At 54.3% G+C, this 58,073-nt stretch overlaps 3 protein-coding genes across 3 annotated transcripts; all 3 read right to left on the bottom strand.

Annotated features, from left to right (window-relative positions):
- Positions 1-483: 483 nt before the first annotated feature.
- ICAM3 (intercellular adhesion molecule 3) lies at positions 484-8,306 on the bottom strand. Its single transcript, XM_049788346.1, has 8 exons — positions 8,239-8,306; positions 6,142-6,151; positions 5,949-6,045; positions 4,829-5,086; positions 2,549-2,854; positions 2,032-2,316; positions 1,009-1,263; positions 484-878 (listed from the first exon to the last, which is right to left on the bottom strand). The coding sequence occupies exons 1-8, from the start codon at positions 8,304-8,306 to the stop codon at positions 484-486; spliced, it is 1,674 nt and encodes a 557-aa protein (XP_049644303.1).
- Positions 8,307-11,447: 3,141 nt separating this feature from the next.
- Positions 11,448-33,951, bottom strand: TYK2 (tyrosine kinase 2). The gene is made up of 26 exons (XM_049788440.1): positions 33,874-33,951; positions 31,803-31,881; positions 31,185-31,506; positions 30,708-30,923; positions 29,634-29,757; positions 29,399-29,546; positions 27,496-27,659; positions 25,322-25,652; positions 24,198-24,419; positions 23,940-24,097; positions 20,533-20,641; positions 20,248-20,443; positions 20,050-20,153; positions 19,771-19,947; positions 19,340-19,427; positions 18,696-18,823; positions 18,197-18,332; positions 17,938-18,098; positions 16,896-17,046; positions 16,494-16,588; positions 15,783-15,975; positions 15,174-15,292; positions 14,396-14,568; positions 13,889-14,006; positions 13,344-13,454; positions 11,448-11,774 (listed from the first exon to the last, which is right to left on the bottom strand). Exons 4-26 carry the CDS (start codon positions 30,901-30,903, stop codon positions 11,640-11,642), a joined length of 3,537 nt encoding a protein of 1,178 aa, XP_049644397.1. The 5' UTR covers positions 30,904-30,923; positions 31,185-31,506; positions 31,803-31,881; positions 33,874-33,951; the 3' UTR covers positions 11,448-11,639.
- A 6,433-nt stretch (positions 33,952-40,384) lies between these two features.
- Positions 40,385-45,577, bottom strand: CDC37 (cell division cycle 37, HSP90 cochaperone). The gene is made up of 8 exons (XM_049788454.1): positions 45,365-45,577; positions 42,584-42,871; positions 42,228-42,336; positions 42,004-42,119; positions 41,704-41,826; positions 41,422-41,604; positions 41,223-41,294; positions 40,385-40,598 (listed from the first exon to the last, which is right to left on the bottom strand). Exons 1-8 carry the CDS (start codon positions 45,464-45,466, stop codon positions 40,446-40,448), a joined length of 1,146 nt encoding a protein of 381 aa, XP_049644411.1. The 5' UTR covers positions 45,467-45,577; the 3' UTR covers positions 40,385-40,445.
- Positions 45,578-58,073: the final 12,496 nt, after the last annotated feature.

Genomic DNA, 58,073 nt, shown 5'->3' on the forward strand with positions numbered 1-58,073 from the left:
AGAAATAGCTCCCGGGGGACCATATGGGACACCGGGATTCGAACCAACCACCTTTGGTCCTGGATCGGCTGCTTGCAAGGCAAACGCCCCTGTACTATCTCTCCGCGCCCCGCAATTAAATTCTTAAAGCCGGCCAGATCGGCCAGGAGTAATCACTGGGTGCTACTGTGTGTAGCCAAAAACAAACAAGCAAACAAACAAACACAAAAACAACCCACATTAAAACAGAAAAGCTTTATTATTAGTTGTACAAGCAGGAGAAGCAGCCAAAGTCCGGTCCTCCTTAGTTAGTTCAGTAACAGGCACCAACTCCTCCTGAGGCTCAGGAAGCGTCTTCCCCCACCACTCTAGGCCTTAGAGACATCCAACTGCCTGGCTGGTTCATGCGGGGTGCCACGTGGTAGCTGGTACTCCGTTTCTGAGACCAGTAGATGTAGGCAAAACTCCCAGCGATAGCCACCAAGCCCAGGATTGTTAACACTATCAGGGCAATAGTGACAGCTTGGGAGTTCTGATCTGTGCAGAGATGCAACATGAAGGAAGGAGTAAATATTTTTGCCTCCTGGTTTCCCCCCCCCCCAGACTTACTTCCCGTCTTAGACTCATGGGGTTCCCCCACTTTTGCTCACCCTGAACCTTTATCTCCACTGTCAAAGTGTAAGTGCCCAGTGAGTTGGTCGCCTGGCAGAGGTAAGTGCCGCTGTAGTTGGAAGTGACAAAGAAGGAGATGCCCACAGGCACCGGCTTCCTGGAATTGTTCTGCAAACACTTCAGAAGGGGATCGGGGTTACCCCTGGCCTGGCAGTTCAGGACACGGAAAGTGTCCTCTTTCCATATCAAATGCTGTGGACATTTGGCTCTGTCAATCTTGGGACCATCTGCATGCGAAACCGACCAGAGAAACCCAACATGAACCAACAGCACAGAGTAGGCAGAGGAGCAGCCGCCAGTTTTTGCCCCAAATCGGGGAGCAAGACAGAAAAAAAAGGTCCAGAGTGACCCACTCACAGCGGACGCGCAGCTGGGCACTCTGGACCCTGTGCAGGAGCATCCCCTTCACGTTGAGGGTGGCATTGCAGATAAAAACATGCTTGTCTTTCAATTCTGTGGCGTTTAGCTTTAAGTGAACCGGCTGCCCTGGGCCAGGGGCGAGGATTTCATCCAAGGAGACCCGGACCCGGGCCCCTGCTGTACAGGTCACATTCACTAATGACCCTTCCAGGGCGTCGGACTCACTCAGTGTCAGGTTGGGCCCGGAGAAGCCTAAAATGGGTAAGAGGGCCGGAGAGATAGCACAGCCGTAGGGCGTTTGCCTTGCATGCAGCCAATCCAGGATGGACGGTGGTTTGAATCCCTGCATCCCATATGGTCCCCTGAGCCTGTCAGAGATTTCTGAACACGGAGCCAGGAGTAGCCCCCGAGTGTCACAGGGCCAGGTATGACCCAAAAACCAAACCAAAACAAACAAACAAAAAACATTAAATGGGTAAGAGCGAGAGTGAGTGAGTGGTAAGGCATTCATTTTGCAAGCTGTCAAATCCTGATTCGATTTCCAGCACCGCATATGGCCCCCTGAGCCCTGCCAGGTATGATGATCCTTGAGCACAGAGCCAGGAGTGAGTCATGAGCATCACCAGAGGAGCAATAGCACAAGAGGGGAGGGCGTTTGCCTTGCACCTAGGTACCCTATACCCTGGTTTGATTTCCAGCATCCCATAAGGTCCCCTGAAGCTGCCAGGAGTGATCCTCTGAGCTCAGAGCCAGAAGTAACCCCTGAGCGCCACCTGGTGTGACCTCAAAAACCAAAAGAAAAAGCCTAAAAAAAAGGGGAAGGAATGCATTGCTTACAGGAGGGAGCCAATGGCGCCCTGACCTTACCATATCACCCAGGCCTCACCACTCAGCCCAGCTCCCCAGCAACTCCCGCCACGCCCTAACCACGCCCACAATCAAGCCACTCCCACCAAACGAGCAAACCACGCCCCTTTGTATAGTCTCCGCCCCGTTTTCGGTCCGGGCCCCGCCCCTTACTATAAAAGGTCAGGTTCTCGCGAGACTCGCGGCTCTCGGGCCCCAGGTTCACGCTGCAGAGAAGCTCGTGGGGTCCTTCCTGCATCTGGCTCGGGACCTGGGCAAAGGCCTCGACAGTGTCCTGGCGGGTGTGGACCGTGGGGTGCAGCATGTGGTTCCCCAGCAGCATCTGGACGCGCGCCTCAAAGACCGGGAAGAGCCCCTCCAAGCTGCAAGTCGCGTTCCACGGCTTCCCCACCTCCAGTAACCTGGGCCCGGTGTAGCGTGGGCCGGTGTCTGGCAGGGCTGGGGGAGAGGCGTAGAGGGGCATGTGAAGGGCACCCCTGGAATTGAAAGCTGGAGCGGGGACCCCCTTTTTTCCCTGCCCTGCCTTCTCCCACAAGCATGGCCCTGGTCCAGTGCAAGGAAGGAGTTTGCACATCTGGGAACATCTGGGCCTGCCTTGCTCCATCCAACTCAGCAGCACCCGGGACCCCCAATTCCAGGCCCCCCCCTTCCTTCCCACTCACTCACGCACCATAGGTTCGAAGCTGCTGGGGGGCCGAGCTGTTCTGGAACAGCCCCAGCCCACGGGAACGCAGATCCAGCTCGGTGAGGCAGGAGAAGCTGGCACCATGATGCTCCCTGAGCGCGAGCACTGTGGTAGTGACCTGGGCGGGTTCCTCCACCGCGGGCTGCCGACTCAGCTCCTCATCCCCCCGGAGCAGCACGACCGTGAGCTGAGTCCGGGGTGTCCCACCCTCCACGAGGCATCGCACGGTGAGGTTCTCGCCCACCAGCAGCCACGGGGGGAATGGGGCCAGGTCTACACTGGCGGGGAAGCCTGTACCAGGGAGGGAAGAGAACCCCCCCCACCTATTGTCATTTGCATCCTGATAATTATTTCCTGTTTTCATTTGCATCCTGATTATTATTTCCTGTTTTCGCAGCTCCTTGGCCAGATTGGGAAATTAAAGGCTATCTGCTACCCCAGGACAGGAACTTACAGTTAAGAAAGACGGAAGGAAGAGGAGGAATGCTTATGACACTTGGGATGTTAACACTGATCAGCAGAGTTCCCTTTTGGGTAGCGCTTTCCACACTTCCTGAACTTTATTCACACACAGCAACCCAGCCCTTGAAATCACTCCCCACTAGCGTAATCTACTGACCTGTTTCACCATATAGTCAGCACATGTATTGCTATATATATATATATATATATATATATATATATATATATATATATATACACACACACATATATATAATACACACACACACACATATATTGGTGTTTGAGCCACACCCGGTGGTACTCAGGGTTTACTCCTGGCTCTTTGCCCAGGCATCACTCCTGGAGGTGCTCAGGGAACCCATGTAGGATGCCAGGGATTGAATCCAGATCAGCCACTTGCAAGGCAAATCCGCTATCACTGTGACCCACTATGCCAGGTTTTGTTATAGTTTTAGTTTTTGGGTCACACTCAGCAGCGTTCAGGGATTCCTCCTGGCTCTACGCTCAGAAATCGCTCCTGACAGGCTTGGGAGACCATATGGGATGCCCGGATTTGAACCACCGTCCTCCTGCATGGAAGGCAAACGCCCTACCTCCATGCTATCTCTCCAGCCACTATGCTAGTTTTTTCCTTTTTTTTTTTTTTTTTTTCGGGCCACACCCATTTGATGCTCAGGGGTTACTCCTGGCTAAGCACTCAGAAATTGCCCCTGGCTTGGGGGGACCATATGGGACGCCTTTAGCTATCTTACCTTGGCTAGTGCTTGCAAGGCAGACAGACACCTTACCTCTAGCGCCACCTCGCCAGCCCGAGGTGTCAGTTATTAAAATGTATTTATTTGGGCCCGGAGAGATAGCACAGCGGCGTTTGCTTTGCAAGCAGCCAATCCAGGACCAAAGGTGGTTGGTTCGAATCCCAGTGTCCCATATGGTCCCCCGTGCCTGCCAGGAGCTATTTCTGAGCAGACAGCCAGGAGTTACCCCTGAGCACCGCCGGGTGTGGCCCAAAAACCAAAAAAAAAAAAAAAAAGGCCTGGTCCAAGAGAGAGCACAGCGGTATGGCATTTGCCTCATATGTGGCCAACTCAGGACAGAAGGTGGTTTGATTCCCAGAATCCCATATGGTCCCCTGAGCCTTTCAGGAGCAATTTTTTTTTTCCATCTCCCCTAAGGAGCAATTTTTGAGCACAGAGCCAGGAGTAACCCCTGAATACTGCTGGGTGTGACCCAAAAAACAAAGGCCTGAGCTATAGTACAGCAGGGAGAGTGCTTCCCTTGCACATGGCCTACCTAGGTTCCATTCCCAGCATCCCCAGTCCCCAGAATCACTACCAAGAGTGCTTACTGAAGGGCAGGAGTGATAGCACAGCAGTAAATTTGCCTTACACACAGTCTACTCAGGACAAACCCAGGTTTGATTTCCGCTATCCTATATCCTATATTCCCTGAGCCTGCCAGGAGTGATTTCTGAATGCAGAGCCAGGAGGAACCCTTGAGTACCACGAGGTGTGGCCCAAAAACAAAAACAAAACAAAAGAGAAGTCAGCCCTGAGTATCACCGGATGTGGCCCCAAAACCAAAATAATAAAAATGAAAAGAGCAATCAAATAAGATATCAATTGATGTCACAACTTGAACCCTGTCAAGAGCAGTTCAGAGGCATCTTTTTTTTTTCTCTCTCTTTCCCTCTCATACAGCCAAGCCTGGGACCCTTGATCTCTGCCAGTTATCAAACCACCTGTCCAAGTCCCCCCCCCCCATGTTATCAAACCACCCCTCCGAGCCACCCCATGTGCTCACTGTAGGTAGAGATGCTGGAAAAATTGGTGAGCTGCTGGCCCTGGCAGTTGACGGCACATATGACCGCCGAGTCCTCTGTCATGGTCAGCCGGAAGGTTTCCCAACCTGGGCCACTGTCCACAGTCTCTTTGAACAGGAAAGTCTCCAGGATGAGAGACGCAGGCAGAGGGCAGTCTGTAGAACAGTTCATCACGAGGGGCTCCCCGATGAGCACCAGAGGGTCTTGGGGCTCCACATACACTTGGAACCCCCAAGCACCTGCGGAAAAAGAGGGTTCCTCCCTGGCTCAGCTGGACTGTTCTGAGTCCTGCCTTCCATAGGCCTCACTCTCCATTGGCAGAGTGATAGCACAGCAGGGAGGGCTTTTGCCTTGCACACAGCAGAACCGGGTTTGATCGCTGGTTTCCCATATGGTCCCCTGTGCAGACCAGGAATGGTTCCTGAGCACAGAGCCAGGAGTAACCCCTGAACACTGCCAGCTGTGTCCCAAAAACCTACCAAACAAATATAAACCAGAGACTGGAGCTATAGCACAGTGGGTAGGGCATTTATTTACCTGACATATATATAGCTGACCTGGGTCTGATTCCCAGCATCCCATTTGGTTCCCCAAGCATCTCCAGGGGAATGACCCCTGAGCACAGAGTCAGGAGTAATCCTTGAGCACTGTTGGGTGTGGCCCACCCCAGAAAAAAAAGGAAAAAAAGAGGGACCGGAGCAATAGCACTGGGGCAGAGCGTTTGCCTTGCAAGCAGATGACCCAAGATGGACCCAAGTTCAGTTCCAGGCATCCTGTATGTTCCCCCGAGCCTGCCAGGAGCGGTTTCTGAGCGCAGAGCCAGGAGTAACCCCTGAACCCCACTGGGTGTGGCCCAAAAACAAAACAAAAAATCAGGGCGAATTCAGAGGCTGCACTCAGGGATCACTCCGGGCAGTGCTCAGGGGACCCAATGGGCTACAGAGAATTAAACCTGGTTGGCCAGGTGTAAGACTGGCACGCTCTGCTGTGCCATGGATGTGGGGGCCCCTGGTTGGATCTGAGTTTCCAGAGGTATGTTTCTGCTACCTAGAGCAACTAGCTGTCCCCCCAGCTCTAAGCCCCCAGCTTGGAGCATCTCACCGGAGAGGATCAGCAGGCAGGTCAGCAGCAGCGGGCAAAGGCCCTGGGGAGGGCAGGCCGGGTCCATGAGGTGGTTCTTGGTACAGGAAGCTGGTGTCTGAAGAGAGGCAGGGCATAGGCGGGTGTGCCCAGGGGGCACCCAGGAAGCACAGCCCCAGAGGTCAAATGGCAAAAGGCAGTGGCAGCCTTTCACCTGTTCCGGCCTGCAGAGGGACAAGGAGACACCCGGCAGCCACCCCCAGAAGTCCCGGATGTGCCTTGATGTGTGTGTGTGTGTGTGTGTGTGTGTGTGTGTGTGTGTGCGTGTGTGTGTGTGTGTGTGTGTGTGTGACAAGGAAGATAAAATGTAGGAGAAAAATCACACCCCAAAACTGGGCAGCGTCTCCCTCCCTGCCCCTATTCACAGCAACCCACAGGAAATAAAGTAACTCATTCTCAGCAGGGGCAGGAGGCTAGCATTGCGGTGCAAGAGAATGACACAAGGCTTTCCTGTTTGGTGTGGGTGGGAAATGGTACACCTGGAGCGGAAGTTGAGGGGGGACCACTAAGTGGTATGCAGAAAGGGAAAATGTGGGCCGGATAGATAGCATGGAGGTAATGCGTTTGCCTTGCATCCAGAGAAGGCCGATGGTTCGAATCCTGGCATCCCATATGGTCCCCCAAGCCTGCCAGGAGCGCTTTCTTTTTTTTTTTTCTTTTTTCTTTTTTTTTTGGTTTTTGGGTCACACCCGGTGGTGCTCAGGTGTTACTCCTGGCTCAGCACTCAGAAGTCTCTCCTGGCAGGCACCACTTTCTATCTTTTTCTTCTTATTTTGGTGTTTGGGCCACACCTGGAGGTGCTCAGGGCTTCCCCATGACTCTGCACTCAGAGATCACTCCTGGCAGGGCTTTGGGGAATTGAACCTGGAGACTCACACAGTGAGCCAACCCTCTGAACTATCTCCCCGACCTCTTTTTAAAACATTTATTTATTTACGTAGGTTTTGGGGTCACAGCTGGTGGCCCTCAGGGGTTACTCATGGCTTTATGCTCAGAAATTGATAGTGGTAGGCTCCAGGGACCATGTGGGATGCCAGGGATCAGACCCAGCTCTGTCCTGGGTCGGCTTACTTTCGATTCTCCATTCATGAATCAGTTCCTGTAAGGCTTAAGGGACTGACTCTATGGAATGTCAAGGATGGAATCTGGGTTGCAGCCCTGCTCACTGCACTTTCTCTCTGGCCCCTGAGCATGGCTGGTTGTGTTCCTCTACTAAAAAAAAATAAATAAAGTAAAATAAAACAAAATGATAGAATTTGACCCTGGCTGAGTCAAATTCAAGGGCTGAGGAACTTAGCTTCTCCAATCTACAGAGGAAACAACGTCATATCCATCATGTGTGGCAAAAGGGTGTAAGAGAAAAAGGGGAACCAAAAGACAATTAGCAACCTGCTCTCCAATCAGAGCTGGTGGGGGGAATGGCATAAGTATAGAGAACATGCTCTGCAGGGCTGATTCCTTTCCCCCACCCCGAAGGGTGGGGCCTCCTCAAAAAAGAGGGGAGAGGGAGTGGAGAGAGAGGGGAGGGGACTTGGCTAAGGCCCATGCCCTGCACTCAGCCAACTTGGGAATGATTCCCTGAAATCTCATACAGTTCCCAAAACCTTTCCAGGAGTATGCCCTGAGAATCACTGGGTGTGACCCCAAACAACAAAAAATAAAATTAAGGTAAGGGGGCCGGAGTGGTAGAGCAGCGCACAACTGATCCAGGACGGACTTGGTTCGATCCCCAGCATCCCATATGGTCCCCCAAGTCTAGAGCAATTTCTGAGCACATAGCCACGAGTGACCCCTGGGAGGGGTCTATGGAAGGTAACAAAGGGGTAGCCTAAGGGGTTTAAGAGGATTCACAGGAAGATTCAGAAGACTCAGGAGGAGGTAGGGAGAGAGAGATAGAGCAGACACAGGTTTATGGGCAGGGTGGTTTATGAAACCTGCTTAAAAGGTTTAGCTTAGATGCCACACATAGTGGCTAGGGCCTTGAATAAAGCTGATGTCTCCTAGGGCTGGAGAGCTAGCATGGAGGTAAGGCATGTGTCTTGCATACAGAAGAACAGTGGTTCAAATCCCGGCATCCCATATGGTCCCCCGAGCCTGCCAGGAGCGATTTCTGAGCATAGAGCCAGGAGATCCCCTGAGCACTGCTGGGTGTAACCCAAAAATCAATCAATCAATCAATAAATAAATAAAGCTGATGTTTCTTGAACTTGACTGCCTGCGGATCATTTCCTTGCCACTATCCTGAACCCACAGACCCGCCAGCTGGAAGGGGTTGCAGGTGCCTGGCTGGGCCCGGCTGAGAAAGGCCTCTCCCTCCATCTCACCATCATCCACCACCATCTACGATTCTTTTTGTTTTTGTTTTATGGTTTTTGGTTTTTCAGGCCACACCCGTTTGATGCTCAGGGATTATTCCTGGCTAAGCGCTCAGAAATCGCCCCTGGATTGGGGGGACCATATAGGACGCCGGGGGATCGAACCGTGATCCTTCCTTGGCTAGCGCTTGCAAGGCAGACACCTTACCTCTAGCGCCACCTCGCCGGCCCCCACCATCTACGATTCTTATTAATTTAATTAATACTACAGTGGGGTAGGGGAAAGCATTTGCCTTGCATAGGGCTGACTGACCCAGTTTGATCCCAGAGTGTCTCTGAGGGCTGCCAGGCGTAATTCCTGAGCACAGAGCCAGGAGGAAACCTTGCCAGGTTGGGGTGGGGAGAGAGAAGGAGAGAGAGAGAGAGAGGAGAGAGAGAGAGAGAGAGAGAGAGAGAGAGAGAGAGAGAGAGAGAGAGAGAGAGGAGAGAGGAGAGAGAGAGGAGAGAGAAGGGTTGGGATGGGATGGGGAGAGAGAGAGAGAGAAAAGGATTGGGGTGGGGGGAGAGAGAGAAGGGTTGGGGTGGGGAGAGAGAGAGAAGGGTTCGTGGGAGAGAGAGAGAGAGAGAGAGAGAGAGAGAGAGAAGGAGAGAAAGACCAGGAAAGAGGTGAGAGAGAGGGAGAAAAAGGAGAAAGGTGGAGAGAGAGGGAGAGAAAGAGAAAGAGGGAAAGAGAGAGGGATAGGGGAGAGAGGAAGTGAAAGAAGGAGAGAGAGAGAAGGGGGAGAGGGGGGGCCGGAGAGATAGTACAGCTGTAGGGTGTTTGCCTTGCAAGTGGCCGACACAGAACCAAGGGTGATTCAAACCCCGGCATCCCATATGGTTCCTTGAGCTTGCTAGAAGCAACTTCTGAGCAGTCAGGAGTATCCCTTGAGCGACACCAGGTGTGGTTCAAAACCAAAAACAAAAAGAGGGACAGAGGAGGAGAGGGAGAGGGAGGGAGGGAGGAGGAAGAGTGGAGAGAGAAAAAGAGAAAGTGACCACAAGCCAGAAATCTGGTACCGGGGTTAAGGCATTTGCTTTGTCTGCAGCTGGCCCTGGTTTGATCTCTGGTATCACATCTGGTCCCCAGAGCACAGAGCCAGGAGCAGTCCCTGAGCACTGCTAGAAGTGGTTAAAGAGGGGCGGAGAGATAGCACAGTGGAGTTTGCCTTGCAAGCAGCCGATCCAGAACCAAAGGTGGTTGGTTCGAATCCCGGTGTCCCATATGGTCCCCCGTGCCTGCCAGGAGCTATTTCTGAGCAGACAGCCAGGAGTAACCCCTGAGCAACGCCAGGTGTGGCCCAAAAAACAAAAAAAACAAACAAACAAAAAAAAGAAGTGGTTAAAGAAAACAAACCAAAACCCAAATCCAGGGGCTAGGAAGTGGTTCAACAAGCGGAGAGCAGGCATTCATGCAAGACCCCACTTTGGACCCCAGCCTGACTTGGCTTCTTGAGTGCTGCAGGAAATGACCCCTGAGCACAGAACTGGACATTAGTAACTCCAGACACCTCTGGGTGTGGGCCCTGAAGCCTGAAAAATAACTGAAATGAAACAAAACCAGCCAAGGCATGTCATGAACTTGTTTGTTTTTATTAGAATGTGTCTTACACATTGTCACAGTCACCACAATATTCAAGGGACAATTGGGGAAGTTAGAAACAGCCCCAGGGGAAGGATAGAATACAGCAGGGCAGGGTGCTATTTCTACCTTTCCCCCAAAACAAAGGAAAAAATAAAATAAAAAGGGAGGGGGAAGCTGGAGCAAAGGCACAGTGGCCAACTAGGGACAGACCCGTGTTCAATCCCCGGCATCCTATATGGTCCCCCAAGCCTGCCAGGAGCAATTTCTGAGCACAGCAGTAACCCCTAAGCACTGCTGGGTGTGGCCCAACCCCCCAAAAAACAAAAAAACAAAAAATGAAATAGCTCCAAGGATAGAAGTGCTCTTGATTTGCACGCAGACTCGAGCTTGATCCCAGCATTCCATAAGGTCCTCTGAGCACCCCCCCACCCCATGACTGATTCTTGAGCTCAGAGCCAGGAGTAACTCCTGTGCACTTTTGGGTGTACCCCCCCCAAAGTAAAATAAAGAAGGAAAAAATATTTAAAAAAATAGCCTCAGGGTGGTGGGGAGTCTTGGGACAGACATCAGGCATTTGCTTTACATGCACTGGATCCATGTTTGATCCCCGAATTTCATATGATCCCGGGAGCCCCACCAGGAGTCAGCCCTGAGCACCTGCAGATGGGGCCCTGAAACAAAAACAAAATATAAGCCCTGGACAGGCCAGAGAGATAGCACACTAATAGGGCATTTGCCTTGCACGCAGCAGATCCAGGACAGTGGTTCGAATCCCAGCATTCCATATGGTCCCCTGAGCCTGCCAGGGGCAACTTCTGAGTGCAGAGCCAGGAGTAACCCCTGAGAGACGCTGGGTGTGACCCAAAAACAACAACAACAAAATAAGCCATGGAACACTGCTGAGTGTGCCCCAATTGCCAACCAAAAAATCAAAAGTATTCGCTGGAGGGGTCGGAGAGATAGCATGGAGGTAAGGCATTTGCCTTACATGCAGAAGGACGATGGCTTGAATCCCGGCATCCCATATGGTCCCCCGAGCCTGCCAGGAGCGATTTCTGAGCATAGAGCCGGGAGGAACCCCTGAGCACTGCCGGATGTGACCCAAAAACCAAAAAAAAAAAGTATTCGCTGGAGTCAGAAGACCTTGGCATGGTGATAGGGCAGTTGCTGTGCATGAAACTGAGCTGGGTTCCCTCCCATCCCATAGGGTCCCTGGAGCATCGCCAGGCATGATCCCTGAGTGCACAGCCTGGAGGAAGCCCTGAGCATCGCAAGGTGTGGCCCCAACACAAACAAGCTAACCAACCCATATAAAAACAACAACAACAGAAAACAAAATAGAAGGCTGGGCTGGAGCAATAGCACAGCGGGGTGGGCATTTGTTGCAGTGGCCAATCCGGGATCAACCTCTGACATCCCATAGGTCCCCTGAGCCTGCCAGGAGTGTGGCCCAAAAACCAAAAATGGAGGCTTCAGAGCCCCTCACCTGCCTTTGAAGCCAAGAGACCCAGGCAGAAAGGAGAAAGAAGGTGCCAGTCCCTTCCTGCACAGTTGGGAAGAGTCACTGCCCAAGGAGAAATGGGGGCCGGCCTCAAAGGCCACTTCGCTTTGGGAACCTGGCCCCTGGGTACCACCGAGGTGGAAGGAGATCCTCTCTTGGGGTACCACCTGCTTACTCCTCAAGTCTTCCCTATACAAAGTGGCTGGGGAACCTCAGCAGCCGCTGAACACAGAGGGCGCCTGGCCTTGGTATTTCTCCTGGAAAGCCCTGAGGACAGGAACAAGGTTCTGGAACGAGGGGCGGCAGGAGGCGTCCAATTCCCAGCAGTTCCTCATGAGCTGGTAGATCTGGGGAAGGGAAGATTGGGGGGGGGGGGTGTTTTCAGGCCCTGCAGCAGGGAGACTCTACAGTTAGGGGGGAGATGCCTGGTTTGTCGGGGGCCTCAGAGTAGGTGCCTGCACTGAAGGGAACCTCTAACACTGCCCAGAAGGACCCCAAAACACTGAATTAAAATAAATATTCCATGGGGCTGGAGTTGTGATGCAAACGGTAGGGCATTTGCCTTGCAGGCAGCCGATCCAGGACGGACCTCGGTTCGATCCCCGGCATCCCATATAGTCTCCCAAGCCAGGAGTGATTTCTGAGCACATAATCACTGGATGTGGCCCAAAGAAACCCAATAAATAAATAAATAAATAAGTCCCAGGGCCTGAGTGATTGCACAGCTATAGGGCATTTGCCTTACATGTGGCTGATCCAGGACCGACCCAGGTTCAATCCTAGGCATCCATATGGTCTCCCAAGTCTGCCAGGAGTGATTTCTAAGGGCAGAGCCAGGAGTAACCCCTGAGTACTGCTGAATACGGCCCCAAAAATAAATAAATAAATAAATAAATAAATAAATAAATAAATAAATAAATATCCTTTGGGTACCGTCAGTTGTAGCACCCTAATTAAAAGGGGGTCTGGAAAGATAGAGGGGTTGTTGTTTGTATTGCATGTGACCCATATGATCCCTAGCCATGAGAATTATTGGGGAATGACCCCTCTAGATACGGGGCCAGGAGTAGTTTCTAAAGACTGACAGGTATGGCCTGAATCCCACCCCCCAATGTAATCAAGGGGGCCTATGAGTCAGTACAGTAGGTAGGTGCTTGGCTTACACCCTCACACATCCTTACATCCTCACACCCTATAGGGTGCCCTGAACCCCACCAGGAGTTATCCCTGAGCACAGAACTAGGAGTTAAGTCTTGGGCACTGCTAGGTGTTGTGGGGTTCTGTTTACATCTCATTCCTCTCACCATCCACCAACATCCAGCCCATTCCAAGGGCTTTTATGCAACAGGTATGGCCCTAAAATCAAAACACTAAAATAGGGGGTTGGAGTGATAGTCCAGTGGTAGGGCATTTGCCTTGCATGTGACTGACCTGGGATGGACCCAGGTTCGGTTCCTGGCATCCCACATGGTCCTCCGAACCTGCCAGGAGCGATTTCTTTTTTTCTTTTTCATTTTCTTTAGGTTTTGGGCCACACCCGGCGGTGCTAAGGGGTTACTCCTGGCTTTGAGCTCAGAATTTCTTTTTTTGTTTGTTTGTTTTTTGGGGGGTCACACCCAGCAACGCTCAGGGGGTTACTCCTAGCTCTATGCTCTGAAATTGCTCCTGGCAGGCTCGGGGGACCACATGGGATGCCGGGATTCGAACCACCATCCTTCTGCATGCAAGGCAAACGCCTTACCTCCAAGCTATCTCTCTGGCCCCATGAGCTCAGAATTTCTGAGCGCAGTGCCAGGAGTAACCCCTGAGCACCACTGGGTATGGCACCAAAACAGACAAAACAAAAATAATAATGAAAAAAATAAATACTAACAGGAACACACACATATCCCAAAAAGAGAAAGGGGGGCCCTTACCTCAGAGGGACATTGTTCTGGCCAGGGTAGCCGTTGGCCGTTTTCCAGCATCTTGGTGAGTCGGAGCACAGTCATCTGGCCCTGGGTGACGCCAATGAGCTCGATAAATTTCTACAGAGAAAACAAGATTCGCTCTTCTCAAGGGGAGAGAACAGCTCCCTCCACTGTCCCCATTTGTGTTTTTTATTTTTTAGATTGGCCAAAACTGGGACTCTGTTTGCTCATCTGTAATGTGGGATCATTGTGAAAGAGACATAAACTCTGACCCCTAGATGTTAGTCTCTTGTATTTTATTTTTGTTTGTTTCTTTTCGGGGAAGTCCCACATCCTGCAGGGTTCAGGGCTTACTCCTGGCTCTGTGCTCAGGAATCAATTCAGATTAGACTTAGTAGGGGGAGCAAATAGGGTGTTGGGGATTGAATCCAGGTCAGCTGTGTGCAAGGCAGGCAGGCAGGCACCCTACCCAGTGTACTATCTCTGTGGCCCCTGAATGCAGGACTTTTTAGCTCTCCAAAGTGGGATGGGAGGTGTGGCTGGATTCTCACCAAGGGGGGGCTCTGGCTGGAGGCACAGTGCGTCAGTAGCTCATACAAGGTAACCCCAAAAGACCAGACATCGGATGCATAGAAGAATTTACAATCCTTGAGGCATTCGGGCGCGTACCTGTAAGCAGGAAATACTCAGTTGCCGGGGCCAGACCAGGCTGATGCCTGTACTTGAAGCTTAAATACTGTTCCAGCTTAATTTTGGGGGTCACACCTGGCGGAGCTCAGGGGTTACTACTGGCTCTGCACTCAGAAATCACTCCTGGCAGGCTCGGTGGACCCTAGGGGGTGCTGGGGACCAACCCTAAACCCTGGTTGGCCATGTGCAAGGCAGTCACCTCCCTGCTGAGCTGAGCTATCACTCTGGAACCCCAGGCCTGGCCCTTTTCTTAGGGGGGAGAAGGGAAGGGCAGTTTCACTGGCATAGGAGACCCCAGCCTCTGTCTCCACCCTGTCTGCTCCAGGGGACCTGGGTGCCACCCCTCCGGTTTGGCCCCGCCCGGTCACCAGAACACGGGGCTGTCCCCATCTTCGCGCACGCAGTAGTACTCGTGGCCTTCGGGCACAGCCTTGGCCAGGCCAAAGTCCCCGATCTTGACCAGCCTGTCGTTGTCGAGCAGGACATTGCGAGCGGCCAGGTCCCGGTGGACGTAGTGCTGAGAGTGTAGGTAGGCCATGCCCTGGGGGCGGGGCGGGGGCATCAGTGGGCATCAGAGGGCAGAGGGCCCCGCAGGAATCGGGGAGAGAGAGCTTGGGCAGGTTAGCTGGGGAGCCAGCAGAATAGCAGCCAAAAGGGAGAGCCAGCAGAATGTCAGCAAAAAGGGGCAGAACATTGCAAAAAGAAGGAAAACGGGGGGGCGGGGGGGGCAGGGGCGTGGCTACAGGCCAGGGGGCATGGTCAAATGCTAATGACCGAAGCTAGCAAATAGGAGCAGGACCTTGAAATTGGGGGCATGGCTATGCCAATTGCTCGTCCAAACTAGCAAATAGGAACTGGACCCTGAAAGCAGGGGTGGTGGTACAGTTAGGGGCGTGGCTATAAGCTGGCATCTAAATGGGTTGGGGTTATACCCAGGGACGTGGCCAGGAGGCATAACCTGGAAACGGGGCATGGCCAAGTGTTGCAGACAATAGCAGGTTAGCAGTGGGGCAGGCCGCTGAGGCTAAGCTGTATGGACTTAGGGGGAAAAGAACCCTGCCCAGGGGCGGGACTGAGCAAATCTTAAAGCAGGAGAATGTTAGAGTTAAACCAAAAGACACTCAGGCAGGTCCTGGCACAACCCACCTCGCAAATTTGCTGGGCGAAGAGCAGCAACTGGGCCAGCCCGACATTGTGTCGTGGCAGGTAGTCCCGGAGGCTGCCCAGGGGCACATATTCCATGACGAGCTGCACCGACTTTTCTCCTGAAAAGGGAGCAAGAGAGGGATGAAGGCGAGTAGAGAAGAAAAAGAAGCTTCCGGATGTTCCAGAAACCTTGAAGAAAAAGCAATAGAGTTTCGCAGAGCTGAAGAGCAAGCAAGCGCTTGAGAAAGAAGTTTGCCCAAAAGATGCTTCGAAAGGCAAGAAGGTCGGATGCAGAATCCTTTGCCAGCCTACCACCGGCTCCAAAAACCTAGAGCTATCTGGTTAGCTGCCCCCAAAGACCCTGAGCACCTTGCTCGAAAACTATTAGGGTCTCTGTGCAAGTGACAGAGGTAGGAACCCCGGGTGTGGAGGAGAAAGCCCACCATCGAGGGTGGTGTGGACATCCCATCCCCATGAATGAGAATTGGCTAGCAAGAAGTAGCCTGACCATGCCCACCCCTTGAACCACGTCCACCACCTGGTCTGGCTCCACCCATTGGTCCAGCCCCACATTAGTCCCGCCCCCATCATGGTCCAGGCTACGCTCACCTTGGTCCTCGCAGCATCCCTTGTACTTGACGATGTGCTCGTGGTACAGTGTTCGCAGGATGTCGATCTCCCGCCGCCAGCCTGTGCGGAGCTGCGGGTCACAGCCGGCCTTGAGAGCTTTCACAGCCACCATCTCCCCAGTGCCATCGTTGGTCGGGTCGTAGCAGTAGAGGGTGACCTTGCCAAAGTGACCCTGGTGGGGGAGCATGGAGGGGTCAGCACCCACTTACTTCCCTCCAGGTTGATTGTTCATTCTTTGTTATTTGTTTTGTCATGTCAGAATTAACAGCCATGGGGAGTCGTGCTTGGCCTATCAGCAGATTAGTCTGGAAAACCATAGGTCCCACTTACTCTGTGTTGGTGGACCTCTAAAAGATCTAGTTGCCTTTTCAATTTTTAATTTTTGTTTTTGGATCACACCCGGCAGTGCTCAGAGATTACTCTTGGCTCTACACTCAGAAATTGCTCCTGGCAGGCTCAGGAGACCATGTGGGATGCCGGGATTCGAATCACCATCCTTCTGCATGCAAAGCAAACACACTACCTCCATGCTATCTCTCCGGCCCCCCTGGTTGCCTTTTTAATTTCTAGTGCCTCTTTGGAAGTTACTGGTCCTCTAGGTTTAGGCTCAGGAAAACCACTGATAGACAGGCCTTTCTTGGAGTCAAGGCCCCGCCTCCTGCATAGACCATGCCTCTCTCCCACCCTCACCTCGCCCAGATCCCGGATCTTTTTCAAGTAACGTTTGTTGAAGATGGTGGGGTCGGCAGCGGGTGAGTCTGGGTTCATGGTCATGACGTCGAGATCTGGAAGAGTGCATTGGATGAAGCCAGAGATCCCCAAATTCCATAACCCCATCCCCAGGTAGAAAATTTCCATTTCTGGTCCTTAATACTGCTTGAACTGTATGGAAACTGGGGCACTGTAAGATATGGGAAAGATGACAAGCTTTGCAAATTGACAAGGGCACAGTTCCTCCAAAGAAGCTGGACTTTACTGCCCCGTGACCTGACTCACTGGACAGACTCTGGGGCACCCTATACTGTTCTCTGTGGGGATCCTGGCCCAGCCAAGCCTGCAGGGTGGGTCCCAGCGCCCACTGTTGAGACTCACTTTGGGGCTGCAGCTGTGTAAGGTCTCGAAGGATGGTGCGGAAGGAGGGCCGCTGGGCCGGCTCATAGGTAAGGCACTGGCGGATGAGCAAGGCCAGATCTGGACAGGAGGGCTCTGGAAGCTGATGCTGTTTCTGGTAGAAGCGCTCTTTCTACAGGGGAGCAGATCCCACAGCAGTCAGAGACCTCAGCCCCCCTTTCCAGGGAGGGAAGGAAGCCCACAGCTCTAGCGAGGTCTCTCGCTTCACCCCCATTTTCGAGGACAGAGGAAAGGAAGGAGACTGGAATCCAGCTATGCTGGACTCATCCCACAATGGGCTCTTCCTGTCCAGGATCCGACCCATCCCTGCCCCTAGCCCCTCTGCCCTACCCTTGCGGTCTCAGTTCCTGATCGCACCACAGACCTCTTGGCCTTTGCATGTGCTGGTGACCCCCTCTTGGCTACCCATCTAGCCCAGCCCACTGCCTTCTTTCCTTTCACGTTCTTGCAGTGCTGGAGATCAAACCCAAGAGGTGACCCATGACAGGTATGTACTCTACCCCTGAGTCCTCCTTCCCATCTGGAGTACATTCAGATACATCCTCAGATTCACAACCCCTCCCCATTTCTGTTTTTTGTTTTTTGTTTTGTTTTGGGCCACACCCGGTGACGCTCAGGGGTTACTCCTGAGCTATGCGCTCAGAAATCCCTCCTGGCTTGGGACGCCAGGGGGAATTGAACTGCGGTCCATCCTAGGCTAGTGCAGGCAAGGCAGACGCCTTACTGCTCTGTGCCACCGCTCTGAACCCCCTCCCCAATTCTCTGCCTTTCTTCCACCTTCCTTCCTTCTTCACTTCCTCACCCTTCTTCACTCCCTTCTCCAATCACCCCTTCCTTCCTCCCTTCCTTTTCTTTCTTTTCTTTCATTGTTTTCCCTCCCTCTCTCCCTCCCTCCCCACCCTCTCTCACTCATGCTGGCAATTGGAGCAGAGGCTACTGCATCCCTGACCTGGTCTCTGCTTTGAGGTGCTAACTGAATCCCCACAAGGATCCCCATTCCTACCTCAGCGTGGCTGCGGCCCTGCAGGAGAACCTCCCCATCGAAGCAGATCTCAAGGACTGTGGCCCCAAAGCCCCACTTGTCAGCCGCTGTGCTGAGGCTGCCGGCACCCCCAGACAGACACAGAGACTCAGGGGCGGTCCAGGGGATGCGCTCCACCCGTTCTAGGGGGGCAAGGTCAGAGGTCATGCAGGCAGTAGCCATGTGAGAGGATGTCACCACCTCCTCCCCCTCACTGCCCGCCCCTGCCCTGGGTCCTTACCCTCTCGGGAAAGGGCACCCACACCCACACCGGGGTCACTCAGCTTGATGAAGGGGCACCCGCTGTCGGTGAGCCCCGGCCGTGCCAGCAGGACGTTCCTGCCACACACATTCCCGTGGACAAGCCTCTTGTCTTCCTGCAGTGGGCAGAGGGTGGACAAGACTGGGACAGTGCCTGGGTACAAGAGGGAGCCCGGAGTGGGAGGAGCAAAGAGCAAGTTGTGGGCGTGGCCATAGTAGGAGGTGGGTGTTGTCATGTTAGGCGGGGGTGGAAAGTGGGCGGGACCCACGTAGTTGGTTGTGGGCGGGTCCATAGTGATAGGGACCAAGTGGCATGGTCATGGTGGGCCTGGCATGGGCTTTGGCAATGGCCAATGGAAGGGTGTTTGCCAGGAGGAAATGGGCACTGGGCATGGTGTGCCCAGGAGGTTCCGCTAGAGGGGAGCTCATGGGTCAGGTGTGATGAAGGATCAGTCCCCCCAACTCTTCACCCCACGTACCAGGTAGCTGAGAGCACTCGCCAGCTGCTGGGTCACAGTCATCTTCCAGGTCATGGGCACATGGCCCCGCTCCCGCCGCAGCCACACATCCAGGGGCCCATGTTCCACAAACTCGGTCACCATGGTGCCTGTGGGGATGGACACTGCAGGGGGTGCCTTCTACCCCACCCTCCCGGGCACCTACCACGATGGGGATAAGGGGTTGTGCTAGGGCCAGGAACAGGGGTGAGACCAGGAGGTCGATGTGGAAGTGGCTCAGGGTGTAGGGGGAGCAGACAAAGGGGAGGGTGGGGTATAGGAAATGCCCCTGGACACCAGGGGCCAGGAAGGTGGGGAGTTGGGGTTGAAGATGGGGGGACCCTATGGAGACCTGGAACAGGAGATAGAGGAGAAATGCTGGGAAAAGAGTCCTGGATGGGGTGGTTGGAGCTCAGGACCTGGTCAAGGGTTGGGCTATAGCCTGAGATCTAGCTAGGTACAAGGTGAACAAGAGGTGCTGCACTGCATGAGGGGCCTGGCAGGTGACAGGAGGGTCAGAATTACTGGGGGGTAGTTTTCAGAAGGTCTGGAATCAGTGGTCCGAGCGCTGCCCCAGCAAGTGAAAATCCTTTGGGGGTCAGAATGGGACTATGAGGATCACTCACTCTCGGAGCCGTGAACGCAGACACCGTGCAGGAAGGCCAAGTGCATGTGGGACACTTGGCTCATAAGACTGGCTGTCTCGTAGAAGGCCTGGGGGGGAGCCAGCCGGTCAGGGGCAGCATGTCCAGCCAGGGATACAGTCCGTCACCAGACTGCCCCGCCCCTAAGCAAGGCCCTGCCCACCAGGAGGCCACGCCCACCCAAACATCACCAACTGGACTGACCAATCCAATAGGCCATGCCCTTGGGCCCTGCCCACCCATAACCCACTGGACAAGACACGCCCACTAAATGGTTCCACCCTGCCTATGACCACGCCCACCCAAGCCCCAGCTGTCAACAAACCACGCCCATCTCGTGGCCACACCCCTGAACACTCGTCACGCCCACTGCTAAGCCATGCCCTTGAAAGGCCACCCCACCAGCTTCTCACCAGGGAGATGTTCTGATGTCCTGGATCCAGCACCTTAAGTACCACTCGCAGCTCCTGCCCACGGCTCCCACCTTCTTCCTCGCCCTCCTCCTCCTCCTCCTCCTCTGGCTTTGCACCCGCCACGCGCAAGAGGCCCTCGTACACATTAGTTCTGGTGCCCTGGCCCAAGTGGGACAGCTGGGGGAGTGTGGAGGAGACACATTCGACATCACCATATTCCTCTGCATCACCCCCTTCCTCGGGGTCCCCATCCCTGCCCCATTCCCGGCCTGCACCCACCCGGGTGATGGCATCCTGGCTGATCCGATGGAAGCTGAGCTGGCTGAGGTTGAGGGGTGGGGGGTTGGCCCGGGAGCCTCGCTGCACGATGAGGTTGGAGATCTCTGGAAGTGGGGGGGGGGTCAGCAGGGTTGGCGAGGGCATGGAACCGGCCCTCTCCCCCAAAGCCCGGCTGCCCTACCCCCATGTGATACCTACCTCCTGGCAGGGGCAGGCAACAGCGACGCAGGGAGAAGCTGTCTGAGCCAGCCCGCAGAGAGCAGCCCTGCAGGGCGTCCCGCAGGTCCCGCACGCTGGAGAAGGCCCGGCCCCAGCCCTCCAGGGCGAACTCGCCTTGCTGCAGTTCGATGGGGAATTTGCGCAGCCTCCAGCTCTTGGCGCTGCCCTCAGTGGCCTGCGGAGGATGGGAGTTCGAGGGTGACCCGGGGTCCAGGCAGAGGCAGCCCCGGCCCAGGATGGCCAGGATCTTCCCCCTAAACCTACCTGGTCTCTCTGGGCCACGGTGAGAATAAGGCGGTGAAAGTGGTGACAACTCCAGTGAATGAGATAAAGTCCCTCTTCCCGCTGCAGCTTGGCCAACACAAAGGGATCCCTGTGGGGCAAAGGGGGACCCCCGTTAGAGCACCACATAGGTGAGGGAGCTACTCATCCACACCTGGCAAGCAGGACCTAATATCCCAGGTTGTGGGTTTGATTCCTGATTCATATGTGCAAAGCCAAGAATAGCCCTGCAAAAATAGGGCCCGGAGTGATAGCACAGCGGTGTTTGCCTTGCAAGCAGCCGATCCAGGACCAAAGATGGTTGGTTCGAATCCCGGTGTCCCATATGGTCCCCCGTGCCTGCCAGGAGCTATTTCTGAGCAGACAGCCAGGAGTAACCCCTGAGCACCGCCGGGTGTGGCCCAAAATAAAAAAAAATAAAATAAAATAAAATGAGGCCGGAGAGATAGCATGGAGGTAGGGTGTTTGCCTTGCATGCAGAAGGACAGTGGTTCAAATCCTGGCACACCAGATGGTCCCCTGAGCCTGCCAGGAGCGATTTCTGAGCGTAGAGCCAGGAAGAACCCCTGAGTGCTGCCCAGTGTGACTCAAAAAGCCAAAAATAAATAAATAAATAAATAAAAGAACAGTTCTGGGCCCAGAGAGATAGTACAGCGGCGTTTGCCTTGCAAGCAGCCGATCCAGGACCAAAGGTAGTTGGTTGGAATCCCGGTGTCCCATATGGTCCCCCGTGCCTGCCAGGAGCTATTTCTGAGCAGACAGCCAGGAGTAACCCCTGAGCACCGCCGGGTGTGACCCAAAAACCAAAAAAAAAAAAAAAAAAAAGGAACAGTTCTGACCACTCCATGGTTTACCACCACCACAGCACAAATCCACTCAGCCAATCCACTAGTGTGTGTGTGTGTGTGTGTGTGTGTGTGTGTGTGTGTGCACTGCAAAGAGGCATAGAGCCTGCTGAGCCTTATGCCCAGTAAGTGTGGCCCTAAGGAGCACTGATCAAATTGCAGGTGAGTCCATAGCACCAGACATCTGATATATGACCTTGTTTAAAGGTCCAAGCACCTCAGTCAGGCATGGTGCACTCATGAGAGAGTGTATGTGTGTGAGTCCTGGTCATGGCCATCACTCACAGTGAAGGGACCTGGGGGACAGAACGGAAAGAAGACCAGGAGGGGCTGGAGTGATAGCACAGCGGTAGGGCGTTTGCCTTGCACGTGGCCGACCCAGGACAGATCCGAGTTCAATTCCGGGCATCCCACATGGTCCCCCAAGCCTGCCAGGAGCGATTTCTGAGTGCAGAGCTAGGAGTAACCTCTGAGCGCTGCCAGGTGTGACCCAAAACCTAAATAAATCAATAAATGTAGCGGTGTTTGCTTTGCAAGCAGCCAATCCAGGACCAAAGGTGGTTGGTTCGAATCCCGGTGTCCCACATGGTCGCCCGTGCCTGCCAGGAGCTATTTCTGAGCAGACAGCCAGGAGTAACCCCTGAGCACCGCTGGGTGTGACCCAAAAACCAAAAAAAAAAAAAAAAAAAAAAAAAAATCAATAAAAAGATGACCAGGGGCTGGAAATGTAGGAGACTTGGGAGGGGGCCTGTCTTCCACATGCCAAACCAGGCTGGATCCCTGACAAGTCATATGGTTCCCACAAACATGGCCTGGACTGACTCATGAGCCACGAGTGCAGAGTTCTGAGTTTTCTGAGTATTGCTGGGTGTGATAAGAAGGAAAGAGAAAGAGAAAGGGGAAGGACCTAACACCAACAACAGCTAAAGTGTGAAAAAGTTTCACAGGAACCATGGAGAATGACACAGGGGTTAGACAGACTGGTGTGCCTGGAGCCCAGAGTTTATTTATGTCAATAAACTTCAGGGGTAAGGCCTTCTTGTAATCAGGCCAAGGATTTTTTTTTTTTCGTTTTCCCCATATTTTGCTGGGTCTATGCAAACAATGGCGATTGCCACTTTCACACCTTTAATACTGTTGTTGTTGTTGTTTTAACATTTACCATTTAAGAAAGAAAAAAGAGGGGCCGGGTAGGTGGCGCTGGAGGTAAGGTGTCTGCCTTGCAAGCGCTAGCCAAGGAAGGACCTCGGTTCGATCCCCCGGCGTCCCATATGGTCCACCCAAGCCAGGGGCGATTTCTGAGCACATAGCCAGGAGTAACCCCTGAGCGTCAAACAGGTGTGGCCCAAAAACCAAAAAAAAAAAAAAAAAAAAAAAAAAAAAAAAAAAAAAAAAAAAAAAAAAAAAAGAAAAAAAAAAAAAAAATTAAAAAAAAAAAAAAAAAAAAAAAAAATAACTGGGCCGGGCGGTGGCGCTAAAGGTAAGGTGCCTGCCTTGCCTGCGCTAACCTTGGACGGACCGCGGTTCGATCCCCCGGTGTCCCATATGGTCCCCCAAGCCAGGAGCAACTTCTGAGCACATAGCCAGGAGTAACCCCTGAGCGTTACTGGGTGTGGCCCAAAAACCAAAAAAAAAAAAAAAAAAAAAAAAATAACTGTAGTAGAATGCCTGTCTAGAATACAGGCAGGGGATGGGAAGGAGGGAGGGGGAGACTGGGGGTGGGAATGTTGCACTGGTGAAGGGGGGTTTTCTATTTGTGACTGGAACCCAACTGCAATCATGGTTGTAATCATGGTGCTTAAATAAACAATTTAATTTAAAAAAGAAAAAAAAAGAGAAAGGGGAAGGGAAAGGACAGGGAAAGAGAAGAGAAACTAAAGGAAAGGAACTGAAAGGAAAGGGAAGGAAAGAAAATGAAACAGCTCGGAGGCTTTCCTTGCAAACATGCATTCCTGAGTTCTGTCTCTTCAAACTATGCGTTTGAGCACAGAGGAAGGCAAGAAAACTGGGTGGGAGTGATAGCACAGCGGTAGGGTATTTGTCTTGCACTCGGCCAACCAGAGATGGACCTGGGGGTTTGATCCCCGGCATCCTATATGGTCCCCAGAGCATGCCAGGAGCAATTTTTAAGTGCAGAGCCAGGAGTATCCTCTGTGCGCTACTGATGTGGCCCAAAAACAAAACAAACAAAAAACCAAAGGCAAAAACTCCAAAGGGTGGGACGAAGGGTTTGCATGCGCAGCTCCACATGTGGGGGCACATAGGAGCCCCCACACTCTTGGATTTTCACATGTGGGGGCACATAGGAGCCCCCCACACCCAGGCAGGCAAACCCACAACGGCACAGAGACCTGGGAGCCAAAGCCCTGCATTCACGCACACACAGCAGCTGGAGCTTGAACGTATAATGCACTGAGGTTCATGCACAAACATGCAGGAGCAGGCGCAGACGCAAGTCCAGCTTATCCAAATCTTCCAGTTCCTACTTTGAAGCCTTGTCTGCAACTGCAGCCCGCACCTCAAACCTCCCTTCCCAGAACTCACAGCAGGGGACCGTGGACCCCCTCCTGGACATTCATCACCAGCCGTGGAGGGGCCACCTCGTGGCACAGGTAGTGGCTGGAGTCGGATGTGAGGCGGAAGTAACCGTCCACCAATGCCACAAAAGATAAGGCTGCGGGTCGGGAAGGGAGCACGAGTTCCTGCAGGGTATGGGTGGGGAGGAGGGTGTCAGGAGCACATGGCAGGCCCGAGATGCACCCCTCATTCCCCTGCGCCGGGCTCCCCCTGACCCCGTCCTACCAGGCACTTGTCCTGACAGTGGATGCTGACATTCTGGTCTTTCAGAACCACATGGGTGACATCTTGGAAATCACAGAAGTAGACCCAGGGTGCTTCTCGGGGCCTGTCCACGGGTTGACTCCCCGCCCCATGGGTCCTGGTTTTCTTCCCAGATGGGCCAGTTCCAGCTCTGTCCTCCCTGTCATGGCCAGCGCCATCGCCATCGCCACCGCTGTTGGGACCCTGGAAATCAGCACAAGTGGCTGATGAATCCCCAAATAACCCCTGGGGAGAGAGGGGGTTCTGTGGGGGCAGGTACCTCCAAGTCCTGAGCACAGGGAATACCACCCCCCTACAAGACAAAAGTTAGAATCTTAGAGGCCAGAGAGATTGTAAACCAGTCAGGGTGCTTGCCTTGCACACAGCCAACCAGGTTGAATCCTTGACATTCCATATGGTCTTCCCCAACCCTGTCAGGAGTGATCCCTGAGCACTGTTAAGTGTGGGGGCTCTTCCTTCCTTCCTTCCTTCCTTCCTTCCTTCCTCCCTCCCTTCCTTCCTCCCTCCCTTCCTTCTCTTCCTTCCCTTTCTTCCTTCCCTTCCTCCTTTCACCCTTCCCTCCTTCCTATTATTCTTCTCTCCCTACTTTCTCTTCTTCCTTCTTCCCTCCTCTGTCTTTCCTTCCTTTCCTTTCCTTCTCCTTCCTCCCTTCCTATTATTATTTCTCTCCCTTTCCTCCTTCTTCCTTTCTTCTTTCCTCCTCCCTCCCTCCTCCCTTTTTTCTTCTTATTCTTGCTCCCTTCCTCCCTTCTTGGACTATGACTGAAACCTAGAAAGAAAAAAAGAAAGAAAGAAAGAAAAAAGTGTGGGGGCTCCCCAAAAGGAAAGATACTAGGGTGGATCTGGAAATGATTCAAAAGTTTACTTTTGGGGGACCACACCCAGCGGTGCTCAGAGGTTATTCCTGGCTCTGTGCTCAGAAATCACTCCAAGCAGGCTCAAGGAACCCTATGGGATGCTTGGGATCGAACCCGGGTCGGCAGTGTGCAAGGCAAACACCCACCCCATTGTGCTATTGCTTTGGTCCCAGGATCCCCAAAAAAACCCAAAGAGATTCAGGAATCCAAGGTCAGAGCTGCGCTCACCACTGCTGAGGCTATGGGCCGCCACTGCAGGCCCTGGGTGCCCGACACCAGCACTTCGTGGGTCGGGGGTCCCGGGTCCGACTGAACTCCAGGTTCCGGAGGCGCGTGTGCCTGCAGCTGCAGGTGGCACACGGACACGCGCTCGCTGCCGAAGCGGGGTGCCAGGCGTTCCAGCGTGGCCAGGTACTTGACCATGACCTGCTGCAGGCTGAGGCGCGTAGGCTGGAAGGTCCGCAGAAAGCGCTGGAAGGTGACTCGCAGGCGCAGGCGTGTCAGGGCGTTGTACTCGCGGATCTGGCGGCGGAAGGAGAGTGGGATGCAGTCCTTGAAGCTGCGGGAGGAAGGGGGAGCCGATCAGGGGGTGCAGGGGCATGGGTCAGGGGTGCAACAGTGTAGTGCTGGGCAGCCTGGGTCAGAGGCTCGACCTCTCTCTCTCTCTCTTAGGGAATTACTCCTGGCTCTGCACTCAGGGATCACTCCTGGCAGTGCTCAGGGAGGCCATATGGGATGCCAGTGATGGAACTCAGGTCAGCTGCATGCAAGGCAAGCGCCCTCCCCGCTGCTCTCTCTCTCTCTCTCTCTCTCTCTCTCTCTCTCTCTCTCTCTCTCTCTCTCTCTCTCTCTCTCTCTCTCTCTCCTCATTCTAAGAGATTTTTGCCACATCTAGTAATAATTCTGCCCGCTGGACTATTGGGGAAAAATCTGGAGGTCTTTTTAAAACATTTATTTATTAATTTTGGGGCCACATCCAGTGGCACTCAGGAGTTCCTTTTGGCTCTGTGCTCAGAAATCACACTCCTGGCAGAAACAAGGGGCCATATGGATGCTGGGGACCTAACTGGAATCGGCTACGTGCAAGGCAAACACCTACCCTGGGCACTTGGGAGTTGTCTTTTTCTGTTTTTTGTTTTGTTTTTGTTTTTTTTTCAGGCCACACCCGTTTGATGCTCAGGGGTTACTCCTGTCTAAGCGCTTAGAAATTGCCCCTGGCTTGGGGGGACCATATGGGACGCCGGGGGATGGAACTGTGGTCCTTCCTTGGCTTGCGCTTGCAAAGCAGACACCTTACCTCTTATTGCCACCTCGCCGGTCCCTTCTTTTTTTTTTTTTTAATATTTTATTCAGGCCACTGTGATTTTCAAAGTTTTTATATATATATATATATATATATATATATATATATATATATATATATATATATATATATATAAAGTTTTGGGGATTATATTTTGTTTTCTGTTTTTTTATTTTGTTTGTTTTTGGGCCACACCTGGCATGCTCAGGGGTTACTCCTGGTTATCTGGCAGGCACGGAGGATCATATGGGATGACGGGATTCGAACCAACTGCCTTAGCTCCTGGATCAGCTGCTTGCAAGGCAAACACTGATGTGCTATCTCTCCGGCCCCTTGGGGATCTTTTTTTTTTGTTTTGTTTTGGTTTTTGGGTCATACCCGGCAGTGCTCAGGGGTTACTCCTGGCTCTATGATCAGAAATCGCTCCTGGCAGGCTCGGGGGACCATATGGGATGCCAGGATTCGAACCACTGTCCTTCTGCGTCTAAGGCAAATCTCTCTGGCCCCAGGGGATCTTTTTTTACAAAATTATCTGTAAGGTCCAGAGCAATAGCACAGCAGGTAGGGTGTTTGCCTTGCATATGGCCGATCCAAGTTTGATCCCCGGCATTGCATAGGGTCCCCCAAGCCTGCCTGGACTGCCAGGAGTGATTTCTAAGAACAGAGCCAGGAGAAACCCAAGAGCCACCAGGTGTGGCCCAAAAACCAAAACTAAAACAAACAAAACCCTCTTTATTTTATTTATTTATTTTTTTGCTTTTTGGACCACACCAGCTTTTTGACGCTCAGGGGTTACTCCTGACTATGCGCTCAGAAATTGCTCCTGGCAGGCATAGGGGACCATATGGGATACTGGGGATAGAATCAAGGTCCGTCCAGGATTGGCCGCGTGCAAGGCAAACACCCTACCATTGTGCTATCTCTCCAGCCCCTATCTGGCCCCTTAAGAAATCAATTTTGATTTGATGGGGCCCTGATATTGACTTCAACCACCCCAGAAGCAGCAACCACACCCCAGTCATGGTGCCAACAGAGTTAAATCCTGCTTAGAGGATAGACTAGATTGGCCCCAGGCCACTGCCGCCCCCGTCCCAGACACCTGGTCTTCCTGGCCACCTCCTCCAGGGAGACGCCCTGGCAGAGTGCCAGGTGGCATAGGTGCAAGGAGGCCATGCCCAGGCTCTCGTTCTTGAAGTGGTGGGTCTCCTCCTCAGTGCCCAGCGTCTCCAGAGACACCACGTCATTCACAAACTCGTACTTGCCCTGTGGGTGGGATCGGGTAGAAAGAAAGATAGAGCGACCTTTGACAAAAGCAAGCAGGGATACAGAATCACTCTGGGATAGGGAAATTCATGGGGGCCAGAGAGAGAGCCTAATAGGTACAGCACACACATTACATATGGGAAGCTCCGGTTGGGTTACCAGTGCCCCCATGGTTCTCTGAGCACCACTGGGAACAATCCCTGAGCACAGAGTTGAGAGTAGCTCCTGACTAAACAAATTAAAAGAGGGGGCCAAGTGATAGAACAGTGGGGAGAACGTGCCTTGCACAGCCGAACTGGGTCGATCCCAGCATCTGATATGGTTCCCTAAGCACTACCAGGAATGACTCCTGAGTACAGAGCTAGGAGTAATACTGAGCACTACTGAGTGTGCCCCCAAAATAAAAAAAAAATTAAAACAAAAAGAGAAAAAGATGAGGGGCCGGGCGGTGGCGCTAGAGGTAAGGTGCCTGCCTTGCCTGCGCTAGCCTAGGACGGACCGCGGTTCGATCCCCTGGTGTCCCATATGGTCCCCCAAGCCAGGAGCAACTTCTGAGCGCACAGCCAGGAGTAACCCCTGAGCGTCACTGGGTGTGGCCCCCCCAAAAAAAAAAACCAAAAAAAAAAAAAAACAAAAACAAAAAGAGAAAGAGATGAAAAAGTGAAGCCAGAGGGCCAGTACAATAGCACAGCAGGTATGGAATTTGTTAACACATGGCTGACCCAGGACTGACCCAGGTTCGATTCCTGGCATGTCATTGGTTCTCTGAGCCTGCCAGAAGCGATTTCTGAGCTCAGAGCCAGGAGGAACCCCTAAGTACCACCAGGTGTGGCCAAAAACACAAAGAAACAAAAAATAGTGGAGCCAAGCTGGAAATAGAACAACAGGATTAAGGTTTTCGGGTACTCATCTTACACATGGTTGACTTTGGGTCAAGCTCTGACAAAATTGGTTCCTGGAACATTGCCAAGAGTGACCCCTGAGTCAGGAGTAAGCCCTGAGCACCACAGGGTGAGACCCCAAACCAATAAAATAAGAAAAAAAAAAAAAGAAAAGAAAAAGAAAAGAAAAAGAAAAGAAAGAAAGAAAAAGGAAAAAGAAAAGACTGTAGGACTGGGGTTATAAGACAGGGGAGAGGGCCCGGAGAGATAGCACAGCGGCATTTGCCTTGCAAGCTGCTGATCCAGGACCAAAGGTGGTTGGTTCGAATCCCGGTGTCCCATATGGTCCCCCGTGCCTGCCAGGAGCTATTTCTGAGCAGACAGCCAGGAGTAACCCCTGAGCAACGCCGGGTGTGACCCCAAAAAAAAAAAAAAAAAAAGACAGGGGAGAGTGCTTCCTTGCACATGGCCAGACCGCGTTCAATCCTTGGTATCTCATATGGTCCCCAGAGGCTGGCAGGAGTGATTCCTGAGCGCAGAGCCAGTAGGAACCCCTGAGCAGTACTAGTGTGATTCTCCAAAAAATAAAATAAAGTGGGGCCGGAGCAATAGCACAGAGGTAAGGCGTTTGCCTTGCACGCAGCCAACACAGGACAAAGCCCAGTTTGAATCCTGGTATCCCATATGGTCTCCTCCAAGCTGGCAAGGAGGGACTTCTGAGCACAGAGCTAGGAGTAACCCCTGAGCGTCACCGGGTATGACCCAAAAAAAACAAACAAAAAAAATAATAAGGGGTGGGGAACAAGTGAAGATTCTCATCAGCTCCCAAGCCCCCAACTCCCCCCCTACCCCCAATACCTGCTCAAAAAGGTACTGGAAGGACTCGGAGTCCAGGAGTGGCAAACCCTGCTGGGCCGGTTCCGAGGGTGTCTCAGGCCCCCGTGGCCCACAGCGAAACACTGCGGGCTCTTGGGGGTTCAGGCCATGCCAGTTCCGGAAATAAAACCTGCAGAAAGGGAGGGAGTGCAGTTGGAAGTCAGGGTGGCTCTGTGGGCTCAGAGGAGACAGGGAAGAGTGTACAACTTTCTCCCACCTCATGCGAAAGTGCAGTATGCGTGGTGTGCCCAGGGACACCTCCAAAGTGTGATTCGGGGGCAGCCAGACTTGGTCCTGGGCATCGAAGAGGGCGAAGAGACTGAAGCAAGGAGGAGAGATGCCTGCAAGGGGTGAGAAAGGGACAGCAACAGACTGATGGACAAGTGGGTGGGTGTGTGGATGAATGGATGGATGGACAGACAGATAGGTGGTGGAATAATGGATGAACAGATGAATAGGTGGGTAGATGGATGGATGGGGGTGAGTGTATGTATGTATGGGTATATGGGTATATGGGTGATGGATGGGTGGATGAATGATTGGATGGGTGGATAGACAAATGGATAAGGATGGATAGGTGAATGGGTGGATGGATGGATGGAGAGATGAATAGGTGGGTAGGTGGATGTATCTCTATGGGTAGATGAGTGAATGGGTGGATGGATGGATGGATGGGTGGGTGGATGGTTGGATGGATGGACAGATGGGTGGTGGAATGATGGATGAACAGATGAATAGTTGGGTAGATGGATGGACGGGTAGGTGGGTATATGTATATATGAGTGTTTGGGGATATGGGTGGATGGATAGATGATGGATGGGTGGATGGGTAGATGGATGGATGGATGGATGGATGGATGGATGGATGGGTAGATGGATGGATGGATGGATGGGTAGATGGATGGATGGGTAGATGTGTGGATGGATAGGTGGATGGGTGCATTGATGGATGAGTGGATGGATGGATGGATGCGTAGATGAGTCGATGGATGGGTGGATGGTTTGATGGGTGGGTGGTTGGGTGGATGAATGGATGAGTGAATGGACAGATAGATGGACGGTAGATGGATGGTAGACAGATGATAAACAGATGGATGGGTGGGTAGATGGATGGATGGATAATGGGTGGATTGATGAAAAGGTGAGTGGATGGATGAATGGACGGTTGGATGGATGAAAGGGTATGTGAATGGATGGGGGGGTGGATGGACAGACAGGTGGATGAACAGATGGGTGGTGAGTGGGGCTCAAATACTCCCAATCCCTGATGTCGACTGCCCAGGACACTCACCAAGTTTTTGGGCGACATGGATGCAGACTTCCTCGGCTGTCAGGGTGGTATTATTGAAGGTGACCCAAGGGTCCCCACCACTGGGGCCTGCCCAGTGTAGAAGCACCTTCAGGCCCTCTCTGCTGGCCCTGGGCTGCACGCCTACCCCATTGGACTTGCGCCCCATGCTGTTGGCCACCCACGGAAACACAGGCATGCTCCAGAGCACTGAGCTGGCTGCAGAGAGACAAGTCATAAGCTGTGGGGTTCGGGCTGAGTGCCCGAAGAACTGTGACCTTCACACCCATCTAGGGAGTACACACGGGCCCTTCTCTGCCGGGTGAGCTCAAGCACCCAGTCCCCCCCACTGGGTTCCAGCTTCCCCTGATGGCTGCCCCATATTGTGGGGACGTGTTCCTCCACCCCTGAAACCAAAAACAACACCCAGCCCTTCATTCACAGAAATGCACCCGATTCAGAGAAATGCTCGAAACGTACCTCCCTGAAATAACCAGGCACAAAGAAGTGAGTCAACTTGCCAGCTGGTCTCCGGTGGACCCTGGGTCAGCTCAGTCCAGTTCACTGAGCCACACCTGGCCTCAGTTTCCCCATCTGGGGCTCACAGACGCCAAGAAGACAGTGATTCTTCAGCGACTGGGGTCAGAGACCCGCTGGGCACAAGCTTCCGATCCCGAACTGAGCCCATCGCAAACAGGCCAGAAATAAGAGTAAAAGTTCTTGGGGATGGAGAGATGGCACCAGGGTGAAAGCACCAGTTGCAGCTAACCCAGAGGTGATCCAGCACAGCCAGGAGTGATCCCTGAGCACAGAGGAAGGAGTCAACCTTTAGCACAGAGAAGGAGTCAGCCCTGGGCGTTGTCAGATGTGACTCCAAAACAAATGAAACAGAAAAACAAAAAGACAGAAAATTCTTCTGTTTCCAATATCCTCATGGCTTCTCTCCCATCTCCAGGAGATGTCTGATCCTGCAGACACCCCGAGAATCCAGCAGCTCCTTGTCAAACCCCTCAGTTCAGCTCTGAGAATTTTCCTGAACCCAGGGCTCATCCATTCACATGGAAGTGGGGTGGCTGGGAGTTGCCCGATATTACCAACCTGGAGAGAAATAAACGTTGCAACATGCCTGAAGACTAAGTTCCCAGAATCAGTTTCGATCTCTGGCAGCGTCCTCCATCTGCAAAGAAGATTTATTTATTTGTTTATTTGTTTATTTTTTGTTTTTGGGTTACACCAAAAACCAGTGCTCAGGGGTTACTTCTGGCTCTGTGCTCAGAGGCCGCTTCTAGCAGGCACGGGGGACCATACAGGATGACGGGATTCGAACCACCATCCGTCCAGAACTAGCTTCGTGCAAGGCAAAAACGTCCTACCGCTGTGCTATCTCTTGGGCCCCTGCAAAGGAGATCTTTAAGTCTCTGCCTCCAGGGGCTGCTGGAACATTCAGTAAAATAAAGACCACAAAAAGTGTCCCCAGGCTTGGATGCAGCCTAAGCTATGGGGAATGCTCTAATATTATTTTGTTTGTTTATTTTGGGGTCCCACCCGGTAACAATACACAGAGCTTACTCTTGACTCTGTGCTTAGGAGTCTCTCCTGGCAGTGCTTGGGGGCACAATGGGATGCCAGGGGGGAATCAAACCCAGATTGGCAGTGTGCAAGACAAAAAGCCCTCCCCACTGAACTATCTCTCTAGTCCTATTCCTTTCTTCTTCTTCTTCTTCTTCTTCTTTTTTTTTTTGTTTTTGGGGGGGGGCCACACCCGGCGGTGCTCAGGGGTTACTCCTGGCTGTCTGCTCAGAAATAGCTCCTGGCAGGCACGGGGGACCATATGGGACACCAGGATTCGAGCCAACCACCTTTGGTCCTGTATTGGCTGCTTGCAAGGCAAACGCCGCTGTGCTATCTCTCCGGGCCCTTTTTTTTTTTTTTTTTTTTTGGTCAGGTGTATCCCCCAAATAATTACAAACTTGTCAAGTATTGGGGACCAAGCTCTTTTGGGGACAAGAAAAAAAAATCGTTAAAGTAGGGTTAAGGTGGGGGCATGGGGACATAGTACAGCTGGGAGGGCACGGCCCTTGCAAGCAGTTTATCTAACTGGATTTGATTCCCAAGCGCTTCCCAGAGATCCCTGAAACCCACTAGGAGTGCTCCCTGAGCACTGAGGTGGAAGTCAGCCCAGAGCACTGCAGGGTATGGCCCCCAAAACTATAAAACAAGATATGAAAGTAATGAAAATGGATTCTCTTTCTCTCTGTCTCTCTCTGTGTCTCTCTTTCTCTCTCTGTGTCTCTCTGTGTCTCTCTGTCTCTCTGTCTCTCTCTGTCTCTCTCTCTCTCTGTCCATCACCCCCCCACTGGGCCCAGACTCTATTTAAAAAAATGGGACCAGGGTGAGAGTTGCACCCCGGAAGACTGCACCCCACAAACATCGACACCTCTCTCTCTGTCTCTCTCTGTCTCTGTCTCTCTCTGTCTCTCTCTCTCTGTCTCTCTCTCTCTGTCTCTCTCTCTGTCTCTCTCTCTCTCTCTCTCTCTCTCTCTCTCTCTCTCTCTCTCTCTGTCCATCACCCCCCACTGGGCCCAGACTCTATTTAAAAAAATGGGACCAGGGTGAGAGTTGCACCCCGGAAGACTGCACCCCACAAACATCGACACCTCTCTCTCTGTCTCTCTCTGTCTCTCTCTGTCTCTGTCTCTCTCTGTCTCTCTCTCTGTCTCTCTCTCTCTGTCTGTCTCTCTCTCTCTCTCTCTCTCTCTCTCTCTCTCTCTCTCTCTCTCTCTCTCTCTCTGTCCATCACCCCCCACTGGGCCCAGACTCTATTTAAAAAAATGGGACCAGGGTGAGAGTTACACCCCGGAAGACTGCACCCCACAAACATCGACACCTCCCGAGGCAGGTGCTTCTCCCTTCCTTGGTCCAAGTGAGGCAGGGAAAGGCTTTTGCCTCGCATGAGCCCGAGCAGGGTTCGGTCCAGCTGCACCCCCAAGTTTTGATCCCTAAGTGGGGAGCCAAGAGTCACCCCAGAGCATTGCAGGGTGTGGTCCCCCCAAAATATAGCACAATAAAACAAATACAAAAGGCAAGCGTAGCCAGCACCCCGCCTTCCAGCCCGCTCCCAGGAACCCCGGGGCGAGACCCCAGCCCGCACGCCCCAGCCCGCACTCACCCGCCGCGGGGCTCCCGCAGGACCCGAACCCCCGGCCAGTGGCCCGGGGAGGTCCAGGAACCAGCCCGCTGACACGCCTCCTCCCATTGGCCTGCTGAAACGCGCACGCCCATTGGCCGCCACAGTAGCAGGGGCGGGAGTCAAAGGGATTCCTGGGCTTGCGATTGGCTGATAGTAATGACTGGGCGGAGTCTCGGAGAGAGGGCGAAGGCTTTCCAGGCACTGGCGCCCTTTGCTGCTGTCCAGGCCGCTGTCATTTGGGTGCCTGGACCCGGGCTTGCCCCTCGGCTTTCGGGGTTGCAATCTACCGCCCCTCGGTTCCCCCTGAACCCCAGCAGCGTGCGCCCCCCCCACTTTGCAGTCTTTTTTTTTAAATCCTTTTTTGTGTGTGTGTGGTTTTTGGGTCACACCTGGCAGTGCTCAGGGGTTACTCCTGGCTCCATGCTCAGAAATTGCTCCTGGCAGGCACGGGGGACCATATGGGACGCCGGAATTCGAACCGATGACCTCCTGCATGAAAGGCAAACGCCTTACCTCCATGCTATCTCTCCAGCCCCCCACTTTGCAGTCTTTTTCTTCCCTCCCCTCCTCTTCTCCTGTCCACCTGCCTCTTTGCTCCTGGGGTGACATTTTCTGCCCACATCCCTTCCTGATTACTTCAGGCTCCAACCTCGGGGGTTCCCTGGCTCGGGCGAGGGGTCCCCCACTGGGTCTTTCACATCCCGTAATGCTCAGGGATTACACCCAAGACGCTTGGGGATGTCCCTGGGGTGCCTCCCAGGATGGAACCTAGGTGAGCCTCTTGCAAGGCAATGAACCTGCCCCTTGTCTGTCTGTCTGGTTTCCATAGGAGCTATTTTTAGTTTTTTATTTATTTTTGTTTTCCTTGGGGGGGCACACCCGGCGATGCTCAAGGGTTACTCCTGCCTCTGTGCTCAGGAATCACTCCTGGAGGGCTCAGGAGACTATGGGATGCCAGGGATCAAACCTGGTTCAGCCTCGGGCAAGGCAAATTCTACCTGCTGTGCTATCGCTCCAGCCCCCTATTTTTATTTTAATGTTTATTTATTTTTGCTCTTATGGGGGTCACACCCGGCAGCGCTCAGGGATTACTCCTGGCTCTACGCTCAGAAATCGCTCCTGGCAGTAGGGTCTTATTTTTGGGGGAGAGCGGTTGTGCCCCCTTCATTGTTCTTTCTGGCTTTGTGCACAGACACAGCTCTTGGCAGTGCTCAGGGGACTCTGTGTGTTTGTATGTGGATGTGGCTGCCGTGGGCTCAATCCCTGGCATCACATCGAGTCCAGCAAAACCTGCCAGGGGTGCTGCCTGAGCAGAAAGCCAGGAGGAAAACCTGAGCACCACAGGTATGGCTCCCCACACCCTCAAAAAAAAAGAAAGAAAAAAAAAAAGCCTCAGCAAACCCCCTGGTTGCCTCACATGCCAGCTCCCTTTTCTACATCACACACTCCTCTGTACCCCTTGTTCTGCTGCAGACCGTAGAATCACATGACTGACGTTTGAGTCCAAGAATGTCCATTTGGCACTGCCCGGTGTGTTTGCAGTACCTGACATTGTTCCTGTCCCCCCCCCCCCCATCCACAGGAGCCAGCCAAGAAGGGGGCAGGGACAAGGGGCTGGGGGACTGTGGGAACCAGGTAATGGGCTTTTTTTGGCCTTCTGGCCTCAGCTTCCCCATGTCACTCAGAGCATGATTGTAGGAAATGGACAGAGCCAGATTCTGTTTTTAGTTTTGGTTTGGGTACCACACCCAGCAGTGCTCAGTGTCTGCTCTTGGCTCAGTGCTCAAAGGACCATGCGTTGCCAAGGGTAGAATAGAGGTCTTTCGCCCGCTTGGCCTCAATTGCATGAACTTTCCCAGCCCCCAATGCCCCTCCATTGGCCGGGAGAGCCCCAGATTCTTCTCCAACTCATGGGGGTACCGGGTGCCTGGAGTCTGGCCCGGAGACAGGAAGTTTCCCAGGGTCTGGATCATAATAATTATGATGGTAATAAATCCAGTTTAGTCTGAATAAATCATCACCCAAACTTAGATCCTCTTCCCCTGCTGGGCCTCAGGGCTGGATGCCTGGAATTTCCTGAATCTGATCCAGTTGTTTCTTTTCTTTTTTTTCTTTCTTTCTTTCTTTCTTTCTTTCTTTCTTTCTTTCTTTCTTTCTTTCTTTCTTTCTTTCTTTCTTTCTTTCTTTCTTTCTTTCTTTCTTTCTTTCTTTCTTTCTTTCTTTCTTATTTTTTTTTTTTTGGGCCACACCCTGTGACGCTCAGGGGTTACTCCTGGCTATGCGCTCAGAAGTTGCTCCTGGCTTCTTGGAGGACCATATGGGACGCCGGGGGATCGAACCGCGGTCCATCCTAGGCTAGCGCAGGCAAGGCAGGCACCTTACCTCCAGCGCCACCGCCCGGCCCCTATTTATTTTTCTTAATGTGATTTGAGGCCTCTCTGCAGGGACTTTAGAAGGGGCCAGGGCTGAGTGCCACCAAACCAGTGCCGGGAAGTCCCATGAGGTATGAGCCAGCCCCAGGGAAGGTGGCTTGATGGTCTGGGCTCATGCTTTGCAGGTGGGAAGCCCGGATTTGAGCCCCACCTCTGCCTGGTGCCTCTGAGCACAGACATGGTGCAGTAGCCTCTGAGCACCACTGTTGGACGTGGTCCCCCCTCAAAGTAAAAAGATTAATCTGAAGGGGCCAGAGAGATAATACAGTGGGAAGGGCATTATCCTTGCAGGCAGATCGAACTCGGGTTCGATCCCCGGCATCATATAGGGTCACCAGAGCCTGTCAGGAGTGATTACTGAGTGCAGAGGCAGGGGGAAACCCCCGAGCACAGCTAGGTGTGGCCCCCATCTCAAAAATAAAAGGCATTTCCCACTTGACAACTGAGGGAAAAAGAGACATAAGGGAGACGTTTTTGCTTTTTATTTTATTTTGTTCTTTTAGGTTTTCAGGGGTGACTCCCGGTTCTGCATTCAGAAATCACTCCTGGTGGGCTCGGAGGACCCTATGGGATGCTGGGGATCAAACCCTAAAAAACTGCACACTAAATTAAGGGCTCTCCCTGCTGTGCTATCATCGCTTAGGAGGGTACCCCCAAAGCGGCAGCTGAGAAGGGTCTCGAGGCAGAGGGATTCCTGGATTTCCACAGCACAGCAAAGGGGACCCCCAGTCGCCACCACCCCCGGACCCACGCCAGGGTTTGTCCCGAAAGAAGAGGAAGTTCCCGGAAAGGGAGGGGACTTTCTGGAATTAAACTGAGTCAGGTCTGTGCCAACTGGGATAACAAGTCGACCTGGCAAAGTGGGTATTTTCAGGAGGAAGCAGAATTAGGGGGTTTTCCCCGGGAGGTCTGCAGGGAGGGGCTTCCCCGGGGATGACACCCAACCCTGGGGGAAAACCGAGAATGTCCAGCCCCTGGTGATGTGAGCCAGGGATGGCACCCCCTGGTGGGTACCTGAGTGAACGCTGCCTGCTTGGCCCCAAGGTCCTAGGGCTTGGATAGATAATAATAGTTTATTATTATTTACTATGATGATGATGATGATGATGGCCAGAGCGGTGACGCAGGCGGTAGGGCGTTTGCCTTGCACTTGCTAACCTAGGACGGACCTTGGTTCAATCCCCCGGCGTCCCATATGGTCCACCAAGACAGGGGCGATTTCTGAGCACATAGCCAGGAGTAACCCCTGAGCGTGACCGGGTGTGGCCCACCCCCAAAAAAATATTATTGCTTTTTGGGCCACATCCAGAAGGGTTCAGGGGTTACTCCTGAATCAGAGCTCAGAAATTCCTCCTGGAAGGCTTGTGGGATTCTATGGGATGCCGGGGATCGAACCTGGGTCAGCGCGTACAAGGTGAACGCCCTACCTCTCAGCTATCTTTCCTTGGCCTCGTCCTGATGATGCTTATATAATTTTAAATATATTAATTAAAATATATATATATAATTTTGAAGCCACACCTGGCGGTGTTCAGGGGCTTTCTCCTGGCTCTAAAGTCTGGAATTACTGCTGGAGGTGCTGGGGGACAAACCCTGGTCGCCTGTCTCCTCTGTACTAATGCTCATGGTTCTGATATATATATATATATATATATATATATATATATATATTATATATATATATATATATAGGTTTTTGAATTCCTTCTGGCTCTACGCTCAGAAATCTCTCCTGACAGACTCAGGTGACCCTATGGGATGCCGGGATTCGAACCACTGTCCTTCTGTATGCAAGGAACACACCTTACCTCCATGCTATCTCTCCAGACCCCCTCTGAAAATTCTTAAAGGATCTTTATAAGCCTCTTAGAGGCTCCTTCGTGCATCCAAATGCTTGGGAGACTGGAGCAGTTCAGCGGGGAGGATGTTTGCTTTGCGTGCTGTGGGCCCAGGTTCGAGGTCCAGCATCTCAAGGGTCCCCTGCGCGCAGAGCCTGGAGTCAGCCCTGAGCCTCCCAGAATGAGACCCAAAGCAAAACAATTTTCTTAGGGGCATGTCTGTTGTTCGTGGCTCACTGCTGACCTCTGGCGGCGACTAGCTTTATCGCAAGGGCACATACATAAATACATGGGCGCCTGGCTCCACAAACCTGTTTTGCACTTTCTCCCTTTCTGGGCCCTTCTAAGGACCCCCCCCCCAATGTAAGGTTTCCGGGAGCACTGACTTCAGACAGACTCGAGAGGAACCAGAACAATAGCACAGCGGGGAGAGCACTTGTCCTGCACATGATGGACCCAGGTTCCATCCTCGAAGAAGCGAGTCCCTTTTTTTATTTTTTGGGTTTATTTTTTTTTTTTGGTTTTTGGGCCACACCCGGCGGTGCTCAGGGGTTACTCCTGGCTGTCTGCTCAGAAATAGCTCCTGGCAGGCACGGGGGACCATATGGGACACCGGGATTCAAACCAACCACCTTTGGTCCTGGATCGGCTGCTTGCAAGGTAAATGCCGCTGTGCTATCTCTCCAGGCCCCCTTTTTTTTTTTATTTTTGAGTCACACCCGGTAACACTCAGGGGTTCCTCCTGGCTCTGCACTCAGAAATTGCTCCTGGTTTGGGGGACCATGTGGGATGCCGGGCATCGAACCGAAGTCCGTCCTGGATCAGCTGCGAGCAAGGCAAATGCTGTACTGCTGCGCTACTAGGAGTGATTCTTTTTTTGGTCACACTCAGCAGCACTCAGGGGTTCCTCCTGGCTCTATGCTCAGAAATCGCTCCTGGCGGCTTGGGGGACCAGATGGGATGCCGGGATTCAAACCACTGTCCTTCTGCATGAAAGGCAAACGCCTTACCTCCATGCTATCTCTCTGGTACCAGGAGCAATTCTTAATTAAGCACAGAGACAGGAGGAGTCAGCCCTGGGCACTGCTGGGCATGGCCGGCCAAAATAAACATCAAAATTGAAAAAAAAAAATCAAAATTGGAGATTGGGGATCAGCCCCCCTACCACCACCACCAGAGGATAGTTGTGATCACAGCCCAGAGATGTCCCAGGCAGGGAACGTCTAAACCATTTATTTCTTTTCTTCCAGCTTTTTTTCCAGTTGATGCAAATCCCAGGTACTGTTCTATCTTCTACAGGGTCCTTTTTACCAACCGGAAGATGAAACACCAACAGAACTTATTGGCAACATCTAAAATTCAGCTTCGTGCCCAGAAATGGAGCCTTTTGAGAACTGGATGTTTCTAGGCCTTTTTTTTTTTTTCTTTTTTAAAACTGTCAAAACAACATTAGGAGCCTGGAAGGTGACTCAGTGGCTTGCTTTGCCAGATCAGCTATCAGAGCTGGGCCATAAGGAATGGACAGGGAGAAAGACGACCGGGTAGGGGACTGGAGCAAAAACACAGCAAGGAGGATGCTGGCCTAGCATGTCACCAAACTAGCATGCTCAACACCCCCTGCATCTCATAGGGCCCCCAGCACTGCCAGGAGTAGCCCCCGAGCATTATTGGGTGGCCCTCCCCCAATAAATGATGTCTTAAAGGCTATGACAGCACCAAGTGTGAGGTCCCAAGCTAAAGCAATGCCATGCCTAGACACAGGCCACCTTTTAAGATTCAGGGTGACCCAGGCCGTCTGCACCCCTGAGCCTAGTTTTCGAGGGGTGCAGAGCCTTAAGTCAGCACCGTCAGGAAGCGTGTCTGAGATTCTTTATTTGACAGTTCCCTTTACCAGAGAGAAAGGCGTTCTAGCGGCCCCCCATCACAAGTGGACCCCCGACTCTGGATCTGGCCCCTTGGCTGGGGGAAGGGGGTCCCAACATTCCCTGCCCTTCAGAGGACCCACCTCTGCCCCGAGGCTGGACCCCCAGGCCTTTGGCATAATGCTGATTGGGGGAGGGGTGCAGGCAGTGAGGCCCCTGGACTCCAAGCAGAGAAGGGGGGTCGAGGCAGTGCGGGGAGGGGGCTCCCCAAGGGGGCTGTTGAGGGGCAGGGAAGCAGCAGAAGTGGAAGGAGGCAGGAGTAGGGGGGATGGTATCTATTTGTTTCCTGGAAAGGGGGCATGGGGAGGAGTGGACAGGGTGTGAAGGGGGGGTAAGGCCGATGGGCTAGGGGCGGCAGGTCACGCGCTGATGTCCTGGTCACTGGTCTTGGGGCTGCCGTCTGCCAGGGGTTCCCCAGGGCCCGCCTCCTCTCCCTCCTTGGCCTCGCTGGACTTAGAGTTGGGGACCCAGAGGCCAGAGTCGATGCAGCGTTGCATATGATACTTGGCATCCTACGGGCACAAGGGTGGGCATGTGAGGACTTACTTCCGGTCTGTGCTGGCCACACCCTGGCAGGGATGGAACTCAGGGCCTCAGGCACCCCAGACAGGCCCTGTGGGTCACGGTCCCCACACCCAACTCTCCTTTGCAGAAATCTTGGAGAGCTTCTCACCAGCTTGTCTATCCAGACTGGAGTGCAGAAGTGGCCCAGAGAGAAGCTATAAATCCATCAGCATGGCCTGCCCCACCCAATGTTCCAATAAAACTTTATGTGTACAGGAAGCTGGCCAGTCAGCTGTCAAAGGTTCCTAAACTTTAGACGACTACTGGCCAGGTCTAGCGGTTCTTAATTGCTTTAGCAGGAGTGACAGTACCGTGATGGGGCCGGGGCCCCATCCCTGATATTCCAGAAGGTCACTGCCAAGAGAATTTGCTGAGCACAGCGCCAGGAGTAAACCCTGAGCACCACCAGATATGACTCACCCCCCCCAAAAAAATGACAAAGTGGAGCTCCCTAGCACTCTGGCTACAGGGAGAAAACCTGGGATTCCAGGGGGTTCTGGGGGAGAAACTGAGATCGAGGGTCCCTAAACACAACAGCCTGGAAGGGACAGGGTAGCAGCCGCCACACTCACCGTGGGGTCCATCTTGCTGATGGCATCTTGCAACATCTGCACGTCCTTCACGTCGAAGCATTTCTGGAGCTCCTGGGAGTGGGCGTCGGGGAAGAGGGAGCAGACTCAGGGCCAGGGAGATCAGCTCCACCCTGCTACTGCCAACCCCTTCCCTTGTGGGTGAGTGGGGGGAAAGTCTCCGGGTCTAAGGACCCCGCACCTCTGGGAGGGACTCGTAGACCTCGACGGGGTCCAGTCCACCGGGGCCCAGCCTCTTCCGCCTTTCCTCCTCCTCGTATTCCTTCACCGCCTTCTCGATGCGCAGCTTGGCCCGGCCCCGCACACGCTGCTTGAAGGCCTCCAGTTCATCGTTGAAGCCCTCCATGTACTGCTGGTCAGCGGTCTGCAGGATGAGGGAGGAAGAGAACACAGTGTCCAGTCGCTGCCAGCTCCCCTTTGCCCCCAGCGCCCCCGGGCCCCCTACTTTCCCGTTGCTCCCCACCTTGATCTTGGTAAAAAACTGGCGAAAGCAGGCACGGGGGTCCACCTTCAAGCTCTTGGCCAGCTCCAGGATGAACTGCATGACGATGGTCTGGTGGGCCACTTGTTCCATGAGCGCGCATTTCTGCAGAGGAGAAACGGGGTGCAGGAGGAGAGGTTAGCGATCAGCCTTCAGCACAGGGGCGCTCAGTGTAGTACCCTGCCCCGCCGCACGGGGCGCGCTCTCTGCAGTATCCTGCCAGGCCGCGCAGGAGGCGCTCTCGCTGCAGTACCCTGCCCGGCCACGCGGGGGAGCGCTCACCTCCTCCACCTCCAGGTCGATGCACCAGATGACAAGGTAGTTGGCGGTTTCTTCGCACACCAGGTGGGCGTTATCCGACAGGTACTTCTGGCTGTCGTCCCAGCGGTGGAGCATGCCTGCAGGGACCCCCCCGGGGTGGGGTGTGAGCTCGGCGAGCAAGCGGGGACCCCCGGGGTGGCCGCCCCCAGCTCCAGCCCTGCTGCGCGCCCACCCACGCGGCTCACCAAAGTGCTTGATCTGTTTCTCGTACTTCTCCACGAAGGTTTTGTGCTTCTGCTCCCGCACCTCCTCGGACTCCTCCTCGGCCTGCTCGGGCTTGGTGTTGACCATGCTCTGTGGTGGGGCGAGGGCGAGAGCAGGAGTGGGCGCGGGCCGGGGCCCTGGGGGCCTCGGGGGCCGGGGCCGCCGCGCCCATCCCGTCCACGGTGCGGTGCGCGGGGCCGCCAGGAGCATCTGGGTGGCGGGAGCCTGGGCCTGGCAGGTGTGGCCTCGGATTAGGATTAGGAGGGCCTTGGGGGTGCAGAGGAGAGGGACAGGTGGGGTGCTGCGTGGGCCACCGCCGCCCTGCGCCCCTCCGCACCTTGCTGAAGCCGTCCTTGCTGAGCGTGTCCACGTTCCACGGCTGGCTCCGCTCCTTGCGCCGCATCTCCTCCAGCTTCTGCTCCCAGCCCCGCTCCTCCTTGCGCAGCTTCTGCGCCTCGGCCTGCAGCCGCTCCAGCTCCGCGCGGCCGCCCTGGCCCTCGCCCTCGGCCACCTCCAGCTCCTTCAGCTGCCGCTGGCATTCGGCCACCTTGCGCTTGCACTCGCGGCAGCCCCGGTCCACCTCCTCTTTCTCCTTCTGGAACTGCTCCATGCGCTCCACCCGGGCCTGGGGAGCAGGGGAGCGGCGGGGCGGGGCGTGAGTGGAGGCTCCGCCTACTGACACAAGGCCACACCCATAGTGAGCAGGCTCCGCCCATGTGGGGGTAGGCCGCACCCCATCTCCGCCCCCCTGCCCACCACACACCCATCACTGCGGGGGGGCCCCCCAATATTCAGGCTCAGAGGGATCCCATCCAGTGGGTGGGGGTCTTTGGTAATAGTTTCCCTGCACCCCAAGATGGTGTGGGGTTTCTGAGGCCATGTTTTCTGTTTCTTAGTTTGGGGGCCACACCCGGTGATGCTCAGGGGTTACTCCTGGCAGGCCCAGGGAACCATATGAGATGCCAGAGACCAAGCTTGGGGTGGCTGCATGCAAGGCTTGCTATCATTCAGATCCCCAAAGGGACCTCTGACCTTTGCTTCCAGCTAACCACCCAGAGGCCACCGCTGTGGCATCATCAGGCACATCCTGGCTCCAGGCACCTTCTCCACCACTGAAGCCCAAAGTTTTCTCTATGACTGAATGACCTGGGAAGACCCCCGAGAGGAGGCACAGCCAAAATGGACTAGAGGGCTGTCCTGGGTGGCCCTTCACTCTTCACTGGCTTGGAATCGGATTGCTTCTCTGTCAAAATCTGGCTCAAGGGTCCGAGAGATGGCAAAGGGCAAGGCCCTACAAGTGGCTGTACCCCAGCACTGCATTGAGTCCTGGGGTATCCCACAGTTGCTCTCCCTGCCATTGACCCCCCAAAAAAGGCAAGGGCAGACAGGAAGAGGCCCAGGCCCTGGCCAAAGAGAGGGGCCGATACTGCAGAGAAAAGGGGTGCTGGTCACCCCATGCAGCAGGTCCAAATCCATCTCCCTTTGGTCACATGATATCCCTCCTTAGGGGGACAGAAATAAGTATCCCGAGCTCTATCTCACCACCCCATATTATTCCCCAACGACCCCCAAAGCGCAAGGTATGAGTGCTGAGTAAATCCTGAGCACTAATGGGTGTGGCCCCCAAACAAAACAAAGACATGAGTCCCCAGACACCAGAAATTTCTTCTCTGAGTCATCACCAGAAAGGCCACAGTAGGATGGGTGGTTTGGAAATGGGGCCCCTGGATCAGGAATGGGGGGGGGGGTCCCCTGGAGAAATTTCTGAATAAATGAATTGCCTTTTGGGCTTTTGCTCTGTTTCTGGCGACACCAGGCAGTGCTCAGAGGTTACTCCTGGCAGGCTCGGGACCCTTTGGGATGCTGAGATCGGCCATGTGCAAGGCAAATATCCTCCAGCCTATCAACTGCCTTTTGGGTGAGGAGGTAAGGCTTTCCTAACAGGGTATGAGGAAGCCCTCGATTTAAGTGGACCCCCAAATCTAGGTCATTATGGGAGTGATTCTGATTAGTGGGGGAAGTATGGCAGGCGTAGTTTATCAGAATAATTGTGATGGGATCAGAGCTGTAGTACAGTGATAGGGCGCTTGCCTTGCCAGAACGGCAACACAGGTTCAGTCCATGGAACCCCCATCTGGCCCCTTGAATGTTACTAGAAATGATCTCAGGGCACAGTCCGTTGTGCTCCAAAACAAAAATCAGAATATTCCCACCAGGCTGGGAGCAAGGTTTCTAGATTTGGAACCACCCGACAAGGCCCTGATGACTGGGGCTGGGTCACTCCCTTACTTCCCCTACGTAGGCTGGGGAGAGGCTGGAGGGTGTCACACAGGAAATGGGGGGGTGCAGAGGGGAGATAGCTAGAAGGACCGGGTTGGGTTGCAAGACTAAGCAGGGGCTCCCGCCACCCACCGGGCCAGACGCCACGTGGGCCGGGTTTCCTACTGGACAGGGAAACAGGGGTCCACCGGAGGTGACCTAAAGGCGAGGGGCGGGGTCTAGCGGCTAGGCCAGTCCAGGGTGGAGCTGGGGGTCTGATCTGGGAGGGGGGGTCCCCAAAGCGACATTCTTAAAACTCCAGGCCTGAAGGAGCGCAGAGGGAATCCGTGGGGTGGTGGAGAGGGAGGAGGACGCGGGAAACCTCTCGGAGCGCATGGACTTCTCGGTTGCTGTTTGCAAACGAGCAGAACTCGCGGATCTGTATGGGGGGAACCCCAAAAACTCTACTCCCAGGTCTCAGATAAAAGACAGGCCTGTAGAGATCCCAGCAGCCAGGGAAGGGGGGCATTCATAGGAGTGATCAGGGGGTGCATAAAGGGTCCCAGTAGGACTCAGGGGGTAGCCCACACATCCTGCTTCGGGAGTCCCGGCCCCCGGGAAAGTTGGGGGGCAGGTTTCCTGCTCCCATGCATCAGAGATTGGGGTGAGGGCGGCCGGGATTTCGGGGAGCAGCCAAGATCCCAGTCTCTTTTTGGAGGGGTGTCCCGTAGAGGCCTCAGGGGCGCTGCAGATCCAGGCTGCGGGGTGGCGATCTTGGGGTTCCCCCACCCGGGGGTCCCAGAGCCCCGAGATGGGGTGAGTGGGTGGGAGCCGGGGAGAAGCCCCCCGCACGCCCGACCTGGTGCCGCCAGCGGAAGAGGCTGGCCGTGTCGATGTTGGGGTGCGTCTCGTCTTCATCGTCGGACACCTCGATGTGATCCCACACGCTGTAGTCGACCATCTTGTGACCCCGGCGGCCCAGCCCGCTCCGGCTCCGGCTCCGGCCCAGGCGGCGGCGGCGGCGGCGGCGGAGGTGGAGGCAGCGCTGGAGACTCGACCGCAGAGCCCCGCCCCTTCCGCTTCCGACAGGTGTCCCGCCCACCCGTCAACTCGCGTGACGTCACTTCCCTAGCAACCGCGACAGCGTCCCTAGCGACCGAGACCGTCTTAAAGTGGCCGACGCACGTGTTGGCGGCTCTCAGACCGCCCCTTACCTTTAGGCGCAGGGTGGTCGCCTGCAGGGACACGGGCTGTCGTTTATTACAGAATCCGCTAGGTGGGTTTGCGGGGGGAAACAGAATGAGCCCTAAAGGGGAGAGTTTCGTCCTCCACCCCTTAGCCACACTGTAAGGAAGAGAGCCTGGAAGAGAAGCGGTTCCTAAATTCGCCTGAGTTGGATCTGAGTGGCTCTTTCCCAACCCCAAGGGGGACCAGCAAGGGTCCTGCCTGGAGAGGATCTAAAGAAGATGGGGCTATGATGCCCCAAAACAAAACAAAACAAAATAAATAAAGATAGGACTATGGGGGCCTCTGTGCAGAGGGAATGTAGAGGACCTGCCACTAGGGCTGTTTTGTCTAGTTCCTTTTTTTGTTTCTTTTTCTTTTCCTTTTTGGGCCACACCCGGTGATACTCAGGGGTTACTCCTGGCCCTGCGCTCAGAAATCGGCCCTGGCTTGGGGAACCCTATGGGACGCTGGGGGATTGAACCCAGGTCCGTCCTGGATCGGCCGCATGCTGTGCTGTCGCTCCGGCCCCAGTCTTGTCTAGTTCCGACGCCCTCCCTCCTCCGCGCCCCACTTGGCGCTCACCAAGTGGGAACCCGCTTTGCCATCCATCATCACCCCATCCCCGCTCACGGGTCCGGGGCGCCCGCGGTGGCACTTCCCCGGGTGGCCATTAGGTGTCGCACGCCTCCAAGCAGCGGGCGGTCCTACCCCCCCACCCATCCCCGCGCGGTGTCGGGGTGCGGGGGAGGCTGGTGTGAATTTGTGGAGCGGGGTGCGGGGGAAGCCGAGGCTTCCCCAGGCCGGGGACTCCAGCCGCGAGCCCTTGGTCTGGGCCACCCCCTGCCTGTCTCTGCGAGAGCTTAGTGGCCTCTAATGTGGGAGGGGGGACTGGACGCACTTGGCAATTTCCTTTCCAGGCCAAACCCCAACTTTTGGACCGCGGGAGAAAAGGCTGCTTTGCAAGAAGCCTAGAGGCCGGATAATCTCGGATTAAAGGGTTCCCTGGGGGGGGGGGGGGTTGCCTGGGAGCTCGCGATGAGCTCCAGCTACTGGAGGCTGGGGGTTGGGTTGCTGGTGTTTGGAAGGCGGGGAGCAAGTTTAAAGGTCTCCGATTGCAGTGGCGGGATCCCGACTTTTGGGGGAGATTCCCTGGCCCGGGGAAGGGACGGGGACGGCGAGGGACCATGGAGACCAAAGCGCCCGCCAGAGGCCGCCCCTTCCCAAGGCGCTCCATTCAAATCCGCGAGTGGGAGGGCGGGAATGGGGAGTCCCCCCCCCACATTCTGCTCCCCTTTTCCCTCCCCCCTCCAGCCCCAGCAGTCCGGCCTCTCTGGAGCCGTCACGGCCCGGGCACGCGCGCGCGCACGGACCCACAACCCAACTGGTCTCCAATTGCGCGCGCGCGCACAAACACACACACACAAACACACCAGCAAACAAAGGGTCTGCAGGGCCCCCCCAGTGCCCACTTAACTCCCAGAGTGGAGGGCAGGCCTTGAAGCCCACCCTCCCCTTCCTGCAAGGTAAGAACTGGCCAGTGCGCTGGGCAAGGGAGGGGACCCAGGGAGGGGACCCCCAGGCCCCAGACAGGCCAACTCCAGATTGAGGGGGGGGGGTTCGAAGTTCCTCCTCTCCCCTTGCAAACTGGGACTCGGCTCCGGATGCCCTTTGAGGGCTTCAGGCCGGAGTCCTGGCTAAAGGATGTGAGTATGGAGGGAGCAACCCAGCCCCCACTTTCAATGCTGGGGATTCCCGGGAAAGGCGCGGGGTGCGGGCAAGGAGGGGGGGGACCTCTCCCTGGTCTTGGGGACTGCTGGTCCCCAATGATAGCATCTCGGGGTCTCAGGGAACCCAGGTCCCAGGGTTGGTAACTAGACACCGCCGCCGGAAGCTCCCGGGTTAGCGCAGGCTTAAGCTAGGGTGCCAGCCAAGACCCAGCAGCGCCCCGAGTTTATTCTGCGCGGGCTGGTCCCGGCTCCTCACCGCCCACCAGCCATCCCCCTCTCATGCCAGTCATCAGGTCCCCTGCGGTGTATCCTGTTCCCCCCCCCAAACTGGGTGGGGGTTGGGACAGTGGTTCTGGGGCACCCAGAACTCCCAGGACTGTTGGTGGTCAGTCCAGCGCTGAGAGCAAGCAGGGCCCGGGCCAAGGCCCAGGGCTTTGCCTTCCTGAGCCTCAGTTTCCCCTCCCCCAGCTACAAAGTGGGTTCTACAACGGAGAATTTCCGAAGTCCAGGAAGGCAAGTTTGCATCCTGGTCATCATTTCCTGCTTATGTCATTTTTACATCAGAGCTGGGGTGGGAGAGTCCTGGCTGCTGAAGAGGGTGGGGGCGCTACAACTTTTCTCTGCTCACCCCCCAACTCCTCCCTGGACCCCTGATGCTGGATGGGGGGGGGCAGGAGTAAATTGTAAACACATGATCACAAGGGAATTCCGACTTGAAAATTCAACCTGGCCGATCAGCAGACCCAATTGCTCTGAATGAAACTGGGTGTCTCAGGGGACCCCCCCCCCCATAATACAGCGGGTAGGGCACTCCCCTTGTATGCAGCCTGCTCAGGTTCAATTCTCCTGCACCCTGAGCCTGCCTGGCATAATTCCTAAGCAGAGAGCCAGGAGTAAGCCCTGGGCACGCTTGGGTGTGGCTAAAGGGAAAAAGCTACAAGGATGAGGTCTGAGGGATAGTACAGTGGATAGGGCATTTGCCTTGCATCAGGTCGACTGAGTTCGATCCCTGGCATCCCATAGGGTCTCCTGAGCCCACCATGAGAGATTGTCAATCATATAGAGAGAATGCTTGCATTGCATGCAGCCAACTGGGGGTTGGCCCCAATGCTATCTAGGATGCCTCCCACCCCCACCAGAAGTGATTCCTGAAGGCAGAGCCAGGATTAAACCCCCCAGCAGCAAAAAAAAAATCAAAAGAGGGCCCAAGCAGTAGCACAACGGTAGGGAGGCTGCCTTGCATGTGGAAAACCCAAGACAGACCCGGGTTTGATCCCCGGCATCTCATATGGTCCCCCAAGTCTGCCAGGGAGAATTTCTGAGTGCAGAGCCAGGAGTAACCCCTGAGCACCACCAGGAGTGGCCCAAAAAACAAACAATGAAAATCAAAAGAATGGCGATGCAGGAAAATGATGGGGTATGATTTTATTGGTTCCCATAAAAATGGGGGAGGCCGGGCGGTGGCGCTGGAGGTAAGGTGCCTGCCTTGCCTGCGCTAGCCTAGGACGGACTGCGGTTCGATCCCCCGGTGTCCCATATGGTCCCCCAAGAAGCCAGGAGCAACTTCTGAGCGCATAGCCAGGAGTAACCCCTGAGCGGCACAGGGTGTGGCCCAAAAACCAAAAAAAAAAAAAAAAAAAAAAAAAAAAAAAAAATGGGGGAGTCAGAGCAATGAGAGCACAGGGGTAGACAAACAGAGCTTTTGCCTTGCACAATGCCAACCCCGGTTCGATCACCGGCATCCCATAGGGTTCCCTGAGCACTGCCAGGAGAAATTCCTGAGTGCAGAGCCAGGAGTAAGCCCTGAGCATCTTGGGGTGTGGACCAAAAATAAACAACAGCAACAACAACAAAAAGTGAGACAGAAGGAAGAGAGGAAAGTTCCGGCTGGACTTAGCGGTCCTCGAGGAATGCAGGCCGGCAGCCAGCACCCACCTCCCTGGTCCCACACGCGGGCCTGATTCATCCACTTGGGGATCCCTCCAGCGCCCACACACCCAGGTGCTGGGACCAGGCGAGAACCCAAACTCGCTCCCCCATGTGGCAGGAGGACCAGGGAGGGAGGAACAGAGATGAGCTGGTGAGGGAACCAGCAGGTAGTAGGGACAGGGCGGGGGTCCCCTTCTATTTGGGCAGCTGAAGAGTTGAAAGAACTCACACACAAGAGGGAATCAGGGGCTTAGCACTGGACCCCAGAATCAGCCTTTCATACTACACAGTGCTGCTTCTGACTATATCCATATGTGTGTCCCCCACCACCATGCATGCATCAAACAGTGCTGTGGGGTCCCAGAATTTAATGGGGCCTCATTCTATGGGGGTACAGACAGACAGGCATGAGGTCCCATGTAGGACCTGGACTTTTACTATATCTGAGTTTTTTGGGGGGTCTTGGGCCACAACCTGTGGCACTCACGGGTTACTCCTGGCTCTGCGCTGAAATAGTTCCTGAGTTGGGGGACCATATGGGACGCCTTGGGATCCAACCGCCATACATCCTAGGTCAGCCGCTTGCAAGGCAAATGCCCTACCACTGTGCCACCGCTCCAGCCCCTCACTATGTCTGATTTTTTGTTTTTGTTTTTGTTTTTGGGCCACACCCTGTGACGCTCAGGGGTTACTCCTGGCTATGTGCTCAGAAGTTGCTCCTGGCTTGGGGGACCATATGGGACAGCGGGGGATCAAACCGCGGTCCGTCCAAGGCTAGCGCAGGCAAGGCAGGCACCTTACCTTTAGCGCCACCGCCCGGCCCCACTATGTCTGATTTTAACATAATTGTTACAGATTGTGGTGCTCAGGGCTGGCTCCTAGCTCTATGCTCAGGGGTCACTACTGTGGGGCTCAGGAGCACCGGAGATTGAACCAGGATCAGCTGCATGTGCTCTCTCCAGCCTCACAAAATCCTCACAGATTTTGTGCCTTTATTGTTTCCCAAAAGAAGTGGTCCGGAGACCTTTTGGGGAAGTTCTTTTGAGAAATTTGCTACCAGGAAAGAGAAATCAGGAGACAGTTTTATGCAAACGATTTTTTTGGGAGGGAGGGACCTACACCCAGCAGTGCTCGGGGCTGACTCCTAGTTCTGTCCTCAGGGAACCTTCCTGGAGGGACTCAGGGGACCGACCTTGTGGGGTGCTAGAGATTGATCCTGGCTTGGTTGCATGCAAGGCCAGCGCCCTGCCTTTTTCTGTAGAGACAATGGAATGCAGAGACGGATTGGCATGTTTTCAGCGGTTTGCAGACAACATACCCAGGGGATTTGACTAGCCTCTGAGCCAGTCCTGGTGTTTCTTTTTTTTTTTTTTTTGGTGGGGAGGGGAGTGTAGAGTCATATGCAGTGGTTCACTGGGTATGGGAGCCTATTCCTTGCTCTGGTACAGGAATAGCCTGTGACTTTACAGGAGGACCCTTTGGGTGATGCTGTGATGGAGACCAGCCCCTTAACCCTGAAGCTGTATCTCGAATCCCAGGCCTGGGTATTGCTGGCTCAGCTATGAGGGCATCCTTCTCCTGTCCTTCCCTTTCTACGGCCACCTGGTCCCTATATCCCACTGTGGGGGAGTGTGGGCTGAAGTCGGGGGATCTAGGCAGCCTGGCTGGTGGTGGATCACGCTGGTATGTTGGCTGGAGGAGCCGCACTACCAGAGCCTGGTGCCAGCTGCCCAGGGTGGCCTGCGCTGCCATCTGTGCCCCTCCCCAGCTGTCCCGCTTCCTCTCTAATCCTGAGGCTCTGCCCCCCTCCATCCTGCACTGCCCTGGGTTCTGCCAGGACTGAGTTCTGCAGACAGGCTGGGAGTCCCTGTTGAAGAGGGGGAAGTGGGCCTGGACCCTCCCTCCTCCCTCTCTCCCTTCCTTCCTTCCTTCCTTCCTTCCTTCCTTCCTTCCTTCCTTCCTTCCTTCCTTCCTTCCTTCCTTCCATCTCTCCCTTCCTTCCTTCCTTCCTTCCTTCCTTCCTTCCTTCCTTCCTTCCTTCCTTCCTTCCTTCCTTCCATCTCTCCCTTCCTTCCTTCCTTCCTTCCTCCCTCCCTCCCTTCCTTCCTTCCTTCCTTCCTTCCTTCCATCTCTCCCTTCCTTCCTTCCTTCCTTCCTTCCTTCCTTCCTTCCTTCCTTCCTTCCTTCCTTCCTTCCTTCCTTCCTTCCTTCCTTCCTCCCTCCCTCCCTCCCTCCTCCCTCCCTCCCTCCCTCCCTCCCTCCCTCCCTCCCTCCCTCCCTCCCTCCCTCCCTCCCTCCCTCCCTCCCTCCCTCCCTCCCTCCCTCCCTCCCTTCCTTCCTTCCTTCCTTCCTTCCTTCCTTCCTTCCTTCCTTCCTTCCTTCCTTCCTTCCTTCCTTCTCTCCCTCCCTCCCTCCCTCCTTTCCTGGGAAGATCCATGACAGGAAGGTGGCTCCCAACTGAGTTTGCAGATGGCAAGAGGGAACATGGCCAGGTCCCTATTCCACATGAACAGTGTCCCTATCACGACTTTTTAACCTGGCCAGAAAAACAGTCCAGGACTATAGTGCTGGACTTGTGTGTGGTGCCCACGACATGTGTGTGTGTGGTACTATATGAACCAGGAGGCTGGTGTTCACACTACAAGGCTGGGGGAGGGAAGAGGAGAGGAAGGTGAGTATATATGTGTGTGAATGCAAGTGTGTGATTACAAAACTAATAACAGCAGTTGCACTTGCTCTGAACGAGGCATCAGTGCTGGGACTGTCCACACTGGGCTTCAGGTCACCCTGCACCACCTCCCCTTCGAGGGAGGCAGGAGGGGTAAGGCTTAGATGTTTGGTTTTGCCACATCTGATGATTCATGGATCTCTCTTGAGTTTTGAATCCAGGCAGGCTGGATACAGGGCAAGCTGTTTACCTGCTGTGCTATCTCTGGCTCAATTGGCCTTTTTTTTTTTTCTTTTTTTCTTTAAGTTACTGAGACATCTGAGGGCCAGAGAGTCTGGGAAAGTTGCCTCAAGGTGAACAGCTGCTCGGAGGCAGAAGCAAAAATGAAAGGTAACAGGATTGGTCCGGAGAGATAGCACAGTGGTAGGTTGTTTGCCTTGCATGCAGCCAGCCCAGGCTAGGACCAACGGTGGTTTGATTCCCACCTGGTCCCCTGAGACTGCCAGGGGCGATTTCTGAGTGCAGAGTCAGGAGTAACCTGAGCATTGCAAGGTCTGACCCAAAAACCAAAATCTAAAGAAAAAAAAGTAACAGGGCCAATATCATTTTAGAGACCCCCACCCCACAAACAGATCTTGTCTGTATCCAGGGAAAGGGGGTGCCTTTCCCCATGTCTGACTTCTTTCCTCCTTCCTTTATTCATGTGCAGTCATGGGACCAGAAGTAATGTGGAGCCCTATGGAGAGTGGGTGCAGCTTCTCACCCTTACAGAGCACTGTCTGATGGGGCACCAAGGTAATTACCTTCTCAAATGATGAGTGCTTTATAGGGTAGAGTGTGGAGGTTTGGAAGAAACTCAGTGTGGCTAAAAAGTGGCGGTTGCATGGGGGACAAAGCAATAGTTGACAGCTGGGAGGGCTCTTGCTTTGCATGAGCTGACCTGAATTTGACCGCCAGCATCCCATAGGGCCTTCCTGAATGCCTTTATTTATTTTAATATTATTTATTTATTTTTTGGTTTCTGAGCTACACCCGGCTGTATTCAGGGGTTACTCCTGGCTCTGCACTCAGAAATTGCTCCTGGCAGGCTTGGGGGACCATATGGGATGCTAGGAATCGAACCGGGGTCTGTCCCAGGTTGTCTGCATGCAAGGCAAATACCCTACACTGTGCCATTCGTCCAGCCCCCCTGAATGCCTTTAAGTTATCTCTGAATACATTTATTTGTTCAAACATCACAGGACAGGGCTAATAATATAGACAATTCACTTACTGTTCCTTCACTGGCATACCAGCCAGTGCAATAAGGCAAGAAAAAAGAATTGAGTCAAAGCTTAGAACTTGGGCCACTGAATTTGTTTCTAAGCACGCCTGACTGCAACTTTCGTGGGAGTCCCCCGACCCGCGGGGGTGTGGAAATGAAAGTTGCTAGTTATTAGTGGGTTCACTCGAGCAGAACCGACCTGTAAAGAAGAACTAGAGAGATTAGTAAAAGAAGCCTTCAAGACAACACATGCTGTTCAAAAAGGGAAGTTTATTGTTGGGGGATCAGCTTTTAAGGGCTGAAACACGTCAGGGGTGTTACAAATTTTACACCAATCACAGTTACAAGCATTCATTAGCATAAATTGGGGCAGGTAGTAGGGAGGGGCAGAGGTAGACCTGAGCACGTTTTACTAAAAGGCATAAGATTCAAACAAAGTTTTTAATAATGTTTGCTAACACAAAGGCAAACTCTATATTTTTCTTTCTGGCTGGATATATTGGGCTGCTCTGAATTACTTTATTTTTGTCTATTTCCTTTGTTCTCAAGGCATGGGCCTTTTGGTCACGTGGGTGGCCAGATTAGGAATTACTGAGGTGTCCTATGTTCCAGGTTTCATCAGCTAGGCTCCCCACTTTGGAAAGTGGTCCCTCCCAGATGCTATGAATATGGGAACGGATGAAAGAGACAGAACATTCTTGCCCTCCAGAACCAGCAAGTAATGCAGATGGGATCACACAGACCTGAAGGATGTGGCTACGTAGGGGAGATTTCCAGCAGAGGGGGTGGCAAATGCAAAGGTCCTGAGGCTGGCATGTATCAGGTAAGAGTCAAGGTCAGAGGGGGGTGGCGATTGGAGACCCTGGAGGAAGGACTCCAGCCTCCTGGATTGAATAGGCCAAGTTGTCCAGGACTGAAATTCTCTGCCCCAGGAGGCCAGAGCCCTTTAAAACACAGAACAGAAAGATACCAGGGCATCTCTCAGGCTTCCAATTCACCAAGTTCCAGATGCACTTGCAAGCCTTCAAGTTTGTGGGGCTCCACTTCGTTCTCCCTTCGGCCCCCCCCCCCGTTTATTATCTAGCATTGCCCCAGGGGGGAGAAACTGAGGCTGGGAGCGCGTTGGTGCAATTGAGCCCCCAGTGCACAAAGCAATCCCAGATGTCCAGGTGCTGTTGAACCGGCTCCCCATCTCCCAATAGGCACCCCAACACCCCCTCCTCAAGCTAGCTTGAGAGAAGGAGGGGCCGCAGTCCCGCGAGTTGCACTCGCTGAGTCTCAGTGTCCCTGTCTGTTGCTATTTCCACTGCTGTCCCCGTCTGCCTGCGCGTCCCCCATCTGCGCCCCGAGCCGAGCCGAGCCGAGCTGAGCCGCCGCCGCCGCGTCTCTGTCTCTCCGCGCCCGGCCCCCGCACCCCGGAGCTATTTTGGGGTGTCGGGATGCAGAAGCCCGAGCCCAAGCAGCACCAGCCTCGGGAAGAGCCGCTTCCTCCGGCCCCCGGGCTCGGACCACGCGCCCCACGCGCTGCAATCGTGGGGAGCCGGGGAAGCCCCTCGCGGGAGTGGGGGGCGGTGGGGGGGGACCCAGGCTGGGGCCCCCCAGTGGCCAAGGCGGGCATTGACGCGGTCCCCAGCCCGGCCTGCGTCAGCTGTTGCCGTGGCAACGCGCAGAGACGTCATCGGCCGGCCGGGCAGTGCGTCATTGGCTGATGTCACGGACCCAAGTGCGTGTTTTCATGCCCCGGCTGCAGGGGGCGCCCGAAGGGGCTGGTGGCTCTTGCCCCGGGGCTGGAGTTTTGTTTTGTTTTGTTTTGTTTTTTTGGCAAGAGGGTCTGACTCCTTTTCTCTGGGACCCCATAGATTTCCCCCTCTTTCATAACCTCAACTTTGAGGTGTCTGCTTTCCTCAAGGCTCCGCACTCTCCACTCTCCACTCTGCGCCTCCTCCCAAAACCTGTGCCTTCTGGCTGGCTTCAGCTTACAGTGTGTTTACCTTCAAATCAATCCAGTTTAGCATCACGAGATAGAGGGGGAGCTGGAGAGGCTTTGAGAAGCGGGGCATCCCAGGACCTGAGTGATATAGCACAGTAGTAGGGAGGGTGCTTGCTTGCCTTGCATTCAACTACACTGGGGTTTGATCCCCGGTACCCCCCTGTGGTCCTCTGAGCACTGCAAGGAGTGATCCCCCCCCCCCCAGTGCAGGGCTGGGAGTTAGCCCGGAGCATCACCCCCAAAACATAAAAACAGTTGGGGCTGGAGCGACAGCACTGTGGGGCAGGCGCTATTGCTGTTGTCCTCTGAGCACTGCCAGGAGTGATCCCTGGCACAGAGCAAGAGTAAGCTCTGAGACTCAAAGGGTGTAGCTCAAAAACAAAATCACAAGGTATTAAAATAAACATTACAGGGGGATCAGAGTGATAGCACAGCAGAAGGGCATTTGCCTTGCATGTAGCCGACCCAGGACTGAAGGTGGTTCGAATTCCAGCATCCCATATGGTCCCCAGAGCCTGCCAGAAGCAATTTCTGAACGCAGAGCCAGGAGTAACCCTTGAGCATCATCGGGTGTGGCCCCCCCAAATAACATTACAGGGGGGACTTTCACACAGGACGAACCATATACCCTAGGGTTAGGACATACAGAGGGAGCCCCCAAAAAGTTGTGCCTGGGGGCCCGGAGAGATAGCACAGCGGCGTTTGCCTTGCAAGCAGTCGATCCAGGACCAAAGGTGGTTGGTTCGAATCCCGGTGTCCCATATGGTCCCCCGTGCCTGCCAGGAGCTAATTCTGAGCAGACAGCCAGGAGTAACCCCTGAGCACCGCCGGGTGTGGCCCAAAAATCCAAAAAAAAAAAAAGTTGTGCCTGGGCCAGGTTGCACAAGTACAATGGGGAGTGCAAGCCTGCCCCCCAATAAGCCTCTCAGGTTAGGGAGGAGAGCGGCCTGCATTAGGGGAGGGTAGTGTGCCAGCTCTAGCCCAGCCTTGTTCTTCCTCAGAGACATCAGGACACCCCTGAATGTGTCGACATGCTGGGGGTTGATCTCTGTCATCCTCATCCTCAGCGGCGCCTCTCCACTGGGCCAGGGTCCTCAGACCTGGGGGTCCCCCTGCCAGCCCGGCCCACCACATTGCCTCTGCTCATCCCTCCACGGATTTCCATCACCAGAGCAGACAGGTAGGAAAGACTGAGTGATGGGTGCTGGCTGGAAGGTGGGTAGGTGGGGGGACAGGGCCAGCGGGACTCTGGCCAAACCAGCTAGTTCCAGGCTGCAGGCTGTTTCCAAAAAAGATAATTTTTTTTTTTTTGGCTAAACCTTCTGGAACTTTCTCCTGTCCCAGAGACTGACATCCCTCCCTCAAGCCACCGCCCACTCTCTCCTTGCAGCTTCACTTGCTGGGCACCCCAAATCTATTTTCCAGCTTCCTTAGTCAGCAAGGGACAGGATGGCAGGGAAGAAAGGGGTCCCCCGCTCAAGCCCAATGATTTGGGTCTATTTTATTTTGTTGCCAGGGGACTGGATTTCTTCCAATCTGCAAAGGGGATGGATGGATGGATGTGGGATTTGGGGGATTGGCGCCAGCATTTATTTTTCTTGATCCTGGGGTGTGTGTGTGTGTGTGTGTGTGTGTGTGTGTGTGTGTGTGTGAGAGAGAGCTGGGGGGTGTCAGCAATCTGTGAACCCCATCTCATACTGAACAGAGCGTTGCAGATTCTCATCTGGGGTCCCCCCAGGGCAATGCACCCCCCACCTGACCTGAGCTGCTCCTGGAGGCTGGCCAGACCCGGGCCACTGTACTCCACTCCCACTTTCAATCTGCCCCTCTTCTTATCCACTCCATGGGGCCATGTGAGGGGGGGGATGAGGATTCCCAGAGGGAGGGCAAAGGAACTGTCACTTCCCAGTCTGGTTAGGCTTAAGGGACCTCTCCCCCTTCCCATCTCCGCCCCCCTCAAAGTCCTTTATGTTTCTGCCAAGTTCTCTTTTGAACCTGATCTAGCCAGGCCTCAGGCCCGAGCTCCGATTACACTATTTTCTCTGGCAGCCTCCTCAGTGCGTGACCGCGCACCCCCATGCTGCCAATGAACCCCTCTAAAGCTGGGCCAGTGCTGCAGTCAGTTTGCAACCTCCCCCCAATTTTGGGGGCCTCCACCTCTGGTCCCCTAGATCTGGCGGGTGCACTGACAGCTTTGCGGGCTCTGGCCAATGCTCAAGTTTGCAACCTGCACCCTCTAAATTTGCCCCAGCTCAGACGATTTCAGGTCCCCATTTTGCCAGGGAGGGTCTGCGCCTGGCCTCCGAGGTAGTCCTGAGGCTGGTTGGGGGAGCGGCTTTTTGCTCAGCAGTCACCCACGCCTGGACCCCACTCTAGCGGGAAGAAGGGCGCAGTGGGGGTTGGAGACCGACCGGCTTATTTTATTTCTTTTTAATCAGAAGTGGGGGAAGGGGTGGTGGCAGACATCAAGACCTGGGCCGAGGAAAACGGAGACGGAGGTGCCAGGAGGTACAGAAGTGGAGATCCCAGAGCTGGTGGCCCCCCCACTCCCACCCCCACAGACCCAGGGCTGGGGTTCTGGGGTCCATGCACCGCCAACCCCCTGCGCCTCCGGGGCTCGCCGGGACGGGGCGGAGGGGGAGGGGAGGAGCTCGGATCCCGCTCGCTCGTTTGCTCGCTCGCTCGCTCGGCGCGGCGCTGGGGGAGGCGGATGCGTGAGTCACGGCGGCTCCCGATTTAGGAGCCGGAAGGGGGGCTCTGCCC

This window comes from Suncus etruscus, chromosome 15, assembly GCF_024139225.1.
Source record: "Suncus etruscus isolate mSunEtr1 chromosome 15, mSunEtr1.pri.cur, whole genome shotgun sequence".
NCBI classification, from domain to species: domain Eukaryota; kingdom Metazoa; phylum Chordata; class Mammalia; order Eulipotyphla; family Soricidae; genus Suncus; species Suncus etruscus.

Bases quoted from the DNA above. Each gene is read 5' to 3' on its own strand.
- ICAM3 (XM_049788346.1), bottom strand. From the start codon at position 8,306: ATGGAGGGAGAGGCCTTTCTCAGCCGGGCCCAGCCAGGCACCTGCAAC. The intron at 2,855-4,828 runs GTGAGCACATGG...TCCCTGGTACAG, and splicing joins TTCCAGCATCTCTACCTACA to GCTTCCCCGCCAGTGTAGAC. The intron at 1,264-2,031 runs GTAAGGGGCGGG...TACCCATTTTAG, and splicing joins CGAGAACCTGACCTTTTATA to GCTTCTCCGGGCCCAACCTG.
- TYK2 (XM_049788440.1), bottom strand. From the start codon at position 30,903: ATGCCTGTGTTTCCGTGGGTGGCCAACAGCATGGGGCGCAAGTCCAAT. The intron at 20,154-20,247 runs GTAGGTATCACA...CCCCACTTCCAG, and splicing joins TTGCCTGCCCCTGCCAGGAG to AGATCTCCAACCTCATCGTG. The intron at 14,007-14,395 runs GTGACCGGGCGG...TCCTGCTTACAG, and splicing joins GGGGACAGCCCCGTGTTCTG to GTACGCGCCCGAATGCCTCA.
- CDC37 (XM_049788454.1), bottom strand. From the start codon at position 45,466: ATGGTCGACTACAGCGTGTGGGATCACATCGAGGTGTCCGACGATGAA. The intron at 42,337-42,583 runs GTGCGGAGGGGC...GCCCCACCACAG, and splicing joins GCAAGGACGGCTTCAGCAAG to AGCATGGTCAACACCAAGCC. The intron at 41,605-41,703 runs GTGGGGAGCAAC...CTCATCCTGCAG, and splicing joins AGTTTTTTACCAAGATCAAG to ACCGCTGACCAGCAGTACAT.